The sequence below is a fragment of the Osmerus eperlanus genome, chromosome 7 (assembly GCF_963692335.1).
Source record: "Osmerus eperlanus chromosome 7, fOsmEpe2.1, whole genome shotgun sequence".
Classification (NCBI taxonomy): Eukaryota; Metazoa; Chordata; class Actinopteri; order Osmeriformes; family Osmeridae; genus Osmerus; species Osmerus eperlanus.
In genome coordinates this window covers 18,673,855-18,743,144 of record NC_085024.1, presented here as the reverse complement: position 1 = coordinate 18,743,144, position 69,290 = coordinate 18,673,855, and the positions used below count along the sequence as shown (strand labels likewise).

General features: G+C 41.8%; 8 protein-coding genes across 12 annotated transcripts in view; 1 reads left to right on the top strand and 7 right to left on the bottom strand.

Annotated features, from left to right (window-relative positions):
* Positions 1-5,203: 5,203 nt before the first annotated feature.
* Positions 5,204-13,547, bottom strand: ncam3 (neural cell adhesion molecule 3). 2 transcript variants are annotated; one of them, XM_062465537.1, is made up of 16 exons: positions 13,357-13,544; positions 12,038-12,109; positions 11,632-11,823; positions 11,401-11,538; positions 10,840-10,983; positions 10,306-10,423; positions 9,798-9,952; positions 9,377-9,507; positions 9,117-9,255; positions 8,597-8,764; positions 8,228-8,347; positions 7,391-7,518; positions 7,089-7,254; positions 6,780-6,981; positions 6,498-6,617; positions 5,204-5,745 (listed from the first exon to the last, which is right to left on the bottom strand). In XM_062465537.1, the coding sequence occupies exons 1-16, from the start codon at positions 13,415-13,417 to the stop codon at positions 5,706-5,708; spliced, it is 2,094 nt and encodes a 697-aa protein (XP_062321521.1). In that variant the 5' UTR covers positions 13,418-13,544; the 3' UTR covers positions 5,204-5,705. The 2 variants fall into 2 exon arrangements, with proteins under 2 accessions (XP_062321521.1, XP_062321523.1); XM_062465539.1 differs by lacking the exon at positions 6,498-6,617 and having other exon boundaries at positions 7,391-7,520; positions 8,227-8,347; positions 13,357-13,547.
* Positions 13,548-21,037: 7,490 nt separating this feature from the next.
* LOC134023423 (cornifelin-like) lies at positions 21,038-22,705 on the top strand. Its single transcript, XM_062465533.1, has 4 exons — positions 21,038-21,153; positions 21,961-22,080; positions 22,330-22,466; positions 22,576-22,705. Exons 1-4 carry the CDS (start codon positions 21,138-21,140, stop codon positions 22,666-22,668), a joined length of 366 nt encoding a protein of 121 aa, XP_062321517.1. The 5' UTR covers positions 21,038-21,137; the 3' UTR covers positions 22,669-22,705.
* A 1,229-nt stretch (positions 22,706-23,934) lies between these two features.
* On the bottom strand, positions 23,935-26,435 carry sult2st3 (sulfotransferase family 2, cytosolic sulfotransferase 3). Its single transcript, XM_062465532.1, has 6 exons — positions 26,128-26,435; positions 25,523-25,731; positions 25,128-25,254; positions 24,938-25,032; positions 24,589-24,769; positions 23,935-24,387 (listed from the first exon to the last, which is right to left on the bottom strand). The coding sequence occupies exons 1-6, from the start codon at positions 26,267-26,269 to the stop codon at positions 24,272-24,274; spliced, it is 870 nt and encodes a 289-aa protein (XP_062321516.1). The 5' UTR covers positions 26,270-26,435; the 3' UTR covers positions 23,935-24,271.
* A 1,303-nt stretch (positions 26,436-27,738) lies between these two features.
* On the bottom strand, positions 27,739-31,143 carry tmem147 (transmembrane protein 147). Its single transcript, XM_062465531.1, has 8 exons — positions 31,015-31,143; positions 30,436-30,580; positions 29,995-30,064; positions 29,805-29,870; positions 29,552-29,688; positions 29,316-29,400; positions 29,103-29,224; positions 27,739-28,665 (listed from the first exon to the last, which is right to left on the bottom strand). Exons 2-8 carry the CDS (start codon positions 30,510-30,512, stop codon positions 28,545-28,547), a joined length of 678 nt encoding a protein of 225 aa, XP_062321515.1. The 5' UTR covers positions 30,513-30,580; positions 31,015-31,143; the 3' UTR covers positions 27,739-28,544.
* Positions 31,144-31,783: 640 nt separating this feature from the next.
* On the bottom strand, positions 31,784-42,646 carry gapdhs (glyceraldehyde-3-phosphate dehydrogenase, spermatogenic). Its single transcript, XM_062465529.1, has 11 exons — positions 42,525-42,646; positions 35,306-35,365; positions 34,962-35,058; positions 34,248-34,354; positions 33,807-33,897; positions 33,489-33,607; positions 33,260-33,341; positions 32,995-33,146; positions 32,655-32,817; positions 32,338-32,435; positions 31,784-32,229 (listed from the first exon to the last, which is right to left on the bottom strand). The coding sequence occupies exons 2-11, from the start codon at positions 35,332-35,334 to the stop codon at positions 32,160-32,162; spliced, it is 1,008 nt and encodes a 335-aa protein (XP_062321513.1). The 5' UTR covers positions 35,335-35,365; positions 42,525-42,646; the 3' UTR covers positions 31,784-32,159.
* Positions 42,647-43,714: 1,068 nt separating this feature from the next.
* Positions 43,715-51,608, bottom strand: LOC134023417 (potassium-transporting ATPase alpha chain 1). The gene is made up of 23 exons (XM_062465525.1): positions 51,533-51,608; positions 51,247-51,369; positions 51,003-51,062; positions 50,681-50,884; positions 50,406-50,519; positions 50,015-50,149; positions 49,696-49,813; positions 49,291-49,559; positions 48,937-49,135; positions 48,699-48,808; positions 48,417-48,551; positions 47,953-48,145; positions 47,454-47,629; positions 47,101-47,237; positions 46,854-47,004; positions 46,603-46,771; positions 46,324-46,478; positions 46,054-46,177; positions 45,638-45,783; positions 45,256-45,389; positions 44,920-45,021; positions 44,146-44,237; positions 43,715-43,938 (listed from the first exon to the last, which is right to left on the bottom strand). Exons 1-23 carry the CDS (start codon positions 51,542-51,544, stop codon positions 43,910-43,912), a joined length of 3,087 nt encoding a protein of 1,028 aa, XP_062321509.1. The 5' UTR covers positions 51,545-51,608; the 3' UTR covers positions 43,715-43,909.
* Positions 51,609-55,227: 3,619 nt separating this feature from the next.
* On the bottom strand, positions 55,228-66,786 carry LOC134023415 (proline-rich transmembrane protein 1-like). Of its 2 annotated transcripts, none has more exons than XM_062465521.1 (3): positions 66,195-66,786; positions 64,933-65,102; positions 55,228-56,114 (listed from the first exon to the last, which is right to left on the bottom strand). In XM_062465521.1, the coding sequence occupies exons 1-2, from the start codon at positions 66,579-66,581 to the stop codon at positions 64,956-64,958; spliced, it is 534 nt and encodes a 177-aa protein (XP_062321505.1). In that variant the 5' UTR covers positions 66,582-66,786; the 3' UTR covers positions 55,228-56,114; positions 64,933-64,955. The 2 variants fall into 2 exon arrangements, with proteins under 2 accessions (XP_062321505.1, XP_062321504.1); XM_062465520.1 differs by having other exon boundaries at positions 55,228-56,109; positions 66,195-66,785.
* Positions 66,787-68,812: 2,026 nt separating this feature from the next.
* Positions 68,813-69,290, bottom strand: part of LOC134023418 (phospholemman-like) — an 8,011-nt gene continuing 7,533 nt past the window's right edge. For all 3 annotated transcript variants that reach the window (XM_062465527.1, XM_062465528.1, XM_062465526.1), the window contains exon 7: positions 68,813-69,290. This exon is cut by the window's right edge and continues 62 nt beyond it. The gene's annotated coding sequence lies outside the window, so the exon portion shown is untranslated.

Sequence of the window (69,290 nt, the reverse complement as noted above, 5' to 3'; positions counted from 1 at the left end):
TTTATTCTATCTGATTGTCTATCCTGTAATAGGTAGCTGTCGGCTAGCTTGTCTAAAGTCTCATTCATACAAGCTGTAGGCCTATTGTATTGCAATCGAAATTCGCACTAATTCTACAATTAAAAATTCTAGTGGAATTCATCTAGTCGTTATCTAAGGGATTATGTTAGCCAAATTATGGATATTTACCATCCATAAATATGTGCCAAATGTCTGTGTGATTTCGCGCTCCTAACACTCATTAACGGTGCACAAGAGTACAAAGGTACTCTGGGGGGCGGGGGGGGGGCATAATCATACAGTATGATCCCCCCCCCATAGAATTACGCCAATGATATGTACCATGGCCAAACTTTGTAGAAAGACACACCCAGAGAAACAGACATACTGTACACACTCAGTAATACAATACACGCACACACAATTTTGCCACGTCCTTTTTCTTAAGTTATGACCGTTTGTCATAGAGCTTTACAGGAATTGTCATTAGATGCTGTTGTTTTACATTCTGGTAGTTCTTCATTGTTGTAGGCTAGCTCCACTCCCTACACTTTAGCTACACATTGTGGGAAATATAATTTACTTATACTAGTGCCCAGCATGCCTGTACCCGTGATGGAGTGATCATCTGTCAGCAGGGACATCATGCCAGTAAAACTAAATCAACATCATTATCCAAATAGTACAGTCCTGAAACATTGGATATGCATCTGAACCAAAAGAATTGTAGCTCAAGGTACTTTACATAAAATCAATAAAAACAATAATACAAGTGATAAAAGTAATAATTAAAATAGCAAATCTATAAAAACAATAATATAACTAATAAAAGTAGTAAAACCCTTCTGAGATAAAATTACTTAAATGCTTCGGTAAAAGACATACTTCATTTGTTTAACTCACCAGATATCTAACCCTGGTCTCCCTGACCAACTCTAATGCCTACTGACAGATCAGTATGACTTAACTAATGCCATTAAGTTACAGAATATTACAGTTCATAAGCATTTGGACAGTGATGTTTAGGCAGTTTAACATAATTATCAATAAAGTTAAATTGAATACTCATTCTCATTATATTCAAAGCATTTAATGACTGTCTCGAGTCCTTGACCCTCAGACATAACATTTTAAAATCATTTAGCAGATGCTTTCATCCAAAATAACGTTTCAAAGCAACACATCATGTCAAATAAATATAAGATACATTTTAAGTACATTTATAGCGATATGTCATATATAATGCCGACTGTGGCTGGATAACGCGAGACCCAGTATGCGTAAAATAAAACGAGGGCCCCTCCTTAGTGCGTGCCAACACAATTGAAGCTCAGCTACTGAAGTAATTGTTCAGTTAAACTCCTTACATAAACTTTTAATCAAAAATACATAAGCCACCTGATATTTTGTAATGATAACATTTTCAGTATACTCAGGGTGTGTATTCTTTATTCTTTCTTGTATTGGTTGAGCATGACTAGTTCACAGGTTTAACAATGAAATTATGTCATAATAAGTCAACAACAAATTCAGAATTGTTCCTCAATCATTTGTCTAAAAAATATTTTAATAATCTTTAGTTGGCTACAATATTCAGCCTTGTCAAGCTGGGAATTAACACCAAAAACCTAATTAAACATTATTTGCATTCAGTTTACATTCAGAGAGAATGTTAACTTTATCCACACGCACACTAACTCCTTTATAAACTACACACCAGCTAGAACACTGCGATCATCAAATGCAGGCCTATTAGAGGTCACCAGAAGCAGTCATAAGAAGATTGGTGATTCGGCCTTTGTCAATTACGCCCCAAAACTATGGAACAAATTACCCATAAATATTAGGGAAGCAAACACTCTAGACATTTTTAAAAGACAGCTTAAAACCTACCTTTTTACCGAAGCATTTAAGTAATTTTATCTCAAAAGGGTTTTCCTACTTTTATTAATTATATTATTGTTACTTTTAAGATGCATGTTTAAAGTTGGTTTCTCTCTTGAACAGAGATCTTATTCGGATTTTTATTTTTGTTTGAATTGTTTATCACTTGTATTATTGTTTTTATTGATTTTATGTAAAGCACCTTGAGCTGCAATTCTTGTATGAAATGTGCTATATAAATAAAGTCTTACTTACATCTGTTGACATATACGTTTCAAAACCTACAGCACCAAAAGACGAAGATAGCTATACTCTACAAATACAATTAACTGGAAATCCCTGTCTTATTTGAAAACAGAATTCCGTCTTAGTTTAACTGTATAGTGAAGGTTAGAAACTGCATCAGGAAAAAGTTTTATTCTTTAGATGGCTGCCATTTTTATTAGATTAGCTAAATAAGTATTATCAAGTATTTAGGTTATAATAAAGACTTTTAAGAGGGTATCTTGTCACATAAATGAATGAATGAATACGCCATTCTTGCCAGAATGTGCTATTCAGTAGTCAAATATCCTTTGTACTTGTTACCGCTCTCACTGGTTATACTCAATGTAGCATTGACTTTTTAAAATACAATTTACAATGACCAATTACAGTAAATTGATTTCCAATAGTGTAGGCCAACTCTAATATAACCAAAAACTCACTTTAAAAATTCTAGAAGTTGGGGTCACATGATCATGACTTGCTTTTCATAATTAATTATTGTCATAACTAAAAGTTAATTTATTTTGTAGCAGAATCCTGATATTCTCAGGACAAAATTATTTCAGAGTGGTATATAGGCCAAACCTTGCTCTTTACCAGATACTTGTGACTCTATATGTATAGTATGCATACTTGCATGCATTAGCAACAAATCATTTTAATTATTCAATTTGCTGCCTTTCTGCAAGACACCAAATGCATATCCATTTCTCATCAATTAACTTTTTGGGTTATAGTTATTTCACACAGGCATTCAAATCACCTGCTTCCATCATATACAAACAGTACATAGAAAAATATAAAATACAATACTATAACAACATTTATTTAGCGTAAAGGCATATTTACGTGTGCTGTGTTTCTTGAATAAATAGTCAAGACACATATAGATTTCACCATTTATTGTAATGTAAACATTTTGAACTGAAGTTCACACAGACTGAGCCTGAATACCATACCTTTAGGTACCTCTGTTACCTAAAGATTAAGGTTTTCAACTTTCAGTGTTGAGCTCATGAGCACCAGTACCACCATTACTCCAAGCACTACTCCCAGGGGGAAACACAGCACCATCCTGTCCCTCTCTGCTACCCTACAGCAGTCTGCAAGAGAGAGAGAGAGAGAGAGAGAGAGAGAGAGAGAGGGAGTCAAGAGGGTGAGTGTGAGTACATGAAACCCTCCCTTTTTTAAAACTGGTTAAGTGCATGTACCACCATGCAACGGAACGTAAATTCCAATAGAAGCAACTCAATCGCTACCAAGACGAAACTTTTGACACCTACGTTGTCTATGTAGGCCAAATATTGACTGAGTTTTAGGGGGGCAAAAAAAAAAAAAAAATAATAATAATAATATGTGAGAGAACAAAGGTTGTTTAACACTTGTGTTATCTTCGGGTCATTCTGACCCATCAGCCGTGTGACCCACCGTCGTATTGCGACAAATTTACCTCATACAAAAACAAAGTGAAGCATTTTCTTTTAACTGTTGGGCTGTCGCAGACCCCCCACATTGCAAAGGTTAAAAGAAAATTATTTTTATTTGTTTTTGTATTGGGTAAAACTGGGTAAACACAACGATGGTTCGTTATGAACCTTTGGGTCATGTGACCCGAAGGCAGCACAAGGGTTAAGCGTGCAATAATCGTGACTCGGATAAACCTCATAGGCTGCTGCGTCCTGCGATAGCCTACTGCATCTGTCCTGCGCTGCAACAGTCTGGCTAGCGATCTAGCTTGCAAACCTTCACACTCAGTGTGAACAATAGAACTAAGCAAACTTAACTTCCAACACGGCACATACCAAAATAAACAGTTTAACAGAGTTTAACAATAGAAACTTAAACAATGCTTCCGTCAACAAAATTAACCCCCCAACTGAGTCCCCTTCTGTCCTACAGCAAGCCATGCTGAAAACCAAGAGCGCATTTGCAACCCTACATGAACACCGGTGCGAATACAGCATAAAAACTACATTTCCCATTAATGAGTAGTTTGAACCCATCCACCACAGATAAGAGATAATCGTATCATTACAAAGGCGCCCTCCCTGGAAATGTTTGATGCCTCTAAATGTGCTGAAAACTGTCTGTCAGTTGGAAAAACGATCAAGTCTCCCATGCTACAAAGCTTGGCCAAGCCAGTCAGTTTGAAACAATGTTACTACGAATACAAAAAGTAATAAATGAATGTAATGAATAAATAAATAACCAATCCTGTTTCCGGTCAATTCTGTGTAATTAATTCAATAGTCTAATAATGATGCAATGTTTAAAGTTTTTAAAAACTGAAACTGACTGTGCCCCTACATTTTTGTCTGTGCCCTTAAAGTTTTACACTTGGGAGCACATGTGCTCCAGCAGAAAAAAGGTTTGCGTAGGGCCCTGTCCAGTATTTTTGATAACCTTCAGGGTTTAAACTTTAAATATTCAACGTGCACTTAAACACTTTGTTGTTTATAAAGTTGCTGCATATATTTGATGGGATTGACTATTCTGTAGTTCCCAGGAGAGACTGTTTACAGTTTACGAGATGTCATAAAATGTTCTATTTAAAATATACCTGTGTTAATTGATTGAATTCAGTGTTTTACATGACGATAACGAGTCTGGGGAAAACTAGATTAATTGCAATTAATCACAGCATATTGTGCGATTATTGTGCGAGTGATTTTTTCCCACAATTCCCAGCCCTAATGTTTTAGCATTGTTTGCATTCATCCTACATTTGCAATAGACCAATATTTACCCGAAACAGTCCATGAAACTGCCTATCATCACAATGATCAAGAAATGAATTCATGCCAACAGTGCTTGTCAAACATTATTACAGTGGAGGGTGTGCCAGGGTGTCCTGTCATCCTGTTCATCATAAATAGCATCCTGTAGTCTGGGATTAGCTATTACATATTGTAATTGTAACTATTTGTAAGAGGTGAGTCAAGAACATTTAGTTCCTACAAATCTAACTGTTAACATAATACATTTTCATTTTATATAGAACACGGTGTATGTTAAAATACATGGTGGTGTATTTACAATAAATAACACCATGAAGGGTTTCAAATGTCATGTTCAAATATTAAAATACATAACTGTAATGTGTATATACAATATACAGTGTGTTATATATTTCAGAATCATTAGACAATCAACATATATTGGAGACCGAGGGTGTGTCCACAAGATAATGTAAAATATAAAATGAAAAGTTAAATACAGTATAAGACTGATACTGTCCTTTAAATGAATGTTAATTTCTTTTGCTGGTAGTTGTGTGAGCAGATTCTCTCGTATATGTCATGATATATAAATAAATAGATTACTTTGGTCACACACTGCAACAATGGCAATGAAACAGCCTTGAAGTAATACTTGAAAAACACAATAATTAATGAACTGGGTTTGAATAATAATCGTCTGATAAGATATTCCATTTTACAGATAAATATAATTCTGCAACTGTCCCCATTCCTCAGTACTCTGTTGAAGTCTGCTGTTGGATCCATGCCATGAAATACTGTGTATGTCCTTGGTTTTATTTTGTTACCGTTGTCTCAGGTATCAATGACAGGGTCTCCACTGGAGGGCGTTTTCCTGTAGGCCAGAGGAAAATTATGTTGGAAAGGGGTTTAAGTTAGAAGTTACAGGGTCTTTATCAGTTGGAACAGAAGTCTTGCACTGCCTTTAGTCAGAGTTATTTGGCTGGGTAGTCATTTGTATGGTTCAACACGTTAATTAATACAGTCTGTGAACATGCAAATAGACGCAGGAGTGACAGATGTGAGATGGAGCCACAAGCCGAATGTCTCTTGAAACCCATGCTTTCTCTCTCACTCACCTAGACCCGTCAAGACTTAACCCTTGTGTTATCTTCGGGTCATTCTGACCCATCATTCATTGTGACCCACCGTCGTATTGCGACAACTTTACCGCATACAAAAACAAAGTGAGGAATTTTCTTTTAACTGTCGGGCTGTCTCAGACCCCCCACATTGCGAACGTTAAAAGAAAATGCTATTTATTTGTTTTTGTATTGGGTAAAATTGGGTAAACACAACGATGGTTCGTTGTGAACCTTTGAGTCATGTGACCCGAAGGCAGCACAAGACTTAAGTGATGTGAATACATGCTAGCTATCAAAAGGGTGTTAAAAATGGCCACCCCCCCTCCACATGATGAACACGTTCTAAAGCAGCGACTGTCATGTCTGACCACCGTGGAGAGCTTCAAGAGCAAGCAAGACAGAGTTACACCATCATTGTATGGAGGGGTTCTGACAGCCATTTTTATGGATCACAGCCCTCATGGAAAAGAGGAGTTGTCTGTGTCCACCTGGGGTGACCTACTCGAATTTCGTGAGAGGAGCTTTGTCGCAGGTGACCTCAGCCCTGACCTGGTTGCCGTTAACAGTCTGTTGCTTAGATACACTCCCTCTGGGGGTTTCTAACCCATTCAACTTCAAGTCTCTGCAGTGGGAACACACACACATATACCAGAGGAGACTTATACCCATGTTTTGACTCCTTCTGGTCAAAAATCATATGGCACTAATCTCAATAAGATGTGTCAAATGTCTGTTTTCATTCATTGCCATAACGAATCATTTCCGGCTTTTCGTACACACATACCCATTATTTGGGCCATCTCCCTCCTCCAGGGTCTTCAGACCTGAAACCTTCTGACCAAACAGACGGACTGCCAGGAACATGAGCAGGCCGCAGCGGTTGGTATAGCAACAGGTGGCATCCACCGCTAGCAACAGCACCAGGAATATAAACAGGACGATGCCAACAATGCCTGCTTTGCCCACGCCATTTCTGGCCTTGGCAACTGGGAAGCAAAAAAGAAAGAGACAGACACAGAGAATATTTTTCTCAAGAGAGCAATACATTTCAGTTGGTAGGAGAAGGTAAAGGTTGGGCGTGGACGATACTTACCAGCCTTGGGGGTGCTAAAGTCTAGCTTGGCTGGGCTGGAGGAGCCATTCAGGTTGGCAGCCTGGAGCTCCAGGTGAAAGTCTGAGTTGTACTGCAGGTCCTGCAGGTGCAGTGCTGTGGAGTTGGAAGGTAACTTCCTCTCTGTCCACTCCTCACCTTCCTTCACCTGCACATGACAGCACAGACCAATGTTAAGTGCGTGTAATTAAGTATATACAGTAGATCAACTAACACATTTTCTAACCGACTAACTAGCTGTTCAATAATCTCGGCCCCACATGCGCACACACTTGCAGACTGACCATTCGGTAGCGGAGAATGTACTGTGTGATGGGGGAGCCTCCATCATCCAACTGTCTGAGAGGAACAGAGAAAGAGTTTCCCTCCCCTTTACCCTCATGTGCCAATAGCACTGGGCTATCAGGCTCACCTGGGGAGACACAGAACAACATGAGGCGGTACATATTAGGGGCAGATGGCTGAGCGGTTAGGGAATCGGGATATGAATCAGAAGGTTGCCAGTTCGATTCCCAGATGTTGTGTTCTTGGGCAAGGCATTTCACCCTACTTGCCTCGGGGAGAATTTCCCTGTACTTACTGTAAGTCGCTCTGGATAAGAGCGTCTGCTAAATTACTAAATGTAAATATTAGAGAAAAGGACAGACAGACACACACTCAAGCAGAACCCCAAACACAGACAGGCAAACAGACAAGGTTTAATCTTTACCTCCTGGTTTGGTGGATGCCAATGGAATGTGATGATGTCATCATAGTTGGGGGTGGAAAAGGATTGTGAATGGGCATCGGCGAGCAGATGACGATGTCAAGATTGCAACGAGTGAATGAGGCAGATGAGCATGTGCAGCAAGTGAAATACAGGTGATATACAATATTGTAAACATTTACATGGGAACATGATAAAACAAATTCTTCTGTAAGGGAAGTTGATAAATTACATTGTGTGTGTGTGTGTGTGTGTGTGTGTGTGTGTGTGTGTGTGTGTGTGTGTGTGTGTGAAAGATAGATGGGTAGAGAGAGAGAGAGACAGAGAGAAATGTAGAGAAATGTGTGTTTGTGAATACTAATGATATGCGTAATGTGTGTGTGTGTGTGTGCATGTGCGTGTGCGTGAAACTCACGAATGCCTTGCGTTCGAACAGTCTGTTGAGTTGAGAAGTCCCCCTCACCCAGGTGGTTACTGGGGGAAAGGCGTACAGAGTAGGAGGTGTATGGTTTCAGGGATGTGATTGCCACAGGGTCTGCACAAACACACACACACACACAAAGACTTTCGCACTTTGCACTTGTTCCTTGCAATCCCATACAATTCTACGTGAAATATATAGTATTTATCTTCATCTTGTTCTGTCTCCAACTTCCTAATTCATCCATTTGATGTAGGTTGTTTTTGCATGGTTCTGCTACAAACCAAATATCCCCATAGTACACACAAGTGCAGAAACTGCGGCGGTATTTATTAGTATGGAATGTTGTTAGATGTGTTCTACCTATGGCTGGGACAGTTGTCTCACTCCAGGTGTCCTGAGCGCTTTTCCTCCACTGTATGGTGTAGTGAGTAATTGGAGAGCCCCCATCTACCTGTGTCCTCCCAAGAGAAAAGATGACCGAAGTGGGGCCTGGGTAGGCACTCACCTGGCTTGGAGGGCCGGGATGGGCTGGGAAGGGGATAGAGGAAGAAAATTGTTGCATTTACATTTACATTTAGTCATTTAGCAGACGCTCTTATCCAGAGCGACTTACAGTAAGTACAGGGACAGTTAGTTGGAACCAACATCAAAAATCTAAAAGTTTATTTTGAATAGTGATAAAATTGGCTCTGGTGATGTTGTTCAGTCCTACAGTCTGTAGTTTCTGGTGGATGAGAAAGTAAGGAGGGGCTGGAGGGTGTGAAAGAAAAGTGGGTTGGGTTGAAATGGGGCTGTGGGTGAGACAGATTGAGGGTGAGGAGGAATGATATTGGTGAAATATATCGGTAAAGTCTATAGAGGAGGCATACTCCAGTCTTACTCCGAAGGCTGAATTCTTTGGAGATGTTGCCAGATGGGCTGATGGCCATGCAGTTGTACACACCACCATTGGAGGGCACCACCTTCTCCACCACCAGTTGTGAGCCATTCTCCACCCTCACCCTACCCTCACTGGAGTTCTGGGCACAGAGTCACACAGAACTGGTCAATAAAGGTTGTGTGTGTGGTCATGTGTTTTGTTTTTTGTATGTGTGTGTGTGTGTTTTTGTATGTGTGTGTGTGTGTGTGTGTGTGTCTTACTAGAGGGTGTCCTGTGTTACTGATCCACAGCAGTGAGGGTGTGGGGTGGCCTGACACGTTACATGAGACAAACACATCCTCTCCTGGATTCACCTCCACCTCCTCTTGGCTCAAGACTACCACCGGGTGCTCTGAAAAAAAATCATTTTAAGATATTGTGTTGTTTCGCTGCGTTGTACAATGTCATATTGTAGTTGAGACCGTTACTTCAACCAAATACTGTTTGAACTACATGTTTTGGATCCTTAATTTTCGGATGTAGCCTACTTTGTATATGCACTATTTCACGCATGCTCTCTTTAGTAACCATAAGATCTGTTTTACAGTTACATTTAGTTAATGTAGCTTTTTTATATTGTTTTTTTTCCCCAAAGTGACATAAAACAAAGGCAAACGTAGTGAGTTGTATTTTAGTCCTGACCTGAAACATCCAGCATTATCGTGGCACTGTTCTCTGCTATCTTGTTCTTGGCCGTGCAAACGTACTCTCCATAATCCTTCCTCACAACTGAGTATAGGGTCAGCTCGCTACGGTCCGAGTTGAATTGGTGCCGAGTAGTGTCGAAAGTATCAGGCCTGAGAGGGAGGAAAGAATGGGCATAAGTACTGTATGTTGCAACATTACTCTGCTGATAAGACTAGAAGGAAGTCAGACACATACAACACCACAAAACACAAACACAGTCTCTCTACACAAATACACACGCTCATTCTTAGAATGGTACGCCACATTAGTTCACTGCAACGTCGTGGTCCACATAAACAGACACACAGTAGAAAGTGTGTGGAAAGAAAATGACCACTATCGCTATCTTCTTTTCTCTTCAACTCCATCTCCGTGGGTGGAAAATTATCTCTCCATAGCAATCACATACTTATGTGTACATATACATACAAACACACACAAACATACGCACAAACAGACTTACAAAGTCCAGGAAATGTTAGGTTTTGGGAGCCCGTCTACCAAACAGATAAGGGAAACGTTGGTCTCTGGTCCTGCCACTACTCTCTTCACCTCCTCGTGGATCCTCACTGTAGGGGGGGCTGTGGAAGAGCCAAAGCAGGGGTTACTTTTGTGTGTATGTGCTTGAATGTTGCAATTCAAAATTTGAGGTAAGAAGAACATGTGGGATTTGGTTCCTGTGGAGTCAGTTAAGTGAGATCACCACATGGTCTCCATCCCTCCCTTGTCCCCCTCTCCTCACACACACACGCGCGCATCATTGTGTCCACCTGTGTGTCGTTTGGTTCTGTATTTAGGTTCCTGTTTTGTGTCCAGTCTTTGTCTTGTCCTTACTACCCATGTCCCTGTGAGTACCCTATCTGTTTCCTGGTTTTGAGTAATAAACCCCTTTTGTTCGACAATGCCTGCCGACTCTCCTGCACTTGGGTCCTACCCCACCTCACACCATGACACCACTGCCCCCTCCAGCCTCCCCCATGTCATCCCCAGGCCTCACCATTGATAGTGATAGAGATGACACGTTTTTCGGATATGCTTTGCCGTCCCCTGAAGCTGCCCTCACACGTGTAGGAGCCACCATCTGTCCTCTTTATGCTTCTTATTTGGAGCGAGTTGTCACTCATAACGCTGACACGCATACCTGGGAGGGAAGAAATGAAAAGACGAACAAGTGTTCGGCATGCCACCATCAGGGCCATTCTGTCTTTTACTGAACAGCATAAAAGGCATAAGCTGTGGAAAGCTAACACACATGGGTGTAGGTAGACACACACATAGACACAGGCATGCACAAGCACACTCCAATGCACACCCAGACACATTTTCTCTGTTAGGATGTCAATGGTGGCGTTCTAAGTCAGGGTTGGGGTGGGTTTGAGATTGGGCTGATGTTGATGTTGCTGTGGAAGGAAATAGATCACAGACAGCTGGAAAAGAGGTTTACACTGGACTCATTGTCACCTTTCCACCAATCCCAAGGCAGGCAACATGCTGAGCTAATACAACCAGAACACCCCAATACAATCAGAAACCTTCGCTGTGAGGGAGCCCCACTTACCATCTCGCCCCACAACCTCATCATCCCTGATCCAGCGGACTTCAACTTTAGGCTGGCCAGTCACTATGCATGGAACCACTGCATCCTGGCCCACCAGGAACTCATGGAAGAGTGGGGTGGACCCAAACGATGGGCGCTCTATAGGGATTATATACAGTAGTTAGTTTGTGTATGGGTGTGTGTATGTTCAGTACATACTGTACATGAATGTTTGTCTGTGCCCTGACTTACCATAGACAAAGACTGTGAGAGAAGTGCTGCTTTTAGGTCCGCTTTCAGGTGTACACTCACACGTGTAAAGTCCAGAATCACCCATCTTCGCCTTTCTGATGAAAAACTTGCTGCTGGTCTCATCCACCTTTTCCACCTCCTCATCCACATCCATGTCATCTTTATACCAGGTGATTTCCCCCTCCACGTTTGCTAACCCACGTAAGGTGTGTGGGGGAGAGGTGTGTGTTTGTGCATGTGTGAAGGGGTGATGGACAGATAAATGAGAGAATACAGAATTCTTTCAGTTAGACAGTCATCGGAATGGAACATTATACTTGTGTCAAACTGCTCTATTTGCTTTGATTAAACTGATTCTTTTAGATGATAGATCTATCATCTGTAGATGATAGAATAGTGTACCAACTTTTACAGAGCAACATGTGGTCTTCTCCCAACTTCACATCAGCTGTACTCGTGATGATCTCTACCTTAGCCTCTGAGAAGGAGAGAGAGGGAAAGCAGGAGAAGGAAAGGGAAGAAAGTACGGGGAGAACAAGGAGAAGGAGGAGAGGGTAGGATAATGAGGAGCAATGAAAAACATAACTTCATACACATTAACGAGACACTATGGAAATAATATTGGCATTTAGACTTAAGTCTTTAGGACAACGAGAACAAACTTGGAAGAGCCAACAAGACAGATGCATGTGTGCGTATGTTGGTGTTGATTTTCTATTGTTTGTCTTCATAAATAGCCTTGTAGTTTTAAGTACAGTATGCTGCCAGGCATCCAGGAAGACCTTGGCTGTGTTGGGACCTTGACATTCCTGAGCAGCATATAATACTACTCCTCGTCACTATTGCTGTACGGCTTTGTTCCAATAATCTTCATCTGCCTCTTCCTCTCCTTTCCTTTCCTCCAGTAATACCCCTGTTTCCTCACCATCTTGGTCAGAAGAAAGTCGAGGAAAATAGAAGCAGCTTACTGCTCATGTTCGTTCCATCTCCACCTCCTTATCCTTCTCATTAGTGCTACAAAAGTGCATGACCAGATGTTGAAGAATTCTCTAAGCATCAGTTCATGTTATTGTTGGACTAACACAAGTCCAGGTGGGAGTATGAGTTATTAGCATTATTGTGACTTTTATGCTATCATTTAAATCTATTTTTACTATTATCTCAAATTCCTTTGGGGTTTAGAAAAATAATAGTACTTTCTTTGAACTCATTGTTTTTATTAAGAAAAGCAAACTTCCCCATGTAGCAAGACCTTTTTCACCATAAACTGCTCATTATAGGCCTATGCTGAGTTGAGGATTCTGGTTCGGCTAAACACATTTACAGATGATTTGTGACATTCAGTGAAACAACTGTAGAAGGGGGGGGATTATTATTTATCGAAAATTATTAATAAATTCATTAATCACAATTTATTATTCTGATGTAAATCACGGAATTTTAAAAGATGCTGTAGATTACATTATACTTTAAGATATAGAGAAAAACATACCGTTTTCTACTATCTGCTCTGATTTGTAACGATAGTCTATTTTACATTTCATTGAGAATGCATTGCCATTGTTATGGCAGAGATTACTGGTTGAAATGAATTGCCTATCCAATAATAAAAGCTGGCCCGTAAACCAAAATTACGTAACAAATTAATTAACACAATATTAGCAATTATAACTCAACCTGCCATGGTAGCCTATAGTAAAAATGTTAATTTAATATAATCCTTACCTGTTAACCCCAAAGCGAGAATCAGCATCCCTAATCTCAAAATGAGAACGCTTTGAGCCATCTCTACCCCTCTATCACTTATCCGAGTTGAACAAACGGGCACCTGCTGTGCGCATGTAGTTCAACAATGTCAGGGACATGTTCTCCGTGGTTTTATAGGGCAAGAGATGTGAACGAATGAGACAGACAGGAACCCCATAATCTTCATCATCGCTTGCATCCTCCCCCCTCCCCTTCGTCCAACACTCTTTTAAAAATTTCCGGGTATGACGGTGAAGGATGAATAGGCTACTCGAAAGTATCCTTCCCTCTTAGGCGCCACCGCAGCCCCGACCTCGTTAGTCAATCACCGGATGAAAAGAGCTCCGCGAACCTCCCGAGCCCAGATGAACAATGCAATTTTCCCCCCTCTTTAGTTTAAAGAGCTTATTAAATACATTGTGGTAAAAAAAATATTTGACAAAGTTTCTGCTGACCACCGAATAACGTAATTAATCTAAGAACTAAGAACTGTTAAGGATTGCGTTCTATTGTAGCCTAAATTTGATTTGTATTATAAAAGGCTACACAATATATTGTGTTATAACCGTTTTTTCGAGTCTACATTTGAGGGATGGAAGGATGATATTTTATTCCGTGAATATGATGATGATTTGGACTCTTATGGTATATAAAATACTGTTGGCATTGTCAAGGTACATTAAGTGTTTTGTCAGTAGGTACATTGAGAGATTGATAATAATAATGAATATAAATATTGGCATTCATGTTAATATTAATAGATGAATATGATTAATAGTGCCAGTTGTTCATTGTCATAGAATATGAGGACACATTTCTAATAGTTAAAAATTCGTTTTAGCTAATTGATATCATCTTTTTCATGTAGACCCATCCAAAATGAAAGCCACACACACAAGGTGACACAACAGGAGTCTGCTTGTCTTGATTTCTGAAAGATTTTGCATGGGCTCTTACAAGGGGATTGCATCTCTTCTGAAATGCTTCTCAGTTTAATGTCCGTCTAGATTTGATCATGATAAATTCCGGATGTTTGTTTTCCCATGATGTGAGGGTTGCCACCCCATCCCATACAGGCTTCCACAGACCATAAAGACATCCTATAGGAAACAGGCTGGCCTCTGTAGCTGACTGCCTATTGAGACCAAGACTGACGTGACATGCTGGGGGATGACCAGACTGTCAAGGGAGGGCACGTTTCTTAATGCCGTTGTCTGGGTACAATTTCAACATGAACTGCGGAAGTCCTAAGTATAATTATACAAAACAAAACATTCAAGAGTATGGCTGTATGCTGACCTCAGTTACCATCCTTTTCCTTCACCACACCACAGAATTGCTTAATTCCACTGTTGGGGAATGAAAGGTGAAATCTAACACATTATAAAACACTCTCTGCAGATTGAAGTGGAGATTGACTGTACTCCACAGTGATGTTGTGATGTTGAGCGACTCATAGATCAAATGACGAGAGGTAGAGGAACATTTGTACACACATTCCCACTGTAAACCGTGCAATCCACCAGCAATCTGGCAACTAAGGTTTTGATTCATCTTCTTTGATAGAGCACATCCTGAAAAAGGCATGGCTTCATGTTTATCCTTGGACAGTATCAAGGTAATCTCTGAGGCAAATTAAGTATTTGACCAGTGATCCTCATGAAGAGACAGTTTACAGTTCAGTTTCTTGCCAAAAAGAAGACACAGAACTTCCTATCCACGACAGAGGGCCTTTTTCTTTTTTGTGGGACGTTTTCTAAGCAGGGTTAGGGGTTAGGGTTTATTTTTTTTAGGGAAAACTGGATTGTTAGTACACACACACACAACCGCACACATCTGTAAGGGGAGTCAGGTGGCTGAGCGGTTAGGGAATCGTGCTAGTAATCACAAGGTTGCCGGTTCATTTCTCTGCCGTGCCAAATGACGTTGTGTCCATGGGCAAGGCACTTCACCCTACTTGCCTCAGGGGAATGTCCCTGTACTTACTGTAAGTCGCTCTGGATAAGAGCGTCTGCTAAATGTAAATGTAATGTAAGTCTTAATCTGCCCAAACCAAAGATTGTGCCAGCCAAAGTTACTGACCAGTGTGTCACACTTTTTGGCCCAAAGACCCTCAGGACCAGTCCACACCAGCCAGGGCGTGGGCTTCCAGCACCTCCACACTGATAGCCTCTCAATGGCAGGCTGGTCCCTGCCCCCACCCAGCCAATGGAGTACCAGTGTGTCCACTGAGGCCACCTATCACAGTGATTATCACCGCCTCTCATTATCGCTCATTACTGGGGAGCGTGCTCTTTAGAAATTCTGGCACATGAAGGAAAATTCACAGTCCCAACTGTGATTACAGCTACCACCCTCCTTCCCTCTCGCACTCCCTTGTTACCCTTTTTATTCCTGTCCCCCCCGAGTTTCCTAATTCCCCTGTCCGCTCTTTTGCTCTTTTCTCAGTCCTAACTTTCAGATATTAGTTCCTCTATGTGAGAACTAACAACAGAGACCGATACCATTCTATTCCCAGCCGTGCCAAATGACGTTGTGTCATTGGGCAAAGCACTTCACCCTACTTGGCTCAGGGGGAATGTCCCTGTACTTCCTGTAAGTCGCTCTGGATAAGAGCGTCTGCTAAATGACTAAATGTAAATGTGAATACCACAGGAGTCTTAAATCCAACATCAGAGTGTAGCGACATGAGCAGGCGAACGACAGTCTCCTGGTATGTTTAGCTCAAGTATCTCAGGTTCAAATCGTGGTTGATGAATGCTGTGTCGTCCAATGGGAACCCAGCTGTGTTCCCCTCTTTGTCCTCCACACACGCTAGTAAACAAACAAGGAGAGATGAACAATAGTCTGTTGTTGTGGAGTCAGGATGATAACCTGGTTTAGATAATAAACACAAACCACTACGCATTGTACACATACACACAATCACACACACACAGATACACACACACACAAACTCACACATTCTAGCTAAAGCATAAATAATATCCAATGTTTTGTGGTTCTTTCTTTAACTGTGGACATAAAAAAGTCAATAAAATGTGTTGAACCAAGTGGATCTATAAATGAGGGTAAATAGTGATAATTGTGTTATACTCTGAACTCCAAGATTGGCTTGAGGGTTATTCAGTGACATCTTACTGTCTGACTGGCAGCTTGTGGAAGAGACATACAGGACTGTAGATATATTTAGATATATTTATTCATGTTTGGAAAGCAGGAAGGAGTCCCTTTGTGTGGGTATCTGTTAGAGAGGCCTGGCCTGTGGAGGTGCAGGGATCTGGCTAGCTCACGCTGGAGTCAGGGGACCAAAATAGAGCTGTTTATGTTGTTCGATGGCCAAATGCATACACCCTTAAGACACAACACTCACTGTTTGTTTTAGGACAGTTTACATGACAACAATGACTCGGATAAATATAGTTACAGTACAGGCTGGTTCACAGAGTAGTTGAGAGAGAAGACGTGTTGTATCTCAGGTGTTGCCTAGAGGATGGTGAAAGTTATAGTCCATAGGAACTGTTCTGTAGTCACACTTCATTATGAATTATAAGGTATTACACAAGTGAAACTTGGTAGGTTGGGCTTTCCAAGGGTGAGTAGATGTTAACATTGATCTTGTTTTGGTAACATTACCTTCAACTCCCACTTTACAGCATCTACTTGCCCCTTACACCTGTCCTCCATACTGTGCCTTCTCACACTTCTGTAACCGCTAACACTTAAAACTATTGAATTACATGGAAATTCATATTTACCCACAATGGTTTTACTAATGGTATTGCCATATAATTGCGTGGTAGTAAATGTATCCTTAATGAAAAGTGTTTCTAAAGTCTCTAAATGTAAATTAGTGAGTTTACTGGAAGGACTACATAGCACAAACCATTTAAAACTGAATGAGTGAAAGTTGATGAATGAGGGCTGGGATCTCAGCTAGGTTTCCCTCATCTCAGCCCAAGATAATTAGGATACACTGTAGACCAACGCATGTAGTGTCGGTTGGAAGAGCATTTGAGGAATGTTCAAGGTAAGTAATAACAAAATAACTTTATAGGAAAGAAGGCAAACGTGTCTGCCAAACATGCTGAAACGAGCTACAATATATTATGTTAGACCTTCACAAAATATGTACGACAGCTGTTTAAGTATGAAAGTTCCTAGGTAACAAAATAGGCAACTCATTTTTTAATGTAATGTTTGAGATGTCAACAAGTGTGTGTAAGACATTAAGGAAGGGTTTTGTGAAGTTATTATAACATCTTGTAAGTAACAGGATGGTGAAAGGCTGATTTGGCATCAGAGAAATATTGTTTCTGTGGTTGGCATGAGATCCAGTCATCTTGTCTTCACATAATGTTAGTAGTCTAAACAGAGGAACTAACGTTGCCATTTATCAGATCATCCAAGAGCCTTCAATGATGTTTGTTGAGCGTAAGTTCCTCTGATAATTCAGGTAAATAAAGAAATAAACAGCAGCATGAGTAAAAAGATAGCTTCTGTCATCACGTACGTGTTAATATGTGTACTGTATGTGTGTGTGTGGAGTGTATGGTGTGTGTGTGTGGTGTGTGCGTGTGTGTGTGGGGGAGGGGGGGAGGGAGGGGTCTAACAATAACTGAATCAATTTAACTTTCAATTAAATCTGCAAGGAAAAAGATCAGTTGACTGAACACTTATCTTTGCAGCAACCAGTTTTTGTGTGTGCATTTCTGTGTGTTATGGGGGTCTCACAATTATTAAAACTTAACCATTCGCGAAGAAATCAGATGTCTGTAAAGGTAAAAACTGCCAATACAATAAAACTGCCAAGAAAGCAGATAGACAGCATGTAGACAATCTCAGAGAATAGGAGAGGTTATATTTGACTAGTCACGTCATGATATTTACATAGTCACCAATTACATAGATAGTCAGTCAGCAGAGACTGTCTCACAGGAAAGTAACTACTTTTTAGTGGTGCCTGTGTCAGAGAACCCTAGATCCAATGCAATGGCAAGTTATGGTGAAGTCATCTTTGACAACAGCAACTGTTTAGCAGACACATCTCAAGTTAATACTCCCTTTAATATACTTTGAAGCCAAAGAGAAATTAACAAATTAATTTCCCCCCTCCACATGTCCTCCCCACCTGTGGCCAGTAGAACTCTCCCCGACCTCCACTTGACAATAGGTGGATGTAGAGATAACCTCATCCTGAAGACAATAGGTAAAATAGACTCAAAAGGGGTTTCAGTTTCTAGCTGCCAAAGCCAAACCAGATGGCATTCTGACATAGTCACGCAGAAGCTTCAAACCTTTCAGTAATTTAACTGTGGGCAAAAATTTCTTTGCTCCTTTGTGAGATGACATATATCAGACGGGGTAAGATGGCTGAACGGTGAAAAGTATGTCGGGAATACAGTGTTTACGTGTGTACAACACCTCCTCACTTTCTATCAAGCTCAGATGCTGATTCAATTAGATACCTCTGCTTCCTACCTGGGGGAGAAGGTGGGACATGTGGCATCAATGTTGGCCACCTCAGGACACCCACTTCGCTGTGATGATGGCATGGCCGGTTGGGTTTTCCCAGGGCAGCTTACAGGATACTAGGCTTTTTTGATCATTGCCTTTTATGTGGTCCCAGCAGATGCTGCCATTGAACAAGAGCAAAGGTCCATGATAGGCTTTAATTGCCATCATCCGGACACACACACACACACACACACACAGATAGCCGGTCTCACTAAGGGCTAAATCCTCAGCTCCTTTTACAGCAACATATTCTATCATATGGCGCACAGGTAGGTTGCTTACCATGCTGTTAGCATGATTTTGAACACAAAGATTTGTTCCTTTGGTCTAATTGCTGACTACATGCTTAGCTTGGTGAGCAACGTAGATGTTAAATCTCCTGATGATGAATTGCGATCCAGACTTGTCTGGACTAGTGCACACAGTGGTCGTGGAACCACCTCAGGCCTATGGGGATAGTACTGAGACATGAGATAGCTGAGATAGCTTAGTCTACAGGGTCATCGACTGTCTGTTTCACTAGCTAGCGCTTCTCCACCCATTACCTCAAAATAAGGAAGAACCTCTCTACATCTGACGTCAATGATGATATACCATGCCTTTACACAGAGGAATACACATGCACGTATGTGCACCCAAACATACGCATGCACACATGCACACACCCACCCAAACACCCACCCACACTGAAAACACCCCACCCTGTTATTTTTTTTTGGTTCTGGCCTCAGGCAATTAGTGTAAATTGCAGGAAGGTAGTTAGTCTTATCACTTGCCGTCAAGGCTGCAGCTGGATGAACATTTCAGGAGTCACGTAGGGCTGAGAGCCCTCAGGTCGTATGCCCTGGGAGCAGAGCATGCACAGACACACACACACACACACACACTTGCATGAATGTACGCATGTGTGCTCTCACACATGACGGCATATACATGCATGGTTATTGTAATATTTGAGGATGAGATTGTAAACGTTGTCTGCATGTTTTCATTACTCTGTACCACATAAATATTATTCACATTGCAAACTTTAAATGGTAAATGGACTGCATTTATATAGCGCTTTTCTACCTTAGCGGCACTCAAAGCGCTTTACAATGTTTGCCTCTCATTCACCCATTCAATCACACATACCGACGACAGCGAGCTACCATGCAAGGCGCCGGCCTGCCCATCGGGAGCAACTTGGGGTTCAGAGTCTTGCTCAAGGATACTTCGGCACATGGCCTGGGAGGAGTCGGGGATCGAACCGCCAACCTTGCGATTAACAGACAACCCTCTACCCCCTGAGCCACAGCCGCCCCAACTTTATAAGGGCACTGCCAAGCAAGATCTCAAGATTTCAAAGGACAAACGACGGGGGCAAAATCTGCTCATTGCACTCTTTAACTAAATATTGCTGATTTAATCCGTTCAAACATAAATTGAGCAATCCTGTACATCTTGGCAGACAAGATATGTGAGATATGTAGACACACACTTCTATAGACTGCACAGGCACACGCACACACAGTCATACACACACATGCCTATACACATTGACCACACTTCACACATACTCTTGTAGCCTACACTCTCGCGTGCGCTCGCACACACAATTTATTTTTGAATGAACTTGGATCTTGAGGTGCACTTTAAGGAAGGACCTGCCATTCATTCATGTCAGTAAGCATTTTTCGTTGCGTCCACATCACAAACAGACAATTCATTGAGAATGACAACTATAACAAACTGCCAGGATAACACATCGATGTGTGTCCGAAAAGAATCGGAAGTATTTTGAAGAAACATCCTTAAAGGAAATTGTGAACAATAGAAAGTGTGCTAGCAACGTTTAAGCACCCTTGCAGTCGGCATAGGCTACCAAAATGCTAAATATCATAACAATTCAGAATTATCATTATATTTCTTGAAATATAACTTTTATTTGACTAAATGTAAGATCATGCTCCGGCATTCCAAATATAAATTTAACTATAGCCTACACTTTAAACGTGAATTCCCCACATTCACAAAAATGTCATAAACACGAGTAAAACTACATCGTTTTGAATGATATGCCTATTTGTCAATATATTTAAATTACAGGTCAGGTAATTTGTTCGTAATGCATCTGACTCTGACCTAAGATATTTGTATTCAACTTCAAGCAACATTCTAAGAACGCCCATCTGACCACAACCATCCAGCCTGGACCCCAGTTGGAACTATCCTCATTAAAATAACGTTGCACTGTCTATAAAATGGACACACAAGAAGGTAAAACGTTAATTTGGTGAAAAACTGTAACACTATTTTGTTGGAAATAATATATAGGGCCTAGATTAAAGTCATGGAGCAACAGTAGTAGCCTACAGGTGTTACATGAGGGTCGGGTCCAGATTACCGGTTGCTATGGTATTAGGCTACAGTAGCTAGCTAACCATGTTGTGGTGATTCAATGCAGGCTACTACTAGCCTACAGTAACGCTAACTTTATCTAACTGCAGCACAACTTAAAGATAACAATTTACCGTGCACAGAAATATAGACCTACTTTATATTGCAGTAATTTAATGTTGGTAAGTGATTTACTGTATGTAAAATGCCCAGATGTCCATTAGATGGGGGTGTTTAGCTTAATTCAAAATGAAGATGTGCGCCACTGGCAACCACCCCAGGCGAAAAGAATATTAGGCCCTATACTTAAATAGGCTACAGTAGTCAAGTAGGCTACTACATTCTTACATATATTAAAGTTGTCAATAAGTCTGAATGTACAACGGTATATTTTAAGTAGGTTACAGTTCCATTTGGATAGAAAAATATAAATATAATTTTGCTCACATGTAGTGTAGGATAATAAAAAAACATAGCCTAAGGCTCTTTTTCGGCTTGTGTTGGAAAATGTTTCTCTAAAATTTAAATTCTGTCTGCTTAATTCAGACAGGCTAAAACTGTCTCTTTTAAATGACATGCAAAATAAATATGTTAACCACTATAGGCCAATTGCTGCACTCGGGGCCCCAGTGTGGTATGATCATCGGCTTTTTTTTTCTTTCATTTTCATCCACACATTTCTTCCAGCCAACAAATTTGAAGGATTCAAAAAAACAGTAATGAGTCAGCCAAGAATGACTGGAACAGTGGTGGTCCAAACCAGATGGCACTCACGCATGTTGGAATGTTGCATTGACAAAAGAGTGTGTGAGTATGGGTAGGAAGGAGACTTGCTGTGTCTCTAAGAAAGTTGTGAAATAGAAAAAATATAGCAAAAAATCAGGCTCAGTGCCAGAGCTAGAGGATTGAGTCAGCAGCTGCTGGTTAACGTGATTTCCCATTGTGTCAGAGGTACAGTAGCCTACATAAAGATGGCAATAATAAATCAGTTATATTAAAATAAATCATAATCAGAACATATTGCAGTTGTTTGAGATTGAGTATTCTGTGCTTCAGGTTTGTGTGGCGCCTTCTGTCCTGGAGTGCTGTCCTGCCAGATGGCCGAGAAGTATGGAGAATGTTTCTGTCTCCCCATTTTGCCAGGAGCTATGATGATGATGCGTACAGGAATGCGGGAGAGATACAATATCCCTGTGAGAGTGATTACTTAAATACATACACTATAAGACACATTTATGTTTATTTATTTTGATGTAAAAATTTACACCAGTGTTTTGTCCTTTTGTCCATCTCCGTTTGCAGGGTAGCATTGTGGATGACTGGGCGGTACATATGTGCTGTGGCCCATGTGCACTGTGTCAGATGGCTAAAGAAATTAAGCACAGAATGCGCTGAATAGAAGCACAATTTCCCCAACAGGCCCAAAAATTGTGCCTGTAAATGCATAAGTATGCATGTTAATAAAAGTTCAGAGTACTCTAAGGTTGAACTAAACTCCAAACTCATTACCTCTTTCTTGACTCATCCCATCCCAGATATTATGTCCCCCAAAGAATAAGAATACAAGACAAATCACATATTCCCTGTCTGAGATGATTGTGTAGCATAAGCCATTCAGCCAGGTTCTTATTTTTGCTTCATTTATTTGCTTGACTAGAAAGTAAATTCCTAATAAAATGACTAATAATTTACCAAGCTATTGATCCTACTGTGGAAGTAGACTGTATGGAAATGTGAACGCTTAATCCGTTGCTAGGAAACGTTCTTGTTCCTGAGTCCGGTTCGGGTTGGTATCAACTTGTAGCGCAAAATATAGCTAGAGGGGACTAACTAACTACACAAAGCTAGGACAAACAGATTCACTGAATGGTATTTGGATATTATGTGGTACACATGTTTTCCCATTGTACAGTAGGCAAGCAATAGCTCATCATTGTTTTTAATCTGTAGGCTAACGTCTACGTTATACCGTTTGAATGCTATGGCTGCTGTAGTACAGTAGGCTATTCTCTATCTGCAGTTAGCCTACTGTACAGTACTGCTAGAGCTAGCTCTACATTTATTAATTTCAGTTAATATGTGCAACGTGCTTGAAGATGCCACGTCAAGTCAACCCAAGGCTTTACCCGCCAATTCTAGACAAAAAACAGTATGGAGCTCAAAGTTGAGTGATTGTTGTGAGGACAGAGACACCTGTAAGTCAAGCAGTTCTGACATAGTACAGCAGTTTGTTCATATTAGTAAATTTATAATATTATAATAGCAGATTGTTTTGCCATGCAGGCTAACTATCACTTACACACCTGTTATTCTTTATTCACAATAATCAGGTTTGCTTGGATGCTTCTGCCCCTTTATCCTGGGCAATTTGAATGCAGAAAAATATGGAGATTGTTTTTTGCTTCCTCTGCTTCCTGGATCTGATCTTCTGCTTCGAACAGGCTTAAGGGAGAGATATAACATTGAGGTATATGCATAACCATGTAATGATGGTCTTTCATGTATATGTGATACATTTTACAGTGCTCTTCATACTACGTTTATTTCTAGGGGAGCATCCTGTCAGACTGGTGTCATGGAATCTTCTGTGGCATGTTTGCTTTATGTCAGTTGGCTCGTGAGATTGATACGAGAACTTCCAAGTGACAGAGTCTGTTAACGTCATGTGCTATATCATTCTGTAAACATGTTTATTAAATCAGTTCATTAAAACAGTTTGAAATATCTCAAAATGTGCTTCTTTACACATACATCACCAGTTATGGCAATGCTTTTTAAGAATATGAGTAAAATAGCTGTGCAAAATATATGGTTGCTTATGGTTGTATCAGTATATGTCAGTGGTTGATCAAATTATCTTAATTATATCTACAAAAAAAGTTATCCAAATGATAAAAATGTCCTCTAATCATCAGAATGAGAACATCTAAATACTGGTTACTCTTGTCAGTGTTATTAGTTATAGGCCCAAAGACCATCCCAGCCGCATGTCTTCCGCTTACTCCTGATCCCAAGGGAATGTAATATTAATTCCAGCCATTTCCTGTTGTATAACAGCTACAAATCTGGCCTCCTGTTCAGGGCTGAAATGATTTTTCCAGTCCCCTGCAACACCTGAAAATAAAACAAATACGAGTTTTACAATACATTTACTGTAAGATGCAGAATATAATGCTATGCAACACCCAACAGCAATTAGTCCAGCTAGATTATGCGTGCAAGAGGGAGAGAGACCAGGGAGACAAGGAGATAGAAGAGAAATCACAAGGCAAGAGATTAAAGGGAACAAATGTGATCTAGCACTAGCTTCAGTACCTTTTCTAAGGAAGGGAGACTTGCTGCTGTCCATGATTCCCTGCGGAACCAGAGAGTAGTTGGACATAATGTTGGTCTTCATATTGCTGAAGCAGCAATGGTTGGCCACACGCTCCACTGTCTCCTCATCCAGGTCTTGACCCAGGAAAGATGAGAAACGCCTGATAACGCCCCGCAGGTCCTGCAGACAGTCAGGGAGACAGACTTGAATATGGACAGGTAGATGGGCATGGATATGGAGTGACTAGAGAGACTTGGGCATGGAGGGAAATATGGAGATAGGCAGAGAGACAAAGGGCTGAAAGACAGGGTTGCTGACTAGTAACTCTTAGGTAAGTAAATTCCTCACCTGAACCATCTCTTCATAGGTGACAAACAGGATTCTGTCCCTCAAATTGGCCTTCCTCCAGCTCTTCACATGCTCAGTCCATTTCCCAAACATGACTGTGCACATGAAAACAGTTTGGGTAGAAAAATCTAAATCAAATACAGTTGTAGAATGTTATATTAGAAGAGTAAGCACAGCCTTCTGTACTAACCTTTTCCAGAAAGGAACTTTTCCAGAAACTCATCAAAAGTCCCTGGATCATCCAGGAAGTTGGCCATCTTGTGGAAGTGGAATGAGGACACCAAGACATCTCTGGGGTTCCTGGTGACATAGATAGCCTAGAGGGACGAGGTGGGTAGCATAAAGACTCACAGCTGGTCAAACGTATACTGTAAAATAGATAATGTATTACACATCTCATATGGCAAGTTTGCAAAGCAGTAATGGATCACAAGTACCAAACTGAAATAAATTACATCTTGCAGTCTTAAGGTCTAAATCATAATGTATACATTAGATTAAATTGGATAACAGTCCTACACAGGAGGCATGAGACGGACATGTGAAATACTATGGAAGTTTGAAATGAAGCCAACTGACTCTTACCTTAGCTTTTGAGGACATGAAAGAGGGAGGCATTAAATTGTAGGGCATGTGAGAGACCATGGCCCTGGGGGCAACCAGGTTGTCCATGACCAGAGCTGCTCGAGTCTCTTCCACCCAAGGAACACGGTCCCAGTTGGGAATAGTTTGCACTGGCGTAAGGTCCCCTCCATTGAGAACCAGAGGCAGAATTTCCTGCATCCATGTGGTGCCTTGTGAATAAGAACACTCTGTCATAATCTTAAATACTGTGTGTCTATACTGTGTGATCTCTCTCCCATAGAACTAAAGTCAGTGGAATTGTAGGGTATCTTTAATTCATTTTAAGGTATTTTAGCATACCATGTTACCATATCATCATTTTAACATCTTTAACATGACCAAAAACATTATTTCCAATGTTTCATCGGCTACAATCAATCGTTTTTGCTAGATACATTTCGGGCTTATTTTGGTAGTTGTAAAGGTGTTGTAAATAACGCCTATACATGTATTCTTCGAAGCAGGAAAGTTATTCCTGCAATGCAAGCACAAAAAGCATACATTTTTTTACTGAATCTTAATTTGTTTAATTGAATATTTATTTTAGGCTACAGCCTATACTTTACCTGACTTCGGGTAGGTGATAGCAAATATATCATTGTTCTGAACTTTCAGTTCTTCCGCAAATTTTAAACTTTCCGCTGAGTGAGTTTCTTTTGGCAACATTAATCCATTATAGACCCAGTATTTCCCGTGTGAAATCATCATAAACCGCCACGATCGAGGCAAGTGTGTTGTGTGTCGAAAAAAGACAAAATAATATGGCACAACTTTCCTAGAAACGACTTTCCTTGCAGCTGTCTGTTTTTGCCCCTTCGCTCATTGGTTGATATTTTTTACTCTGTTTTCCCAGTAAGGTGTTGAGTCGAGTAGCATGTAGGCTACCTGCAGAGCCGGAGAGCTGTAGTTGAGTCTGCTTCTTTTCGGCGTGAGAAATGTTTAAAATGCGTGAGAAATACAAGGTTTCAAGAAAATGTACTATAGGCTACTGCATGCTTGTGCAGATAGAAGGTACATGTCCGATGCCGTGGTACACAACACAAGGCGTCCGTGATGGAAATGCAGGCAAGCAGGAACCTTTCGGTCCGATATTTGCCGAGCCTTAAGAAGAATAAAGGTCTGAGGGATGGAGTCCAACCCAGCTACAGGATAATCTATTCAACAAGCTCAGGAAAAAATACATTCATGAGTTCGGCCGTTTATCGTGTGCACGGGGTTTACATAAGTGTTGTTTTGCGGTTGGATTCCAGTTGGACTGGTGGTTTGATTTACATTGTATTCATTTTGCAAATACTTTTATCCAAAGTGATAAGCTGACAGCAGAATATCAAGGATCAGACGTGCAGAACAGTATGTATGTGGTCAGAATCAGTCACTGTCTGTTTACAGCGCAAGGGACCCACATCTCAGCTACCAGGCACGGTGAACACTTCAACTACACTACAATAGTGCTCTCATTTCAACATTTTCTTGAAACCTTGTATTTCTCTCACATTTCAAACATTTCTCACGCTGAGAAGGAATAAGTTGTCCCTCTAGGCTACAATTAATGGACAAGGCGCATATTTCTGCAGAACTGATAGTTGTCTCGAGTTAAACAACTAAAAACCAGCCAACCAGTCATAATCATCACCAGAAGCACACACATCCCTCGAACGTTTTGTACCCATGTATGCCAATCTCACGCAAAACTTTTGATGAAACGTGAGCCCTGAATAGTGTATAGTACAGTGCAGCACCATCAGCATGAGTCCAACATATAATCTGAGACTTGGGTAATGTGCTAACAGCACTAAAGCTAAGAAACAAACAGAATCATGGTCAGATAGCCCAGTCATTGTAGACTCCTTCATAAAGAGGTCTTTGTCCTGGAAAGAGGCCCAGCAAAGGTAATTCAAAAACTCGTCCGACGTGAGATACGCATCAACCCTGGCACAGAAAGGAGGCCTTGTTAGAAGGTCTAAGGAATCATGTTTCAGACAGGATGGCCCAACCAAACCAGTTGCAATCAGGAGAGAAGTTTGTGTGGATCCAAACAGTAAAAACAGTTTGGCCTGTTTTAAGGCCAGTTGTCATAGTGGGAATAAGGGCATTGGTGGAGCCTGGGATCCTCTTAATCCAAATGTATGATTTACATTATTCAGTTTTGTAAAAAAAAAAGATGCACACACACAGTATCACATTTCATTCATATTTAATCATACGGACATACCTCTCCAATAGAAAGGTAATTTGCCTCCTAGTCCCATGGCATACGGATGGAATGCCAAGATTACAAATGGCATCCTAGCGCTCCAGTTAGGTGATGAGGGCGGCTGTGTCTCATGGAAAACTTTTTAGCTCTAAAGAAATTAGTATAATTTACCCACCATGCTGCAGGACAAACACTCATTTTCCAAACTCTACCTTTCCCCTTGAACAATGCACATCTCTCCCCTTCATAAGTTCTCAATTTCTGTGTGCATTTGGTCTCAGCATTTGAGCAGATCCACAATTCACATATTTTCAATTGATGCTTAAAGGCTTAAATGCTTCTGGAAACAGCATTGAAAATGGGGTAGTGACAACAGTAGAACACCCTCAGCTAACATGGAATAGACTGGCTTCTGTCTCGAATCATGTGGTTAAAAAACAAACAAAAAACATCCATATTCATACACTAGTTATAAATACTTTATCTATCTACATACTGTACTTCTGCAGAACCAATCACACATGAGCTCATTTGAATCAAATACAAGATATACCGGGTAAAAAAAAATAAGGAAATGTTTTGAGGATCATATCCATGATCCTTATGTGAGCAATACAAAATGAACCTGCAAGAGGAGCATTCCCATACACTCCGCTAAACCAGTCAAGTGTATATGACATTCAAGGGGCCAGTCCACAGACCAAAATTCTACACACCAGACCTTCCCACTAGGGATGAACCAGAGATGTAGTGTGCCAACCCCAGGCGCCATGGCTGCCAGGGTCAGCCTCAGTTGCTGTGGACGAGTGTGACGAAGAGGATCAGCGAGGAGAGGGAGATGGCTCCAGTCAGCACGGCCTTCACCAGCAGAGCTGTCCAGCTTCCCAGCAGGAACATGTGCACAAACAGTCTGGGGTGGGGGGGGGAGAGAGACAAAGTGAGCACTGTGGGAGTAATCAAAGATTTCATATGTGCCTATGTTAACCCCAGAAAGACTTTGCCACTACTACTGTAGTCTGAACTGGTTATTAGTGTCATCGAGGTGTGTGTTACTCTGTCTCCAATCAGCTGGTTATCTAATACTCAAAAACCCCAAACCTAAACTAATAGTCACATTGTTCTAGAAGAGACGGACAACATTTTATCCTACAGCACTCATTACTCATTAGACTAGTTAACAAGGTTTAGAAAACTATTAAAAGCTTTCGATGCCATCTAGTGGCAACTCACTATTCCTAAAAATGTTACATGTCAAACCCAGTCCTTGTTCAAACCATATACATGACTACCCATCTACATTAAATATGTAAATGTTTCTCTGCGTTTGAATGTGTGTGTGGTACTTACTCCATGAGGAAGGCCTTGTACACACACAGCCCGAGCAGCACTGTCACAGGCAGACGGAAGGTCTTGGGTAGGTCGTACCGTGTGAACATCCAAACCACCGCTGCCATGGCGATGTAATGCACCTGCAGAGGTCAACAGGTCAAATTTAAACCGACCCTGACTTTTCATAAGGAGAGACTGATGAGGTGCTGTTAAGAGATCAAAAGGCCTCACCAGGCTGATGTTGGAGTCGAAGCTCATCTGGATGTACTTCCAGTCAAACTCAATACCTCGGGCGCCGACCCACAGAGGCAGACACCTGGGAGATGGAGCAAATAAACGAGAAATAGGTGAGGATATTTAATATCTCAACTTTTAAAAATGAGGAAAAGGAAAAAACAGCAGAGTAAGAGGGAGAAAACAGAAGAAAGAAACACATACATAGCATGAGAAGAGACAGATGGCGCTACCTTGACATGACTAGTTCAGCAGTGGCCCAGCCCATAGCGGCCACCATGATCTTGTACTCGCCCTTCCCAGCATTCCTGGACATGACCAGGTGGAGACCCAGCAGGTCGGCCATATCAACTGTAGCTTTCATAAACTCCTGCACACACACACACACAGTGTTAAAAGAACATTTTTTGTTTCGCAGTCAATGATAGGTTACTGACACATTCCCAAGTCATTTTAGTGTGAATTTGCCACCTGAACCTCACCTACCCCAACAAAGTCATAGACACCAGCCCCTCCCTCCCAGGTGGGGAAGAATGTAGCCAGGAACAGCATCTGGAACACAGGACGGTGGAGTGGCAGAAAGGAAAAAAGTCACAAAACAGTGTATTTAATTATCTCCATCATTCTTGTTCCTCTCTCTTTTTAACACACACATCCACACAGAAGGGCAGCCCACCTTGCATAGCTGGACAAACAGATAGGTTGCTCCCGCCTGTACACACCTCCAGAAAGCATTGTATTCTGATCTGAAAGAATAATACAATATACTTACATAATCTGTTCAATAATAATAATAATAGTGATATTACCATGTGGAGAAATTATGGCAGTATAAGCATAATCTATTAGTCTGCAATACCCAGAACCACTTAATGTCACATGGTTGTTTAAAGAGTATTAGTGGGGGAGATGGTACCCCCACCGCAGTCCCTAAAAGGATTAGTACAGCCCACTCCCAAACTGCTGACATTTCAAATTTGATTATCAGTACAGATCAAATCTTTCAACCCCTGAATTAGAACTAGACGATTATGTAACATATAATAGTGACAATGGAACACTGAGAAATTATAATCCAACAATTAAGCAGTTGCTTAGATCAGTTTTCAACACTTACAATCCACTGCACTTGTAGGTGATGAAGTAGGGGAAGTAAGCCAAGGCAAAGCAGTTTCCAAAATGAAAGAGCGTCATGATCTCAAATGGTCCAGCACTGGTATGTGTTTTTCTTTGACACTGCTGTTCAAAGAAGATTGATTACACTTAAGAGAAGAAATGAAAACTAGTTAAATCCATATCCTGTCAGTGTATTGCGTTTTTACTGGCTAGTTGGCTAGTCTGGGCCAGATAGTTTAGTACTAAGCCTTGTTGAACTACCTAACGTTAGCACAGGTTAGCTAAGGTAGAAAAAAGGTAATTTAGAAATTACAATCTTAACAAATCATGACATTCAAATAAAATAGGCAAAAAGGCACACGTAGATGCAGCTAACAAGGCGCGTTACGTTAGCTGCTGCCTAGCTAGCTATAATTTTAATCGCACTGTCCACCTGCCACCGGGGTTTGGTACTGACTAGCTAGCCAAGTTTTGCTTTAGACCCTACAGTCTGTCATGTTCCAATCATTCATTTTGTCCATCAAACAAAAATGACCTCTGCTCAATTATTATCTGTATATAATCATGAAATGTTACTTACGCTGACAGAATGAATGACCTCTTCAATGCTAACACAAGTATGCTATCTAACCCGCTGGCTAGATATGACAGCAAACTCGTTGCATTTGTGTAACGGAAGTTGTCAGAGGTCCCCGTGGAAAGAATTCCGTTTAAGGATTCTGCCAAATGAAGGTTCCGGTAGTCACGCAGCAAGTAATATCTGGTATTATACATTATATAAAACACAAACTAAATTCACTTAACTCAACTACAACAATTCTAAATGGTGTACAACGTAGACACTCAAACATATATACAATAATTTTCCACAAATATACAGTTGTGGTGGGTAAACAAAAGTGCTTTACTAAATGTATGTGCATGGTGCATGGTCCATTATACCAGTGGTTCTCAATCCTGGTCCTCGGGACCCCCTGCCCTGCATGTTTTAGATGTTTCCCTGCTTCAACACACCTGATTCAAATGAATGGTCGTTAACCATTACATCATCCCGATTACAATAGCTGTGTTCGACTTCATGCATCGCCTGCAGCCCGGCTGACTTAAAGCAGCCAATGGCATTCTCAGCTTCAAGTCAGGCGGCTGCAGCCGCCCTGCAGCCGCCTGACTGCCGGCGCTACATGAAGTCGAACACACCTAATGATCATAAGGGTTTAATCCTTTGACCTCTATTTGCTGCCATTTATGAGGGCTTGAGTCTTCCTTAGTAGAATGGAATCATTGCTTTATGGCTTGGTCTTCTTATAATTATGAGAGAAATGTAAAAACACAACACAGAAACAAGAACATTTAAGATTTTTCATGTTTATTTGTTATTTTTAGCTGAATTACAGTAACTAGTTTCTCTCTAGAACTGTAATCATTTAACACCAATAGTACATGGTAACACCCAGTATGAAGACTAGCATAGCAATGCTTAGGGGAGACACAGAAACAAATACTGTCAAGTCAAAACCATTCAGAGATGGACTGTTTCATAAAGGAAAAACAAACACTCGTACACACAGCCTCCTACTAGACATCTGACAGCCTTGTAAAGAGTGGGGGCTGGGGGTTTTATAGGGTGTGACACTGTGGCTTGACTATGCTGGGACTGTGTGTAAAAGAGGGTGAGGATGGTCCCTTTGCAGGCTTCTGCTCTTGCAGAGTGGGCTAGGCAAGAAGTTACTCCTTGGAATGCATGTACAGCAACAGGTCAGCTACACGGTGGCTGTAGCCAAACTCGTTGTCGTACCTGGGGGGGGGGGGGGGGGGGTAGAGAGAGGAGGAGAGAATGATTAGTGAAAGTTAAAATACATTGGGAATACTTTATATTTTAGTGTAAGGTGAGTGTGGCATTCACCAGGAAATAAGTTTGACAAAGTTGTCGTTCAGAGAGATGCCGGCTCCGGCATCAAAGATGGAGGAGTGAGTGTCTCCAATGAAATCAGAGGAAACCACCTACAGAGAAAAATGAAAAAATTAAAGCAAAAATACTTGCACCACTTACTTTGATATGTAATTGAGTGCAGTCACCTCTTGTCCTTTACATTCCTCTCTTGTATATTTCTATATATTCTTTTACTATTAAACATCAAATATACCTACATAAACTACAAGCTGGGGACAAAGCAGTAAAATCGGCCTGTTCTTCCAGTCACAGACTGATAAGCAACTCACAGAGTCCTCAGTGTATCCCAGGATGCCCTTCATGGGTCCGTGAGCAGCTTTCTTGACAGACTCCTTGATGGCAGCGTAGCTGGCGGGCCTGGTCAAACGGCAGGTCAGGTCCACCACAGAAACGTCAGCTACGGGCACCCGGAATGCCATGCCGGTAAGCTTCCTGTTTTGCAGAGTGGAAAAAGCTATATGTTAGCATGATGCAGATAGTATGGTAAACTAACTCACATGTGACAGAATGTCTAGATTTTCTCTTCATAGAGATACCACACATTTGATTTCATTGTCTTCTGCACTCAGGCTGTTCTCAGCCAGTGAGCAGTGCATGCTGGGTACTGACCCATTGAGCTCGGGGATAACCTTGCCCACGGCCTTAGCGGCGCCAGTGGATGCAGGGATGATGTTCTGGTGGGCTCCACGCCCATCACGCCAGGCCTTGGCAGACGGCCCATCTACTGTCTTCTGGGTGGCCGTGTAGGCATGGACTGTGGTCTATAAGAAAGGGCAAATGGGTTAACAGACACAGACAGGTTAAAAAAGATTTACAGACAAGCAAAGTTAACAGGCAAGAGACACATTTAACATTTACAGACAGATGGCCTCACCATAAGAGCCTCCTCAATGCCAAAGTTGTCCTGGATGACCTTAGCCAGAGGTGCCAGGCAGTTGGTGGTGCAGGATGCGTTGCTGTAAATTAACACAAACAATCTCTTTCCAACTCTAATCACATTATCCACTGTCCACAATAGACACTGTACTAGGAAGTTTGCTTGCTGTTGGATCTGACAAACAACATCACGTACTGCTGCTGTATGGCGGCATTTGTCAACGTACCTGACGATGTTCATGCTGGAGGGGTCGTACTTGTCCTCGTTCACGCCCATCACGAACATAGGGGCGTCAGGGGAGGGGGCAGACACCACCACACGCTTAGCTCCACCCTGGATGTGAGACTGCAGAAACAAAGCGAAAACCAAACACAAAGAATACGTTATGTTTTGCATGTATGCAACTGTGTATACATGTCCTCTCATAGGCTCCTCCCCCTTTTAGTCTGTCCATATGTCATGCAATCTGTTTCTCATAATAAATACTAGGATAAATACTAGAAAATATATTCACGTGGCTGTGTGTGTTAGCCTGGGTACTTACAGAGGCCTTGTCCACGCTGAGGAACACTCCGGTGGACTCCACTACGTACACGGCCCCAGAATCTCCCCAGGGGATCTCAGCAGGCTTCATACTGGTGCAGAGGAATAGAGAGAGACAGAGAGAAAGAGAACCACAGAGAGAGAGAGAGAGAGAGAGAGAGAGAGAGAGAGAGAGAGAGACAGAGGGCAGCAAAGAGTTCATCATTATTTCTCCCAAAAGTTGGACCCATGCTCTGATACATGTGATTGTGACAAAATGAACAACCAAACTGCGAGGGGGCATGAGATAAATGACATTGTTAGGAGGACATGGGTGAGAGGGCAGTGTGTATGTAAGTGTGTATGTAAGTGTTGTGTCAATCACTTCCCCGACCATGCTCGCTGCTATCAGCACTGTGTAGATACATGTTTTAGAAGATAAGTGGAACTAGACTCCACTCACCACTGGAAGACTGAGATTTCCTGGTCATCAACGATCAGCTTGCCACCCTCCTCGCGCACCTCGCCATTGTAACGGCCGTGGGTAGAGTCATACTTGAACATGTAGACCTGGGGCAGGGCAAAGCAGAGTTCTGGTGTCAGTATACATTCATCTTACCTCCTGCCTTGCTCCCTAAGTTGTGTTTTCTTTTAGTCATGTATTTTATTCTCATTCCGGTTTTATTTTGAAATACTCGCCTTTCCTTTTGTCTCCACCTCCTGCCCTGCCTGTGTGTTCCTGTCTGTGTGACTGTCATCCCACGCCCTGATTAGTTTCACCTGTCCCTCGTTATCCCTCCCTTCCCAGTGTATTTAGCCCGAGCGTTTCGGCCCCTCTGTGCCAGTTTGTCTTAGCACCTGTGTGTCTGGAGGCCCAGCGTTATTTACTAGAGTCTGAATCCTTGTGTTTTCTTAATCCTGCTTTATTTGCAGGACTCTTCCTTTTGCTTACTCCATTTGGATTTGTTTGCTCTGGATTTACTGATTTCTGCTGTGTTCCTGGACCTCCTTGACCTTTTCCATTTTGGATTGTATACCTGTATGACTGACTACCTTGCCGTGTAACGAACCCTTGCAAGTAAAGACTTCTTTTGAAATATACCCTGCCTTGAGTCGTGTTTGAGCCCTTTGCGTAGTATGTGTTACAGTTAATGGTTGTAGTTAAGTGATCACTCACCATGTACTTCAGGTCGATGAAGGGGTCGTTGATGGCCACAACCTTAATGCCCTTCTGGAGGCAGGCCCTCAGGACCAGGCGGCCGATACGGCCAAATCTGGAGGGGGCAGGAAAGGACATTAGTTACATTGGGTACGAGTTTTGAGGGAACTATCGGTAATAAGGGAGTTGTTTGGGAGTGTCTAGATTTGTGCATTGGGGGTTGATACCTATAATGCCCACAGGGGGTGAATGTGTATTGCAATCCGTTTCTGATCCTGTCAGCGCAAGTGCTTGCATATTTACACTGAGTCGAGGAAGAAATTTGAGGCATTTTAAGTATGTGTTACAGTTGAGCTGCTTACCCATTGATTCCAACACAAAGGTCTGACATGGTTGCTGTTGATTGGGTTGCAGTTGTGAACCTGTAATAATACCAAAAAGATTATCAAAAATGGCACAGTACACGGACAACAATACCAGCAAAATTAGGGTGAGAGGGCTGAGGGTAATTGTCATACTGATCTTGAAGGAAATCAAACTCTTACAAGTCTTCCAAACCTCCCACTGTTGCAAAAAACTTTCTGTTTCAGCAACAAAGTGGTGTCACACTGTCCTTTACTAATTTACGTAACATTAGCTGCAACTAGTGTCAGTTAAACTAGGTAGCCTGGTGTTGCAGACACTAGATGGGTTTGGTGTGAGGCAGGGTTGGGGTTGGGTGAGTTCGGAGGGGGAGAGGGAATTGAGGGTGTAGCTGGGGGCTGAGGCTGGATTGTGTGCAGGGTGTGGCTAGGTTCCAGAGTGTAACTTAGCAACGATTTGGCTGGGGAGGCTATTGTCTGCAGGTCTGCTTAGCAGGCCAGTCAGAGAGGCTAAGAGCTGTAGTCCGCTCTGGGTTCCCATTCACATGTCAGATCAGATACGCTCCATTCTGCAGCTCCAGGAGACAGTGGGATACATTTGCTATGGCCTCTACACTCACCGTTAGCTTGTCTCAACCTGTTTGGATAAATTAATCTCAGTCTTCCTGCACATAGAAAACCCAGATTTGTTCTCAATTCACATCATACTTGGTCTGATGTCAAATTCTTCACTTAAACTGTAAAGTAAGCACCATCTTTGTGAGGCCACAGCCTGTGCTGAATCCAGTCTAATCGTGTTCAGAGTGCAGCAGTATTGGGATTCCTACTCTTATCTTAAGGGCAAGCTGTAGCCTGTGTGCTGTTGTAGAGTCTGTCTACCTAGTAGCCATGCTTGGCATGTAGAGAGGGGTAGTGGGTGTATTATGTAAGAGTAAGAAAGCAAGAGAGCACAAGCTGAACAAGAGTTAAACAAAAAGAAGGGCTGGACAAGAGTCAAGTATGTGACCTCCCCTTCCATATAAGGATGGGTCACATGACAGGGAGGAAAAGGTCCAGCAGGAACACAGGAAGTGGACCTCGTAGAACGCATTATGGTAGACATGAGACATTTCCCGCTTTCTGATATTTGGAGAACTGTATTATAACCTCCATGTATACGGGCAATCTAAGTCTGAGTAGTTGACCCTAGTCATAATCTTAACTGTGACCGAAATAAGTCAGGGGATAGATTAGTTCTTCTAAAATTAGTTCTTCAAAATGTTCATGTGATCATTTTTCGTAGTTAAATGTTAGGACATTTTTTACATTTTTTTTCTGGAGGGTAATCCCTACTGAGCTGATTTATAGAAAATTCAGGTATATCTTAGGCTCCCATCCCTTTGTCAACAAATGCTACTGTTGCAATAATCAGGAAATACTACCTTCCTTATTTCATGCCTTCGCCCTTCCCTATTCCCTTTATACAACAAACTACTGTGGTTGACATTCAATAATAACACAATTTTGTCTTCAGAGATTTGGTACAACCGATCTACAGCACATGGGAACACACCTTCATTTCAAAGAAGCCTAAATTACTTATGTTGTAAACATCAAGGATTACAATTACCTCTATGCTTGACCCAAACTGATTGCAGTGAATAGCATGAATGGCTCAACCTGTCTACAGGCCTAGTGAGAGAGAGCCGGCCCAGTCCAAGCCTACTGTAGGTTAGTGGTCCAACCTTTATCAAGGATATTGAATCCCTAGTAAACTGATGGCAAAAGGAATAATAGGCTATAGCATTCTTAGGCAGCTCTAGCCAGACAGGGACCATGGATGAAGTTTGTATCCTCTTTTAGCCTTACCCCAGACAGGAACTGAAAATGGTTGACTGAACTAAACCCATCCAATCCATAGGGCATACAGAACTATCAGATAATATGGTCTATGTCTCTGAATGTCAGACTGGTAGGGAAACAGCCTGTGGGCTAGAACACCAATCAATGTAGCACTTTGGAAAGTCAACCCTGATCGTTTTTATGTTTCCAACTTGTCTGGCATATTGTTCAATTAAACCAGTCTGGATGTTAGTGACTACTGATTCTAGTCCTGATTTAAATTACATTAAGGACAACTATAATATTTGGTTCAGTGAATCTATCGGAGGTCACCTGGATGTGGGGTTGTCAACCTAATTTGTTGTATGTCTGTCAACCAGTTTGAAGAGCCACGTGAGGGTTTTTTCCATTTACATCAGTCCCTGCTTTCCCTCACTCAGCACAAGGCAAACTGACATGACAATAGATTAATCTAAAACCAAATGGTCTGTTCTTCCTTCAGCTACTGTGTTTGCCCTTGGGGGACTTGAGTTCACATCCTTGTTGAACAGAATGAGACCTTTTAATTTCTGGCTTTCGACATAAATTTGACAAACTAAGAATTTGAGCAATTTTTCTGTTACATCTCCTAATTCATGCGAACAACCATGCACTGTTTTAGTTGGTAGGATGCTTAGGATTGCCCTTGTAACTGTTAGGGTGTATTGTTAGAGATCCTGATAATCTCCTAATCTGTGCCTGAGTGTGTTGATACCTGAGTGTGTGTCTGGTGTGTGTGTGTGTGTGTGTGTGCGCCACTGCTTTGACACTGTACTATCCCAGCGGGCTTATCTTAATCTGCTCACTTCCCCAGCCCTGTAGTCTTTTTAAAGGGCCCCACAATGCACTGCGCCAGGATTGACAGTGCCCTAACTGAACCGGCAAATGACTGAATCCTCCAGTGACACTAACATGACCTGAGTGGCGTCTGCCTCAGCTGCAGTCTCTCATGAGCACGTAGCTGTTACTAGTTGCTGCCACCTACGCTGCCTTGTTTGCTACTGATTCTTTCGATTTTTACAAAATCCTTTAGAAATGTCCTTTGTCTAACCCAGGGAACTACTGTTGTGTTATGGCATCCAGTTTTCTGCTCTTCTCTCTGCAGTGGCCACACTAGCATACAAGGTGACCCTAATGTGGAGGATGCTGGGAGGAAAAGGGGAGAGAGAAAGAGAGCGCTCTGTCGTCATGTTCTCACATTTCCCCCTCTTTTGACATTCTGCTTACACCATCCCTCTTTTCTCCTCAGCTCTAGTCTATCCTCCATTTTCCCTACCTCCATTTTGTTGTATAGAAACAGACAAGCCTATTATGGTCTTGTGATATTCTGCAGAAAATATTTGTTCATTTCTCTTCAGTCGTCAATTGGTTCAGACCACCCCTATTTTTTGCAAGAAAACTGTAGGCTGACTGGCAAATGCAACCCTTTGTTCAGTGTTCAGTCAATACTCAATCCAAGAATCTTGTGTGTATGTAATTCATATTAGATAGAAGCTCTCTATCAAGATGTGAGGGCAGTGAATACAGCATATTGTGGCGGGGTAGGTCAGCCTGGTGAGAGCATGGTGCTGACTTTAATTAGAAACCAGTCCAGCAGAAACCAGAGACAGATGGCTGCTGTGTTCGAGCTGGGTTATCCAGCCTACCTCTATCTATGGCTCAAATAAAACACTCTGTACTGACTTCATACCACAGCAGAGTTCTACATCAGAGTAATTACGCAAAATAATCGTGTTAGTTGAGCATCCCCCATGCATCTCCACTTTAACCCTTGTGTTATCTTCGGGTCATTCTGACCCATCAGTCATGTGACCCACCGTCGTATTGCGACAACTTTACCGCATACAAAAGCAAAGTGAAGCATTTTCTTTTAACCGTTGGGCTGTCTCAGACCCCCCACATTGCGAAGGTTAAAAGAAAATGATTTTTATTTGTTTTTGTATTGGGTAAAATTGGGTAAACACAACAATGGTTCGTTATGAACCTTTGGGTCATGTGACCCGAAGGAAGCACAAGGGTTAAGCAACACACCCACAGTGATACAGAAAATGACAGAGTGCTTTGGTGTCATGTCCTTTCTACTGGAGTGTTATCCCTCTACACAACATACTCATACAGGGAGTCAGGTGGCTGAGCGGTGAGGGAATCAGGCTAGTAATCCGAAGGTTGCCAGTTCGATTCCCGGTCATGCCAACTGACGTTGTGTCCTTGGGCAAGGCACTTCACCCTACTTGCCTCGGGGGAATGTCCCTGTACTTACTGTAAGTCGCTCTGGATAAGAGCGTCTGCTAAATGACTAAATGTAAATGTAACTCATGCTTTCGGACATCGTGTCATATCCCATTTTGTAACTTCTTTCTGCAGTCCAGGTCCTGCTGATTAATCAAAAGAGTTACTGGGGTAGCCGCACCAGGTACACTGCAGACACCCCTCCCAGTCTCTCTACTGTACCACCCTCTGTGAGCCATGTCCTAGTTCCGAGCTCCCTCGCCCTCTTATGCTCCCCTCCCACGCCCTACCATTCCGTAGGTACACTCACGCTTGGCTGTGCTGGGGAGCCCAGGGTGCCAGCATCCTACACTAACTGGGTCAGTCTCCCCAGACCCACAGATACCCACTCAGGCAGAAACATTCATGACAATGGGACTAAAATAGACAAACCGCAGGAGAGCAGCAATGGCATTCACTGATCGGCGTTACCCGTCTTTTATTAAAATCTAAATCCGTTGGCGCGGGATTGTTTTTACAACCAAGGACCCATTATAGTATATGCTTCCTTTAGGCAAGGCATAAAACTGTTTTTACAATTACCACAAACTTGTAGAACAGAGCTGAGAAGAGAGTCTGAGTGAAGAGCAACAGGGACCAATCCGTTGAGGTGAGAGACTGGCAGCCATTTTGAAAGAGTGCTGTGTCATAGCCACCATTAACACAAACAGGAAGAAATGAAGGAAGGGGGGCGCACATACGCTGACAATAATGCAACAGGCTAGGCTGTTACAGCAAAGTAAAGAATATGCTACTCTTTGGTTAGTAAGTATGTCTTGGTGTGAATGTCAATTTTTACCTAGATTTTGAGGAGGGAGAGTGTCTTAGAGACCGGAGAAAAGCATATGTAAAAGACAGGAAGAGAGAGAAACTGCTGCGGACAGAGGGAGCAGGAAGAGAGAAGCATGCAGCTTGACACACCCACACCCTCGTTCTAGCGCAAAAAAGTCCTCTATGGCAGCTCAGTAGTTTTCCATTGGAGAGTTGAATGGCTGAAAGAGGGGGGTGAGCCAGGTATTTTCTCTCTCTATTTAGATGTCATGTAGCTGCCACGCCCTTTCCCCACATAGCAAGCCAACTGCTCATTTACTGCAGATATTCTTGCAATCTTATAATCTTGCCACCTCAATTTATGAGTAGCATGCTTACAGTAGTAGGTGGACTCTTCACCAAGCCAATGAGACAACTCTGAGTCTAGAAGGCTTTAGTTGCAGCCTCACTGTGCTCTAGTTACGTCAACAAGCCAGTGTCATCACGTCAGTTACAATCACAAACCATGTCACTAGATAAAATAAGAAGATAAAGACTTATTGTCCATTAAATTGAAATAAAATGGACAATCCTGTCTATAGCCGAGCTTCTATTGCCTTTGTCAGCTGCTGTGAAGGCCTAGCTAGCAACAATCTGTGGTGTGGTTTGGAGCACAGTAACCTGATGCAGAGTAACCTTGGCTCCCCAGACATATTGACACACCCCCTCTTCTTTTCTGGACAACATGCATGATTCAATAAGTTGCAGTGTCACACTGCAGTGGCCCAGCCCCATATCCCCACCCCCTTAGGAGCAACATTTGGGCCTACAAGTTTGAGAAAAAGGAATCCTGATGGCTGTGAATTGAAAACTGGAGGTTAGCTATGCTACCACACAGTTCTATTCACAATGCATCAGTTATAGTATGTCAAGTGCAATCGTGAGGGTAAAATAAAATGGAGAGGACAGTCTCCATGGCAACCTCAAAGTGATGGAGAGTTTGTGCCATATAAGGGCATTGGGATGTGCATAAGCTCACACATAGAGATTGTAAGAAGGAACTGAGTCAGAGGGGGATTTTGTATACACATTCAGAGTACTTTTTTTTTAAGGGAAATACACCAGCTAGTCTAAATCTACCATATCACCAGCACATACAGCTCTGTTGCAGTGAAACCTGCGCGAAGGCAACTCGACTCTGCGCACCTTAGGTCAAGTTGAATAGATAGGTCTGTCATCAGGGAATGCAAATTACTTCCCAACAATGACACGCATTTACTAGGTTGCCCATTTTCATTCATTTAGACCTCTTCTTGCAAGATTGTCGAATATAGTATCATCATCAATATTACAACATTTCCTAAATTACAATATGAGGAGAGTATGATGTTTATGGCTACGGACGAGCTTATGACCTTAAGTGTGATACGACCTTCAGCAGCGGCCTAATGACGACCAGACGGGCCGGAATCTGTTACTTTTAGTCGTATTCTGTTCGAACAATTTGTTGTAGTCTATATGCCCAGGCTATAGATTATTCAACACAACGATCTTAATTTCTTACGTGTAAAACCGGTAAACTACATAACCATATTATGAAGCAGATAGAAATTGAGAGTAGGCCTGCTTCTAGTACATCCTATTTGACACGATTTAGGCTAAGTCGTAATAGCCCATGTATTAATATTCAGTCACAATTTCTAAACCTACAGTACTTTCCAGAATGTTGTGACTGACGCAAGACAAGAATTCATAGGAAGGTGGTAGTGAGGCACGTAGCTGCATAAACTCTTTCCTGTAAACATTTTTAACCATTTCCACTTGCATCTGTAGCCTACAACTACCATCCACAGGATAGGATATCCACAGGATATTGTTTAATAATATGATCAGCTACGAATTGTTTCAGGAGTTTCTCGCAGCCGGTTCTTCCGCAATATGCATCATTGCGAGCTGCCACTGCTGTAACGTTACCTCGGCACTGGACATTTCGCATTCATATAAATTATGAATAAACTCTTCTACTGTAAAGACGATGTTAGATACTTGAATAATTAAAAAATATTAATGTACAGAACTTTATCAAACAAGTCCTTTTCGGAGAAATTATGAAGAAATTATAGCCTATGGTTTTTACACAACCGCCTAGAAGGCCAGGGCCGCATCCTTCCAAACCTTCAACCCGCCCCCATCATCATGCCATTCATTGTAGAGAAAACTGCGCAAGTTAAGCTATCAAGAGCACTTGAACAAAATAGAACTCAATGTACCGACTAGATGAATAAGTACGTAATGTGAACGTATTTAAGGTACCAGATGAGTCCCAGTGACTCTCGCTTACCTTTGCGGAGAGATGCTGCAGTGTCTGGACGAGGTAATGGAACTGCCTACCGAATTTATAGAGGACACGTGCACTGGTCTCGTCGCCCTGGAAACGTGACGTCACACTTTCTTCTACCAGTGGTTAGGACGGAGACAGAACGAGGAGATAGTCACGGATACCACTTTGAGCACGAGCAATAGAACCCTGTTGCTTCCGTGAGCGAATCGGGTAGGGGAGGGCTGGGCGGCGTTGCTAAGGGACAACTATTGTGCCAGAGGGAGAAAGATGGCCTATTCACATTGTAAATTACAACATTAAAACGTGAAATAGAATTCTAGATGTTTGCAGTATTACCAAGTAGCATGCAATGACAGTTAACCTAAGCTCCACATTGAAGCTTAGTAGGATCTGGCTAGCTGAAGAATATCCTTTATTTATTTAACACAGAAATGGCCTGCAGTAAACTTGGCCTATCATCATTTATCGTCACCCCTTTCACGAGCCTAATTAATTTAGAACGTTTGTAGAGTAGGCCTAAAAGCTGTTCTGTAGTCAGCCGATCGACAAATCAGCCTTTATGTGAATCAGAATGGTCACGTACGAGGTTTCCTCAGACACGCGTCATCTGTCACGTCCTACACCAGCCAGATGCTGATGGAGGATAGATTGGCATATTCCAAAGACACTGTCTGTCACTCATTCAAATGTTTTTAAACCACAAATACTCTCCTCTCATGAAAAGGATGTGAATGAACTCAATATTGTAAATATCACGACCAAAATTGCTATAACAACAGTCATCCAAACAGAACACGGTCAGATACAGCTTGCTTAGCATCCAAAACCTTTTATCATGTTTACCGTTTATTAAATTATTTTCTGTTAGCCTACGTTAATTGCACCATCGTGTGGCTAAACTTATAAATGACAAATCGAGAGACATTTTCGAGAGACATGTTCACCTTGTCCTACCAGATTTGTCTAGGGTAGTTAATGAGAGTATGTGGAAGGGAGCAACGCTTTGAAATGGAGCAAAACCCTGGCATGTGTTCTGCTTTAGAATCCAGCTCATCTCGAGTCATTTAATAGTATTCTAGAGTTAGGAAAAATGTTGCAAGCCATTGCTGTTGTCTGCTTGAAATTAATTAGTTAAAAGTCTGATGGATATATCACTCACTTTATTAGTACAAATACATTTGATTTCAAGTACAAGGTTTTTGGCCAATCTGTCTTGGACACAAATCATAATCATGAATATGGTGCTGGTACCTATGGAATATAATGTAGAAGAAGCACTTGAATACTGGACCACTATGAACATTAACACAACTCTTATTCACACATGACTTGATTGTTTGATACCGTAGGACCTAATAAAAAGACTTGCCACCTGGGTCTGTCTCTCAGTAGTAAAGCTCCTGGTCCCACCAACCTGAGGAAAATGGAAATTATGAAGATTAGGAGTGATTCCTGTGTGGATGGATATGATAGGTGGTATAGATGAATAGCTGGTTAAATAGACAGATTTATAATTAAATGGATTAATAGATGGATACATGAATGGCTAGGTGAATGAATGGGTGGATTGATAGATGGTTGGGTAGAAAGGCAGGAGGATGGATAGATGGATGAGACTCACTTCCTGGATATCGTCTCACTCCCAGTTTTCTGATCTCGTCATAAACAAAAATTAGAATTCCATATGGCACTGGAACAAACCACCACTGAACCCTGCAAACGTAGTCCAATTCATCAGTTATAATGACACAAAATCTGTTATATTTACAGAATATGTATTCTATTTAGTGTTCGTTTGTACAGTCTGTGTAAACATTTACATCAGCCATTTTTTTTCATTTACTGTAATATGCTTTCATCCAACATGCAAGCATATGCAAGTGCATGTAGAAATAACAGTAGAAGATCAAAGATCTGAAATTCTACAGTATTTTGGTGGTCAGAGTCAATTAACAGTCTGTATTTGCAAGCCACATTGCAAATTAAACCACGTCACAGTGCAACAATATCATCTCAACACTACTTGTAGGTGCAGTTTTTTTGCCAGATCATGGATCATGAATCATGGATCATGATTACAAAGTGGAAAGGGCATGGATGAGGGTTATTACCAAGATGGTCAAGGTGTAGGGTGAACAGTGTGATGTGTACCTGATGGGCATGAAGTTAAAAATGTTTGGCCTCCACTGTGAGTCAGACCTCTCTCTGTGTGTGTGTTACTGTGTGAGTGAGTGGTGTGTGTGTTATGGTGTTGGTGGTTGTAGGAGCTCCAGGTGTGTGTTAGGGCTGGGCGATATATCAATAAAATTGATATCTCGATATTGTAAATGTTCCCGATATTCGATATATATCTCGATATGTTTGCATTTAAATAATAAAAAAACATGATGTGTACCTGATGGGCATGAAGTTAAAAATGTTTGGCATCCCCGGGCAGTAACACAGCAGGTTACCCAAAAGCAGCTGGAATACGATAGCACTTACTAGAACCTTGTTCCTGTCAAATGGAAAAGTAGATCAAGAAAAAACATCTGTTCATTTCAAAAGTATAATAAAATACAGACAGTACTGTAAACAAATATATAACAAGTATGTTTGGCCGTAGGCTAACTTTGCACAAGTTCATCAGCTTATTAAATACTTCTCATTTTAAAAATCATTGGAATTACATACATGAATGATTGAAATTCAGTCCACAGTTTGAATTGGCTCATTTATAATATGTACTGACCTGAACAAGCCCTGCTGAAAGACCGACAGGCGACGGGTCTTCCTAATAAGGACATCTGAGATCTGGCAGATCTCTATACTGACGAAAAAGACCGTGTAACATGTGTACTGCTGGTAGAGCCGCTGGCTAAAGGTCTGAGGAAAAAGGAGAAATAGGCGGATCATAAAATAGAAGGAGAAAGGAAGAAATGATTAGGAGGAGAAGAGGAGGGAGAGGGATACACTCTTGTGGACAATATAACAAGTGTCCCCCTGGAAGTAGACAAGCTGTCTGTAGATCTGAAGACAAGCTGGACGAGGTGAGGAGGGTTAAAACAAAGGAGATGAGAAAGAAAAGAAGGGAAGAAGACCACAGAACTGAGTTTACTTTCAGACACACATACCCACTCCTGGCCATAGCTGTCCTGCACATCCTGCAGGTGTGTGTTCTCCCACTGGGACCGGAGGCCAACGCACAGCAAGGGGTACCAGCCTTCCTGCGCCATGGCAGTAAAGTAATCTGTAAAGCCTGCAAAGGACTGGATCGCTCCTGAGGAGGGGGAGAGAAGGGGAGAGGGGAGACATGATAATAGGCTCTGTTGGTACACAGAGACATGCAAACGCACTCACACACATATACACTTGTACACTCATGTTGTTTTGACATCCCAGCAAGTTCCCCAAGTTACCCTTGAGCAAGTTATTTCTGACACGAAGATTATGAATGCACATGCAGTGCATCAGTTGTACACAGTGTGTTCTGTAAGTACATAATTTGTATGTAAATTTGATATACAGAGAAGGAAGTATGACCTCTAACCTATCTGGAAGTAGGAATATGCAGCCAGCGCTTCGTTGACCAGCCTATCCCTGCGTGGGTTCCTGGGCTTCAGATTCATGATGTCACTCTCTGCCTTCTCATAAGCGAGTGAGACAGAGGGGTACTGTGGAATTGGAAAGGACAAGACAAGGATTGGTCTTACAGTCCAGGGCGCCTTCATACTGTAGATTTATGCAGCTAATGAGAAGGGAGGAGGGGATGTGTATTGAGCCAATGACAAGTGAGGGAGGGGAGAACGTAGAGACTCACAATGTCAGTGGCCAGTTCGATGAAAAGGATGGTGATGCAGCCGAGAGGAAGAGGCACACTGACGGTGATGTAGATGAGGTAGGGTGTGAGCTCAGGGATGTTCTTGGTCAGGGTGTAGGCGATGGATTTCTTCAGGTTATCAAAGATCAGACGACCTAAGGGTTTAGAGGAGGCGCAGGGGTTACCATAAGGACCGGAACCAGGCTCAAACACACATACACACGCATAACTACACACACATACGTACATGCATGAGTACACACACACAGACTCACTCACCCTGCTCCACCCCGGTGACAATGGAGGCAAAGTTATCATCCAATAGGATCATGTCTGCTGCATTCTTGGCAGCATCAGAGCCGGCTATTCCCATAGCGATGCCAATGTCTGCCTTCTTTAAAGCTGGAGAGTCATTGACACCGTCCCCAGTCACTGCCACAATGGAACCCTGGATGGGAAGAGGCAGAGGAGTTAAAGTACATGTGTGTGTGTGTGTGTGTGTGCAGTTAGTGAATAGCTGTGTGCCTCACCAGGCGTTGGCAACTTTCTACAATAATGAGTTTCTGCTGGGGGGAGGTTCGTGCAAACACCATCTCCGGATGATTCCTCAAAGTGTCATCCAGATCATCACTGCTCATTTCTTTCAGTTGGCCCCCACTGATCACACATGCCCGTGCATCCCTGCACCCCAGGTAGACGCATACACACAATTACATTACAGAAGGATACACATGCACATATAGGGAGAGGTTAGGAGAGTGTGTGGCAGAAACTGACCTTTTGTTGACCTGCTCCACAGGGATACGTTTCCTGGCAGCAATGTCCTCCACTGTCTCACTTCCCTCTGAGATGATCCCCACGTTTGCCGCTATGGCCTTCGCAGTGATTGGGTGGTCTCCAGTCACCATGACAACCTGCCAAGGTAAGGTATGTCGCCATAAGAGTGTGGTGTGTGTGTACTACTTGAAACTGAAAAGCTTGAAACTGAAAAACTGTCTCGTAATATTGTGCAACTACATATACAAATGTTATGCCCCACCCCACCATCGCCCTCTCACCCACCCACCCTTGCCCCCCCACCCCACCCTCCCCATCCTCCCACTCCTCTGCTCCTTCCCTCCATCTCGTACCCGGATCCCTGCTGTGCGACACCTCATGACGGCATCTGGCACTGTGGCGCGGGGCGGGTCGATCATGGAGATGAGACCAGCAAAGCATAGGCCTGAGGTGGTGAAATTCATCTCATCTGAGTCGAAGCGGAAACCTCTGGGAAACTCCTTCTCATTCAGGTAGATATGACAGAAACCTGTAGGCAGCAAATACAATTACCACCATAATACAGTTATTTTACATTTACATTTAGTCATTTAGCAGACGCTCTTATCCAGAGCGACTTACAGTAAGTACAGGGACATTCCCCGAGGAGGCATTTTACTCCTATGCTGTATGGAGTTAGATACAAAATATTCCTGTCCTCCTTCACCACCTCAGCCACCACTCTCCCCAAGCCTTCCCAATTCTCCAGATCCCTCTTTCCAAGAGCTTTTCATCCCTCCCTTCAATACCCTCCCCCTGACAACCCTTCAGCACTTCTTCTCTTTCAGGGTCTTTCCACAGATGAAGCCTCACCCAGCACTCTCTCCCCTAGGCTCCCCAGGTCCATGTATGCAGTTTGGAAGGCCTCTTTCCATTGCTCGTCCAGAGGCAACTCCTGGCCTTTGATTAGGATGGTTGAGCAACGCTCCAGGATCCTCTCTGGGGCTCCCTTCATCACCAGCAGGTAGCGCAAGTCAAGGGGGTCTTCCAGCTCATGCACTGACAGCTACTCACCACCAGAGGGAAGGAGAGAAAAAAAAAAAAAAAAAGGTGGGTGGGTGGGTGGAAAGGAGGGGAAGTTTTCTTTTTTTCTTGTTGAGTTCTTTAAATTAATCATTTACTCAGCTGCTACTGCCAATATTTATAAAACCTACCCCCTGACCTTGATCTGTTACGTGAATCAATGTAAAAACATATTTACTCACACAATTCCTGTAACAAGTTGTCATAGATGTGTTGCTCAATCTTAACCAAATGTTCCATGTTAAACATTTTACCTGGAACTTGTTTGTGGAATTGAAAGGAATCTCCACTGTCTTCTTGAAGCGCTCTCTGTATTCTATGATGTTACCTATGGTCAGCTCAGTAAACTTCAACAGGGCCGTTTCAGATGCATCGCCCACCACTATTCTCTGTGACGTAAGAGAATGAGAAATAGAGTTTACATGTATATGTTTACACTTTTTCCAGTGATGGAACTAGTGGTATAAGGGATCAATTTAAGATTTAGGCTAGTTTATTGCTAGTAATCTACTAGCTCTAAGTCTACATCCACTTACCCTTGGAATAGGCAGATTCTCTTGATTGGGTTTGAAGATGGCTCTGTTACACAACGCTGCCACCCTTCCCAAAGCACGCCAGGTCTCTGACGATTGGTCAAAACTCTGTCCTAACAGGCCAATGAGAAAGAACAGTTGTGAAACTAATCTCATGTTTACAAATACATTTTTATCTCTCCATCACACAAATGTCACCTTCATAACAGTGAACACGACACCTGAGTCCATGGATTCTAACCTGACTGGTCTTCTGTGGTGTCGGCAGCATGTATCGTGTTGTCGAACCACAGATGGGCTACAGTCATGCGGTTCTGCGTGAGGGTTCCAGTTTTGTCTGAGCAGATGACTGAGGTAGAACCCAGGGTCTCCACCGCTTCCAGGTTTTTCACAACACAATTTTTCCTGGCCAGACGCTTGGCAGTCAAAGACAGACAGACCTGGGGAGAGAGAAACAGGTGCTAAAGTCAAGCAAGAGTAGGGCGAGAGACACCATGGATGGACCAGTGTAATATTGAAAAAAATAGGGCCCCTCACACTAACACTCTGGAGAAACCAGCAACACTGGAGGAACCCATATGTGTTGGAGACTCACAGTAACAGTAGCCAGCAGACCCTCTGGGACATACGCCACCACAATTGCCATGAAGAAGATCATGGCTTCCAGGAAGCGGTAGCCAATAAACATGGCCACCACAAAGAAAGTGAAACCAAAGAAGATGGCCAGCCCAGCAATGATGTCAACAAAGTGCTCAATCTCTATGGCAATGGGAGTCTTCTCATTGCCGACACCTGATGCCAAGGTGGCAATGCGCCCAATAATGGTGCGGTCTCCGGTATTGATGATGATGCCAGTGGCCACGCCTGGGAGAGGGACAAGGGAAGGTAATGGATATTTACATATGCGTGTGTGTGTGTGTTTGAGAGAGAGAGAGAGAGAGAGAGAGAGAGAGAGAGAGAGAGAGAGAGAGAGAGGTGTAATTGAGATAGTGTCTGTAACCTTCCAGGCAGGTGGTGGAGAAGAATGCAATGTTCTTGGTCTCCAAGGGGTTCTCGTGGGTACACTCTGGTGTTTTTGACTGGGGCTCTGACTCTCCTGTCAGGGATGAGTTGTCCACCTGAGGGGAACATGGAACATGGAACATCTTAAATGCACAACACAGTAACAAACTAGGTTGGGTAGACAGACATTTAGATGAATTGTTGGATAAAGGAATGGATGGATAGATAGATGGATTGGAGTGCAACGAGGCAGTAGATAAATAGATATTTTATTCATCACACAGGGAAATTGTGTGATCTAGGTGTGAGTCACCTACCTTACAGCCATGTGAGGTGATAATGCGTATGTCAGCTGGCACACGGTCACCACCCTTAATCTCCACCAAGTCTCCCACCACTAGATCAACGGCATTGATCTCGTTCTTTTGCCCATCACGGATCACTAGGGCTTGCTACAGGGCACGTGCAAAGCAGGCACCAGACAACATAGAAACCAAAAATACACAAAAGGAAATTAATTTAAATTCAAGATAAAATATTATGCTGAACTTCTCATAATGTACATAAATATACATCGTCATACTAATTCATGCTAATGTGTCTGTATTTCAATATATTCTTGTGGTGACAGGGGTCAAATCAGACAGGGCTACATTGTCAAAAGAACACCAAATCAACAAATGCTTATTTTCTCCCGGCAGATTTTACCTGTGGCACCAGGTTCTTGAAGCTGGCAATAATGTTAGTACTCTTGAACTCCTGGTAGTAACCAAAGCATCCTGTCACCACCACAACAGCTATTAGAGTAATAGCTAGGTACAGCTAGTTAGGTTGAGGGAGAGAGAGGTGGAAAAGAAGAGAAATGCTTGTCTTACAATTACATTTTAAACAACACATTTCTAATGGTGGAATTTATTTTCCCTTCAGTACCAACCCCCCCCCCCCCCCCCCCCGACCCCTCGCCTTCCCCCTCAACTCCTCACGTCGTCAAAGCTGGTGAGGTTTCCTCGACTGAGCTCAATGCCGAAAGCGATGAAGCAGATGGCCGCTGCCACCCACATCAGACACTGCAGCCCCCCGGCCAGCTGTCGAGCAAATTTCACATACTCTGGTGTACCTTTGGGGGGCTTCAATGCATTAGGGCCGTCCCTCTCCTGGACCTGTGTTACAATGGTGGTGGTCAGGCCCTGTAGCAGAGAGGAAGAAGAGGAGAGAAGGGAGAGAAGCAGGGAAGTTTGTTTGTGTGCCTGGGGAGGATTATAAATATATTTATATTACTGTATATATATTTAGTACATCTATTACCTTGGTAATACTTGTGGTGTACCTTATCTCCAACTCTTCAAGAGGTATCTGATGGTCATCCTGTGAAGCCACAGGACATACACATTACTTCTGATGATAGGTTTACATGTATGAGCCTATGGGCATTGTAACAACTGACATCATCTCCAAGTAGCCTCTTATTGTATTCATGTCAGTCTTCAAGAGTAATAATCAATACATTTCCAATCTTCTTATGTTTTTCTTTAAATGTCTCTCCACCTACTGTATCCATCTCTTTCTTCATGCCCTCCAGTCTCTCCTTCTTCTTCGTTTTTTTATTTTTCTTGATTTGGACGTCCATCTTGTCACCCATCTTGTCCATCTCCACAAACATATCATAGTCTTTCTGACAGACAGATAGAAGGACAGACAGGGCAACAGGCAGGCAGACATTTCAGAAATCATGCAGCGGTTAAATCTGTAAAAAAAATAATAATCAAAAACCCTCCTTTGAAGAAACTGGCCTACTGCTTCCTTCAACATAAAAACAAATAAAACATTTTTTTTACCCCTTTACTCATGGTTGCTGGCCGTCCGAAGGAGTCTCCGTCCAGATCAATAGAAGTCCAAACCCCCGAAATCTTGACTGCCTCTTAGATCCACACCAAAGTTTTTTTTTAGCTCCTCTATCTCCAACTCCCTCGACCAGGACTGCTCTGCATGGCTAGCCTTATATACCACCCCACTCTATAACACACCTGTACCCTCCCAACTTTATACTGATGCATGCAATGGCCAATGTCACCCCTGCCCAAGACACGCACACACACTCACAGACACGTACACACACACCTGTTACCTGTACTAGAATTGATATCTAATCTTCACTAGCACGTTTCTACACTGACTGATAAACTGAGTCACTGTAAAAGGTAAATGTCATTGCAATGTCATTAACGCTGTAGGCAGGTTAATATCACCAATGTCACTCTCAAATACCTCTTTACGTCTAACTACCACTTAAGTTTTGCTGTCTTTTCATAGTAAACAACTGAAATGCACTGGACAAAACAATCAAACAAATAAGTATTTTAATGATGTTGACAGTTGTGGACAGGTTCAGGGTAAGATCTGTTAAACGGCTGAGGTAGAGGTGAATTTATAATGGGAATTATAAGTAAATGTCTGCCTGTGTTAAATTCCTCCACACTGGTCATACACATTCAAAACGAATGAATACTTCTTATGTAATGTGCTTGCTGTAACAGGCATTGTGTGGTCTCTATCATCATCAGGAAATCATAATGAGGTGAAGCTAAGGATGTCCTTTCCTGACCAAAGCTGAAGGTTACTCTCATCCCTTCCATGTCCAGACTGGAGCTGGTCCGCCAATCAGATCAAAGAACCATGTTACATTATCATAAACACACAAGGGAAAGCTAGGATCAGTCTCTCTGGTCTGGTTTGCTGAGATTAGTGCAGTTGTGTAATTACACTGTAAGTCTCCTCCGCAGCATTGACTGTGTTTACCAAAAGGGGGCAGAAGGAGCAGAGCACTCATGAACTTGAAGGAGGTTATGGATCTCTCATATCTGAACTATCCAGAAACAAGTACACTTGAATCATTTTAGCAAAGCAACGTTAATGTAGAAATAACAGAAGATCAAGGATCAGAAATGCATTGTTCTACAGTTATTCGGTCGTCTGAGTCAAGGAACGTTCTGTTTTTACAAGCAACATTGCAATGTAACCATCAGAAGGTGAACAATAACGTTGACCTTACTGTTCCACTGAAGATTTGGGGGGATTCACCGTGCCTTACAGTCGAGATGTGGTTGTGATGGTGGGTTTCCAGTTGCATACTCTCTTGGTTAGTCATCTATACGTCAACCTCCTCCTGGACTTCTGTTGGCTAGGCCGTGGGTTGGGTCGTGAGTAACACTGGACTGTGATTGGCCTTTGAGCCGTCCCTCCGTCAGGGTATACTAGGTATATTAACCCTTGTGCTGCCTTCGGGTCACATGACCCAAAGGTTCATAACGAACCATTATTGTGTTTACCCAATTTTACCCAATACAAAAACATTTTTAGAATTTTCTTTTAACCTTCGCAATGTGGAGGGTCTGAGACAGCCCGACGGTTAAAAGAAAATGCTTTACTTTGTTTTTGTATGCGGTAAAGGTGTCGCAATACGACGGTGGGTAACAATGACTAATGGGTCAGAATGACCCGAAGAGAACACGAGGGTTAAATAGTGTTTAATATAGGTTATGGCTAGACTTTCCACTGGCTGCCCGCAGTGCCTTTATCTTTACATTGTTAATCCCTATGTCTAGAGCTCTACATACTGTGTGGTAATACTATGTGGTGGTCCTACCTGTTGACTCGATTGTTTGCATGTTACACATACGATTGCGGTGTCGAATTGATTGCACCTTTGCACATACGATTGCAGTGTCGGATTGATTGCACTTTTGCACATACGAATGCAGTGTTAATTTGCTGATATTGATTTTGCACATAGTGACGCTTACCACCAGAAGGTTGCGTTTAGACTACTCTAGCCCTCTCTGCAGACTTGCACATCATATTCATTGATACTGCCGGCGCCTAGTCTAGCCACCTTTTCTTATTTGTGAATTACTTCCTCTGCTGATATTTTATAGTACGATAATTTTCCTGTTTTAAACCTTGTTAATAAAAATCCTTTGACGAATACGTTTCTGGTATTGTTGTGTCAAACATTTCAACCTGGTATACGGTTACAAGTGCATTAATTTAGATTGATAATCACGAAAAAAATAAACGCAGTATCCCAATCAACGTTTGTAAATTCAAAGCAGTTTAACCTAAAACACAAACCGATGACCTCAGAATTCCATGTCAGCGCGCTCTTCTGAGCTTGCCAAATAGCCACTGTGGCACGCACACAGAAGTCCAGCTGTCGGACTCGGCACACAAGTCAGAATTGAGATACGCTGTGTCAAAGAAAGTTCTAGGCACTGTGTACATTTGAATATAGTCAAGAATGGCGGTTTCAATACAATGTATTTAGTTTGCACAAACATAAGTTTAACAGAGTACTCTGTGACCCGTCGTAACGGAGGACATGTACAGGTCGTTCGGAAGAGAGGTGAAGAACCATTACACATGCACTGCCTTATATGAACTTAGAACAAAGGCTTCTAGATGTCTTCCTAGATGGTCAATCCATCAATATAGCGGTCTCTGTGATTGGCCAGCACTACTCAGTGACAGTTTGACTCCACACCAAGTGTCCCACAGTTCTTTGATGTCACAGCTCCCCCTCTAAATGAGGATAGTAAAGATACCTTTAATGAAACACAAACAGAACACACACAATCTTCTTGGCCAAAAGGTCAGCTCCCTTTAGGCCACGGGAACTCAAGAATCCCCCAACCTCCGTGCCTCTGGCTTCTTAGTTAGGTATCATAAATACCTTAAGACAATCTGACTTCTTTCCCTACAGAGCAAAGTATAGAGCCTCAGCCTCTTACACTTCACTTAAAACTAGTCACTGGCAGTCCTTTATCAATGAACAAGGGAGCTTACAGATTACATACACATACATTTATGCATGTGCCCTAAATTTCTACCACAGCTGAGAAAACATAAAAAAATTAAAGAGTTTCTAAATTATAGGCCTACCGATCATCATATTTTGACTAAAACATAAAAAAATATTACATCATGCTCAAAAAAACACTATTTGCGCTCAAATGAATGCGAAAAAATGTGCACGCTCGCATTAACTATAGATGTCCCTGCCAAAGCTGATATCAAAATATCAACACTGAACTGATATCAGTTCAGTGTCCCTGAACTGTTGTATAGTGGGCTAAGCAAGGGGACTTTCTATAGCCTATAGTGCATTGTGCACAGGAAGCTTGAAAGGGAAAAAAAGGATATGAATAAACTACTGTGCCCCAGTAGATGTCTAACAATGCCTCTGCCCACACATGTAGGCTAATTGTTTTCACATCCTCTCTACACATTCGGACACGCACACACCCGTGACACGAATAACTGACAAACCGGTTGTTATCCGATCGGGATACAAGAGTCTAGTTGACGTGGTCACATACTGAAATGGGGCTTTATGATCATAATCACACGTGATCATACCTTTCAAACGGATGTTTGATTACTCAGTTGTTAATTTCTAAAAGAAACATAATAAGAATTATTTTTCTTTAGACCTGCCCCAGAAAGCTCACCGTGGAATATGTAATTTTTCATAGACAAGTTCATAGACAAGACGTTAGCCCAGTTTATTGGATTTTGGTACAGATACAGTTAAAAAAGCAGACATTAAAAACAAACTGAAATATTTTCAATAATACATGTCTTATGATCTTTCCTGTCACAATGATTAATGACATAATTTTTTGTTATCGTAACATTTAATGACAGAGATTTGGTATTATAATGTGCAAGCATTGCATTCGAAACGTTTACACTGTGTCGACAAATATGAGTATAGCACAAAGCCATAAGATCATTCAAATAAAATATCTAAATCTAATGTTTAAAAAGTATAATCGATTTGCATGTGATAGCATTTTGCTTGTGTCATGGTACAGAAGTGAAATAACAGAATATACATTTAATTGGCTCTGTTCTGTGACAGCTTACAATAAAGCTGAATATCATCTAATAAGGATAAAAGAAAATATAAACATTTAACAGTTGGTTGGTATATTTTGTTTTAGTTATACTACCTATAACTGCAGCATGGAGTCCAAGACAGATTTCCCTTTGGAGACAATAGTTTTATTGTATGTTTTCTTATCTTACTGGTAATTTAATTAAACTATATTTATCTGCTGCTCCCAATGATACATACATGCACATACCCATTGAAGCACAAACAGGAAGATGATTGAAAAAAGTATGGAGGAGTTGTGGGATACAGGTGGTAAGAGTGTGTGTGTTTGTGTAAGTAGAAGGGAAGGGCAAAATCAATGTTGATCTATGACAAATTTGCCGGTGATGACAATTAGGATGATCCAAAAGATTGGTAATGGTGATGCCGGTCCCCCAGCGTGGTGCAGTTCAGAATCCTGGCCCGACGAGAGCTCTTTAGAACCACCTCCTGATCCCTCTGGTTGTTACCATCTCTTGTCTGGTCTGGAGAGAGACAAAGGGGTTGGTGCAGGGATGGGAAGAAGGGAGGTGGGGTCAGGGAGAGAGAATGGTGGGTGGGGATAAGGAAGGAGTAATTGGAGAAAGAAGAGGGGGATTGAGATGATTGGGAGAAGAGGAAAACAGAGATCAATATTGATGGAAATAAGCAGAGCCAAAAAAGATGGGACAGCAGGGGAAGAAATGTGGTTACTTGAGGAAATGCAGTCACAAATGTCTGAGATATTTGGTGGCAAGTGAAGAGGGAATTGACCACTGATCAATTAACAACAAATAAAGATGACAAATAATGATTACTATATTACTTTTATACTCTTTAGAATTTTCTGTATATAACAATGTTTGATCTATACCCTGCTATATTAGCTCATGAGAAAAATATGCCTGTCTATGAATTGTGTTGCTTGTAATATTGATAAATATTATCAAGCCAAACCTGCCAGGGATCCATTTCAGAAAAAAAGAACTAGCCTAATTGGCTTGAGTCTTATCTCTATCTCAACTAGCTAATTTACTCTGTAATGTAGGGCCTTGCTACTGTCAGACTTTTTATTTGGTTGGTTCCAAAACAGCAGAGAAGTGAAAAAGTGGCGGAGAGAGAACAGTGAAACAAAAGAAGAAGAAAGAGACAAAGGCAATTGGAGCTCAGTCTTGGCATGAAAATGTTGCGTGAGAGGAACATGGTCTACTAGTTTAAACCTGCAGATTGCTGGCAGCTGCCAGCCCTCTCTGAGTTTATTTTTTGTGTTTGTATGTATTTGCACATGGGTCAAGTTACAGGTTAGTGGAACGGCAGCCCTCCAATCCAGAAGGTTTAACCAATTGGTCACCTACTTTCAAGACCTGAAAATATTCTTTCTACAGTTCCAAGTTTGTTCCCACTCGCCAGCCCTAACAGATAGGGGAAAGGTTATGAATAAGTGGGAACATGGGAGGGAACAGCTTTCTGGAAGGGAATAATACCCTGGCATGTGGTATGTGAACAGAATACTGTAGCCATTGCCTTCAACTTTTCAGTGCTGGAGGACCCATGTGTTCCTAATCAATCACCGATTATCAATTGTTCACAGGTTCACATTACAGCTGCCAGGTCATCCACTACACATCTTTTAATGTATGTGGATAGACAGTTTACATAACATTAGAATAAACACATTTTAAGGAAAATAAACATCACAACATAATTGTTATAATTATGCATCAACACAAAACTAGAATGACACAGCAATTCCTGAGGTCATTCACTTTTGTATCATTAGAGTGAGCAAGGCCAGATTAACCATTAGGGCAACTGGGCACATGACATCTAAGGGGCCCTGGACAACGTCAACTAAATGTTATATCATGTTATGAACGCAGTCCTTACTTTCCTTAATGTGAGCACTTTATTGCAACTCGTTCGATCAAAATATTATGTTAAATCATGTCAAAAACAGTGTTTGTGTAGTCTAGTAGCAGCCTGCAGAAATGCCGCATGCGGCTTGCCAGCTCTACGCCGTGGACACTGCGAGCGAGAGTCACGTGACTTGAAGCGCTGCGGCTGGAGGAGAGCGTTCTATGGGGAGAAGCAGTGTAGCAAGATGGAGAAGCAGTTAAGTGGGAGTGCTAAAAGAAAATTTAAAATAAAAAAATAATTGAAGTTAGTCGCCAATTTTTGTTTTGGGGGGGGAGGGGGGGGGGGCTTGAGCCTTGTTGCCCAGGGCACAGAAAATTGTTCATCCGCCCCTGAGAGTGAGAGGAATATGTGTATATATTTGTCAACATTTGTCTATGTTACAAGTTGTACTTTATTGGAATTTGTAAACTGTCATCTTCGTTTTATGCTATTTTATGCTTTGTTTTATGCTGCAGTTGTGAAGGATAGGTAATCATGTCCTCAGTATGCTCAACTGCTCATCTGGGCGTCAGCTTAGGGGGGCCCCAGGGCTGGAGAAGGCTTTCTCATGGGCTAAGCTTGACTGTGAGTTTGCCTTATATTTTACAACACTTGTTAGTTGTATTTTCTTCTGCTATGCTTGAATTCCCTGTAAAAAAACCTCAGTGCATCCGAAAGACTTTGAAGCAGACCATTTCGGTATCTTTGATCTACAGTATTCATTATTCTTGAGTCCCAATTTTTGTGTGGTGTTGCTATCTTTCCACTTAGCTGACTGATAAAAGCGTAAACTCCTGAACCTAGACTGAAGCCACAAATGACTTTAGAATGGAAAAACCAGGATGTCTTCTTAACAAAATAAATGTATACAAATACCAATGTGATGATGCTAAACAATGACAAATGTTGCAAGAAGATGACAGTAACAGAAGTTACAAAGAGTCAAATACACAGCTAAACCTGCCAGGGATCCATTTCAGATCTCTATCGAAACTAGATAATCTAATCTGTTATGTAGGGCGTTTCTACATTCAGATTTGTTGGCTACAAAACAGCAGAAAAAGTGAAAGAGAGGCAGAGAGAGAGGAGTGAAATGGTAGAAGAACAGACACAAAGACAGTTTGAGGTCTGGCTTGGAATGAAAGTCCCATGAAAGAGCAGGAAAGAGTGAAATGTTAGTTTACTGGATGTTGTGAAACAGAATGGGATAGTGAATGGGGATGTAAGGTCAAGATATATCTATACATATACGTACAGTACAACTGCTTTATATCTATGGAGGTGCCAAGTGTAGGCCTTATTTTCCTTTACAGTGCCAGATCTGGCCCTGCTTGGCGCCAAGTCGAAGAGACTTGACAGAGATTGATAGTTGTGAGAAAACCTCCCAGACAGTGAACAATTAAATGTGCCTGTTGTCATAGCGACCAGTGCTTTAAGAGATTGCTGTGTGGGCCTGTTGATGTCCCCTGCCCCAAGTAGTCTATCCAGGACATTTCAGTCCTTTACTAAATTTTGTTTAACTTTTGTGTATATTGAACCTCCTGTCAACCTCCACTCAGAAAAACATATATCACCTGAAGGGAGAACAATGGCCTTTTCGGGGAAGCATCCTAAAGCGTGCTGTACTCAAGAACACAAGGTAAACAGGGATCTTAAACCAGCAAATCTATTGTTCAACAGTTGTTTTCTTCTGTTTGTCTAGTCAGGCTCTAACTGTATTATCCATTCTCCTCAAAGGGGGCACTTTTAGTGAATAAGCGCAGCTAGTTCAGGCCGGGCAATCGGGCAGCGCGTGTCATTCATTTATCAGGGACGTAAGGCGTCTTACTCCACCTTCTTTTCCACCACCCAGTACCACACCCATGTTAGCAGCGCATATCCATTGGGCCACGTCCGATAAGTCGTCTTTAAAAGACGCGCGGATACGCACACACACGCACACACTCAGCCCATTTGTTGTATGATCAGTGCTGCTGCCACCCTCCACCATCCCCTTCTCCCCCATGTTGTCTGTTCTATCCACCAGGGGGATTATATCTCTATTGCTCCCTGCCTCATATGTCATGTATGTATGTGTTGCATCGAGGAGGCAGGGAGTGCTTCCCTTAGATCATCCACTCCGCCAAAGTAAAATCTACATGTCCATGTCATGTAACAATAAATGCTCAAATCTAATACGTGATTGTCTTGACTGAACTAATTTCCAACTGTGTTAGTTGAAAGTAACACCATAAACCACGGCAGAGGGAAATAAAAAATGCTTTCTCACCTGAAAACAGGAACTTGGAACTTCCATAAACTAAAATAGGGGAATTTTGCAACCAATAAACTGTCAAAGAGAGCAACCGCTAAAGCAAAGGATATTGAAAGTGTAGATAACTCTAAGTACTTGAGACCCTCCCAGCAGATTCTACATACCCGTGGCCTTAAAAACACTTCTGAAGTCAGCATTACAAACATGGCAACACACAGGGAACTAGACATTGGTCTCCTAGCAACTCTTCAGACAAAGAAAACAGGAGATAGAGATTGTGAATCATTTAAAACAACAGCAAAAATGTATCTTTCTCACAAGCAAATCTGTCAATTCTATCTTTCTGCTGAGACATGACAGATTCACGTTACCCCAACCCCCTCTCAAACTAAAATAGACTATTCTAATTAGGGTCAGACAAAATATGTGGAAGTCTCTGTGCATACAATCTCATACAGTAAGTCTGGAAAGGTTTTCCAAAGACACCGATGGCCAATCTCAACAAGGAGTTGATAAAAGGAAAAGAAAAAAAGGATGGGTTGGGTTGATACCATTATTTTCTTTTACTCTTTTTAAGTTCCTGTTGAGGCTGTGTTTCTCAAGGTTGTGTTGTAAATAGAGGTAAAGAGAATGAGCATTACTTGCTTTATTGAGAGGCATTGTTGCTCATTCAACCACACCAAACAAAATGTCATGCATGGGAACTAAGGTTGAAAAAGACATGCTCAAAGATGTGCTTGAATTGAACAAGAACAATGTTCTGATTTATTACATGTAAAATGTCTTATTTGCCATTTCTCAACCTGAGTTGACTAGGTGTGGTGTAGCATTGTGGTCAACAAAATGTTGATTGCCTGAGACAGGGTCCTGCAAAGCATGACCAATCTAAGCCATATGTTTTTTTGAGAGCGGCTACACAGATCTCCTAAACCCTGGCCCCATGGCAGGCTGTGGAATGGGGAATGGAAAGAAGAATCCACATGTTGACAATACCATGACTTACAGCATTTTGCTGGAAGTTGTAATGTTGGCAAGCTCATTTTGTGATCTGGTCTGCATCTAACTCATTTCACAGCAACCTAATAACATTTGTAATTGTGTATATAGGTGAGGTTTGATCAGTAACATGTCAGGAGGTGGAATAAACTTCAAGTAGACATCCCTCAGCAAGTAATCAAGTGAGAGATTTAGTAGAAGAACTTTCACGTTTAAAAAAGTTAAAATGGTGTCTAGGCCACTCCTTTGGAATCTATCTGCCAGGGCCAAAAAATGTGGAGAGGCAAACGAACATAATCGGTCTAACGCACTCTTTACTGGACACCACTTCAGAACATCCTGACTGGAACCAGATCACAAATTCCTCTGTAAATGACCTCTTTTGGCCATCTGACTTGGATCCCTTGTCCGCTGTGTTAAAATGTATTTGTGTGTGTGAGAGAAAGACAGATTCCAGTTACTACCCCCACTGCTTCCGGCAGTAAAAACAATCCCTTCCCCCTCCCTATTTCTGTTGCGCAAATAGACTCCATTTGGCCTTGGAATAATTAGATTACATACCAGTTTCCTTCCTCCCTATACTGAGGAGCAATTTTGATTATTCTGGAGCCTATGTGTGTTGTCCAGTGTATAGCAAGGTTTTAGCATCCAAAATAAGAGGATATTTGAAAAGATCTATTAAAAAAGTAGGAACATATGAAATATCCATTTAATACTGAGAGCATGGTGCCTTGGAAATCAACAGGATGTAGCATTTTTTGCTGGATATTCCCTTCTCAAAGTAAACTTATACCAAAATACAAAGTAATATAAGAAATAAAAATGCCAAATCCATTCAATACATAACTTCAACTGAATATTCACTAATATTTAGGAATAGTTGGTCAACACAATCTACAATTTCCATTCAAAAATAGCATCCATCCTGTCATCCTAACTAGAGGTCATGTTGAGTGACGCTGTGGCACTTTGGACAGCCACCTTAATTTTAAAGTTGAAAGCAGCATTGAGCCGGGGTCTAAGCCCAGAGGAGAACTGGAGGTTTGGGTGCTTACACCATAGACCTATTATTAAGTAGACCAAGTATTTAGCTGTTTTGGAGTCAGGTGTCTGAGCGGTTAGGAAGTCGGACTCATAATCTGAAGGTTACTGGTTTTGATTCCCGGCTGTGCCAAATGACGTTGTGTCTTTGGGCAAGGCACTTCTCACCCTACTTGCCTCGGGGGGAATGTCCCTGTACTAAAAGTGGGCCTCGTTAGTTTCTACGGAAAGTACTCTGTGGTGCACTTGAAAAAAGTTCAGTCAAACCATATTGAACTTCCGGCTCGTACTTGCGCAGTAAGTGCAAAACCACCAAGATCCATTAGGGCCTTTGCTTCAAGCTGTTGGGAGTTAGGGATGAGGTAGAGGTGCAAACAAGCATATCTTGCTACACCCAACTTATGGAAACAGATCCGTAAAAATACTTCTTGAATGTATCGAAACAGTTGTAATATAATAAATGTCTGGTCAATACGGTCAATTTTTGTTACTAAAACTAATTAACACCCCTCTCTCACAAATAGCTTTGGTCAGGGTTTTGGCTGTCTCCTCAAAGGCAGTTTCATTTAATACTTTTGTGTCAGACTACTTGAGTTGTGTTTCTTGTTTTTCTATATGGCATACTTCTGTACATTTTTCTGGTGTACCTTCTAACTAGGATCTCAAAATAAATTGTGCTAGTAGCAAATAAATGTTTGAATAGTGTTGCCTCATTGTCAATCAGCACCATTCAGAAAAAGAGGCTTCAGAAAAGACTTAAGGATGAGAGAGTCTGAGACAGAAAGAGAAATGCAGACAGCAAGAGAGACAGAGAGAGGGAAATATCTTTGAAAGACAAAGAAAGGTCTGTGTGCAGAGTTGGGCCTTTCTTCAGTCAGAGACTGGGACAATGCTTGGAGTCACAGTCAGTGCATCAATGTGCAAAAATCACATATGATAGCTTCAAACCCCCTCATTTAAGCTTGCTTAGGAGTGGTAATTTGCATATGCACTAGGGGGGGAATAGAACAGAACTTGTTTCATTGGTGGAACATACTGATCGTTAATGAGCTCACCTAAACTTATTTGTATTAAGATCTAAAGGTATTCAAAATGTCAAAGTGTTAGATCTTCATATAGCAATGGAGATGTTATTGGGTGTGCTCAAGCCTTCGGCGAGAGCACAACCTTTGTTCTCTCACATATATATTTATTTATTTATTATTGTTTATTTTCGCCCCCCTAAGGATCAGTCAATATTTGGACTACATACACAACGGCGGTGTCAAAAGGTTCGTCTTGGTAGCGATTGCGTTGGTTGTATTTTTATTTACGTTCCGTTGCATGGTTTAAGTAGAAATTGCGTTTTTGTGGTGAAAAGTGAAGCTAACGGTGGCTAATTTGCTAGCCACAGTCACTGAAGTTACTAACGTCACTACGTCACTAACGTCACGAAAACACGCGTGACTACCTGTAGCAGAACATTCGTTTCACATCTGTTAACTTGGGGGATAGCTAGGCTAACTATAGCTTTACTGCAAGGCAGCTGCAGGAACGCCACAAGCAAAGAGGCCAGGGTGATAACTATTTACTCATTTTACTTTGTGATGTGAAACACAATTATGAAATGTAATGTACAATATTAGCTGATATTATTAAGGAAGTAGGCCCACATCTACTTTTGGAAACGGTAGTCTACTATTTCACTGAAGCATTAGCATCATGACATTAGCCTCTGTTGCCCGGGCAACACATACTACAGTGGTCTATGATGCATCTGTTTTCAATCTTTAAAATAAACATTCCTCACAAATACATTTTCGTTGTAGGATTTATTATGACATTACATTACAAGCAAACGATTTGTGGGTGAAATGATCATTACCTGTGGTTTCAAACCAGTGTTGCTCACTGCAACGCTGTAGCCTACGCGAGACACTACAAAAACATCTACACAGCTGTAGGAAGTCAAACGGCGACAGAACATGTTCGGCACTCCCCTTACTTAAATCAAAAATCTATCTAACTACTAACCTGAACTTCATTGCCACAGCCTAAACGTTGTCAATCTGTTCATGAAAATAATTTATTTCAGCCTAAACCGTACAACGGAACGTTAAATCCAATTCAACCAACGCAATCGCTACAAAGACGAACACAGCAGTAGTCTACTAGTACTGTACCGTAGTAGTACAATTTACCGGGGTACTGGGCAGCTTCTCCACACAGGGCTATGTCGCATTTTGCGTTGTTACTGACAATGATCGCTACCAGTGAGCTTTTTATGAATGAGCGATTTTCCACTAAATAAATGTCAAGCTTATTTAGCTACGTTTTGGGGGGCATATTTTCAGTTAGCAGATGGGACTGTCTGAATCGCGATTCCATCTTCTACTGCCGGGTAACGTCGTAGAATAATCTTCAAAGGGGGTTCTTTATTAATGAATGAATGCAATGAGTAGGCTACATGCCTGAAAATATCACGAGAAGGGAAAAACTTAAAATTACGTTTAAGTCATAGAGATTATGTCCATTTTTACACCGGTCTGCCAAATTTATTCGTTTTGATTCAACAATGAGGCTGCCTCTTGCAGGGGAAATGAGAAGACATCTATTTCATTCTACACTTCACTCGTATTTTCAGTTGTAAATGAGCAGCAAAAAAAAATGCTTTTAAATCTAATCTTTATAAATAATAAGTATGCATTTTCATATAAAATATACAGAAATCAGTTGTAAAAATGTCATTCAAAAACGGACCCCTGTGCAACCGACGCAAGCAAGCACACCCTACAATTTCCCCAGAAATTGTACCCTCTCTAGTTATCTGTAGTTTTATGACGATTGAAACATGTACCAACAAAATCACTGCATTATTACTGAATCACTGGACTAGACACTATTCAGTCTCAAAAAATATTAAACATGAAAAAACATGGGCTAGTCATGTTGCTTCCTTGCTAAACTAAACAACCATCCCCCAGCTAGAAGTAATCCTGTAAAATGGTTTTGAATGAAGTATTTGCTATTGCATGAGATGTGTCATGTCACGTATTACATGTTATGTGTGTGTGTGTTTTGGGGTGTAAAGTTTAGAGAAAAAGAGCCATAGTTTAAAAACATCATGTGTAAGGAAGCAAGTAGGCAAAAACTATAACCTGTATAGGATCGGAGCTTTTCCTTATTGGTTGCGCACAACCACAGACATGACAATCCAGATGATGATGATGGCAAGACCGATTCCTAGGCCAGTGTGGTTCAGGTTCCTTGCCCGACGAGAGCTCTTCTGGGCCGCTTCTGCATTTCCTTGGTTGTTAGCATCCCTGGTCTGAAGTGGAAGGAGACAGGAGACATATGCATCATTTGAGCTCTGAGATTCATGGAACTACACTGTTAGTAGTGACAAGAGTAAACAATATAAGCCTGAAATATCATCTCATATATCACGTATAACCTGGGGGTCCCACTCTTTTTCTCAATGTTGTCATCAGGATTAGCTGCAAGCACAATGAGATTTATACAATTTGATTTGTATTGTTTTTAGGAAAGCAATGTCCTAAACCCTAAAAGAAGTCAATGAATAACTCAGGAAAGGAGTTGTTCAGTGAGGGATCCCCTCCTTGTGATTTTATGGTAAAACGCGAAAAAAAAGTTATTGGAAAATACAAACGAAGATATCCAAAAAAGAGGCGAAAATTATATAACGGTTGAAAATATAAAACCGTTTTCATAAGGCCCAGAATAGCGTACACACAAACTACGCCTATCAGGATGACGTAATCTCCCCTGCCAGTAAATGGGTCCATTTATATATTATCAGAAATCCTGCCTTCTCTCATATAACGTCATCATTGCCTTTCTATTGTTTATATATGTGTTAAATAATACGTGTTTTAAACATCTAATAAGAGCTGTAACAGAAAGTTGACAAAAAAAAACTTTCTGGAATGGACCCCAAAGTGCTAAGAATCCCGTAGAATCATGGTGTATTATATGCTTACAGTATAGTCTCACATAGCAATCTCTGTCTGATGATTCTCCATAGAAACATCAAGATAAAAAGAGACACACTCACTCACACCGGTTTCAAAAAGTTGTATGACTTGTCTGTTGTTTGCTTTTGTGGTAATATCTTTATTTCAGACTGTTTCAATAGTTGGTAGTAATTAATTAATTACCACTGCTTTATTTTTACATGTGCAATGTTCTTATCCATATAGGCAAAGAGAACATACTGTAGCAAAAGGCCTTGATTTGGAAAGAATGATTACTTTGATCATTTTTTACTCAAAGAGGGGTCATTTTTCTCTAACTGTCAAGGCATAGGCCTAGTTTTGGCCGATGGCCAATCTCAAATAACATAGCCTGTCAACAAGATGCTTTGTCTCAAAATCGGAACTTGGCATCAACTCCAACTCACCGAAATGGAGGAAACCAGCGCGGCGATTCCAATCGGCAAGCAACAGCACAGCATCGTGAAGATGGAGTATCCCAGGTAGTCCGGCACGGGGTTAGCTAAAGGAGCGCAAGTCACGTATACCGTCGTTGGCTGTACTGCAACGGTGGCTTGGGCGCCCTGGGGGTACATGCCGCCGGCATAGGGCTGGCCGTACCCCGGGGCTCCCATGGGTTGAGGCGGCGGTACGTATCCTTGCGGGTGGCCGGGGTAGTATCCGGGCTGGGGCTGGCCTGCACCGGGGTACTGGGGATATTCCTGGTATGAAGGTGGAGGTGGTTGTCCCATCATAGACTTTTCCCCCGAATTCCAAGCCGCAGGGGGGGCGCTAGGACTCTTGTTTGGATCCATAACGGTTTTCTCTTATCTTCTTTTTCAAAAAAAGTCAGGAAAATAATGTATTTCCACAGACTCAAAATAAAGTTGTATCTTAGAGGTAGTGCTGTAGGTTTCCACCTAGCTTTGTCCCATCCACACCCAATCTCAGTTGTTTAGGAACTGCCCGGTTGTGAAACTTGATTATTTGTCTCTTGTCCTCTCTCTCTGTCTCTGGACATCTAATCTGGGCGGGGTCGGGTGGGTGGGTTGGTGGGGAGGGGGGGGGGGGGGGGGGGGGGGAAGGAGCCAAAAGTGAAGACCAAAAGTGAACAAGATCATCCTCGTGATGTGTGTAACAAAAGTGTCACTGCAAACACTCTAGCGCCTCCGCATGGAGGCTTTTTTTTATGGCAAATAATTAAGTAGTGGACTACAGTGTAGGATGAAATTGGGGAGGACAGGAGGAAAACCGAACCACTGCGTCATGTTATTTTATACTAGTTAGCCACTTATCTATATAGAGTATATGCTCTGCCCCACTCCTTCACACAGCCCTTTCCCCTCTGCCTGCAGGTGACGCTGTTAAAGTATTTTAATCAGATTTTTTCCAAAGAGAGAATTTTTAAAATAAATTGTACTAAGATTTGGTAATGGTTTATTTCAACCAGTTACTCTTTTTTATATTTGGATATTCCTCTCTCCTTAATATAAAGGAGCATCCTCCTCTGCCTCTATGGACCAGCCTCCACTGATAAACGAATAGTAGATAAACAAACATCCACTTGCTAGGTTTTGTAAGCTAAGAGTTCGGTCTTTTGCCTACAGCTCTAGGGATCTAAAGGCCTTGAGGAAGTCCAGATACCTATGACTTTCAGAAGGCCTTCGGAAGGCCATCAAAGATGCTAAATGAGCCTGTAAGTTGGAGTCCCACTATTACATCTCCAGCCCCAGGCACATGTGGAGTGGACTGAGTTAGCAGTGAAGCCCAGTCCATCGCCTCTCTTCACAATGTGCTCAACACCACCTACACACAGTTTGAGAAGAGCAACACCATTCCTTCAGCAAGATAGCTGAAGACCAGGAAACCAGAACTCTGTCCCTAGACTCCATACCATGGCTGACGAGAGCTCTGGAAAGAGTCAATTCTCAGAAGTCACCAGAGCCAGAAGGCATTCAGTGTCCTCCCTGTGTGTTCCGACCAGGTAGCGTAGATCATAGATATATATAAAGACTAGATGTCTTACGGTGGAGTCTAGAACGTCCGCACATGGCGGCCATCTTGCTAGTCAACTCGCTCACCCATAATATTGTGTTGATGGTACATGTACTTTTTAAATGACCATAACTTGCTCAATTTTCAACCGATTTTGAAACGGTTTGATTTGTTATCAACGTCAGATATGTCGTTATGCCACTGCATACTTCTATTCTATATTTTTATTTTATTTTTTATATTCATAAGTATGCAGTGACATACCGACATCTCTGACGTTGATAACAAACCAAACAGTTTCAAAATCGGTTGAAAATTGAGCAAGTTATAGTCATTTAAAAAGTACATGTAGCATCAACACAATGTTATGGGTGAGCGAGTTGACTGTAGCAAGATGGCCGCCATGTGCGGACGTTCGACTCCGTTGCCCGGCAACGCGGACGAGACATCTACCCTTTATATATATCTATGGCGTAGATAAGCACCTCTGTACTTAGCCTCTCTCTGAACCAATATGCTGTCCCCTCCTACTTCAAACAGACAACCATTGTCCCCGTATCCAAGAAACCTTTCATCACTTGCTTGACTGCCTGCCACCCTGTAACCTATGACCTCCACCATCACGAAGTGCTTTGACCGGTTACGCTGATCTCACATCTGCTCCTCCCTTCCTGACACCTATGGCCCCTTGTAATTCACATACTGCCCCAAGGGATCTGTGGACATCACCCCCCTCCCACCTGGACAAGCACGACAAATATATGAGGAGGCTGTTTATTGATTACAGCTCAGCTTCCATTCATTCATCCCCAAGCTCAGGATTTGGGGTCTTTACACCTCCATTTACAACTGGAGCTACTTTCATTGTCGTTTTGGGGGAATTTTTGCTAGAAATGTTTAATTAACATTTGTTTGCGTTTTTATGCCTACTACGTGACTGTTGCCTTGTCGTAAGAATTCCATTGCCCAAAATGTGTGTTGCTGTTATACTGTGCATATGACAAACAAATCACTGACTTACTAGTTATCAGCCACAGATGACACCAACAAGTAGAGATATAGAAACACTGACTTTATTTAACAATCGTTTAAACCATACATGACTGTAATTATCAACATTCTACAAAACTTAATGAACACATCAATTAACATGGTGAGATTTATGATACTGCAGTCCAGTAGTTTATAGGAATAATTTCTACAGTAACATGTATAACAACACAGCAGTCTATCCTATATTTTATGTCCAATAAGTGGAAACAAGTAGCTCAGAAATATTAATATTGAAGTTGCCTTTTAGTTTTAAATACAAAAGAATATAATAATAAAAAAGATCCTACTTTGTGTGTTCTACGTAGTGTGTGCATGTGTTTGTGTGCATACTAGGCTGGTTCAGGTGGTAAGTGTTCCAAGTGTCCAACTAAAGCAATAGGGTGGTGAGATCTTCCACTCCATCTAAATTAACAGGTTTAGATTGGACCAAAAATAATAATAATTCACCTTCACACATTTAGATTGTTTATTGGTTG

What these genes read in the sequence shown, in the direction of transcription:
- ncam3 (XM_062465537.1), bottom strand. Translation starts at nt 13,417, where the DNA reads ATGGCTCAAAGCGTTCTCATTTTGAGATTAGGGATGCTGATTCTCGCT. An exon ending in CAAAGAATTCAGCCTTCGGA is followed by an intron (nt 8,765 to 9,116) that starts GTAAGACTGGAG and finishes TCCCCTTCCCAG; the next exon opens with CCCATCCCGGCCCTCCAAGC. An exon ending in CTTTAGCACCCCCAAGGCTG is followed by an intron (nt 6,982 to 7,088) that starts GTAAGTATCGTC and finishes TTTGCTTCCCAG; the next exon opens with TTGCCAAGGCCAGAAATGGC.
- sult2st3 (XM_062465532.1), bottom strand. Translation starts at nt 26,269, where the DNA reads ATGATGATTTCACACGGGAAATACTGGGTCTATAATGGATTAATGTTG. An exon ending in TCATGTCCTCAAAAGCTAAG is followed by an intron (nt 25,255 to 25,522) that starts GTAAGAGTCAGT and finishes TCGTCCCTCTAG; the next exon opens with GCTATCTATGTCACCAGGAA. An exon ending in GTCTCCCTTCCTTAGAAAAG is followed by an intron (nt 24,388 to 24,588) that starts GTACTGAAGCTA and finishes TTTTATTTTCAG; the next exon opens with GTGTTGCAGGGGACTGGAAA.
- LOC134023417 (XM_062465525.1), bottom strand. An exon ending in ACACCACAAGTATTACCAAG is followed by an intron (nt 50,885 to 51,002) that starts GTAATAGATGTA and finishes TCTCTGCTACAG; the next exon opens with GGCCTGACCACCACCATTGT. An exon ending in ATTCCACAAACAAGTTCCAG is followed by an intron (nt 48,146 to 48,416) that starts GTAAAATGTTTA and finishes GGTGGTGAGTAG; the next exon opens with CTGTCAGTGCATGAGCTGGA.
- LOC134023415 (XM_062465521.1), bottom strand. Translation starts at nt 66,581, where the DNA reads ATGGATCCAAACAAGAGTCCTAGCGCCCCCCCTGCGGCTTGGAATTCG. An exon ending in CGCTGGTTTCCTCCATTTCG is followed by an intron (nt 65,103 to 66,194) that starts GTGAGTTGGAGT and finishes CTTCCACTTCAG; the next exon opens with ACCAGGGATGCTAACAACCA.
- LOC134023423 (XM_062465533.1), top strand. An exon ending in TTGCATTGACAAAAGAGTGT is followed by an intron (nt 22,081 to 22,329) that starts GTGAGTATGGGT and finishes TCTGTGCTTCAG; the next exon opens with GTTTGTGTGGCGCCTTCTGT. An exon ending in GGGAGAGATACAATATCCCT is followed by an intron (nt 22,467 to 22,575) that starts GTGAGAGTGATT and finishes CTCCGTTTGCAG; the next exon opens with GGTAGCATTGTGGATGACTG.
- tmem147 (XM_062465531.1), bottom strand. Translation starts at nt 30,512, where the DNA reads ATGACGCTCTTTCATTTTGGAAACTGCTTTGCCTTGGCTTACTTCCCC. An exon ending in ACCTACAAGTGCAGTGGATT is followed by an intron (nt 30,065 to 30,435) that starts GTAAGTGTTGAA and finishes TTATTCTTTCAG; the next exon opens with ATCAGAATACAATGCTTTCT. An exon ending in GTGTCTATGACTTTGTTGGG is followed by an intron (nt 29,689 to 29,804) that starts GTAGGTGAGGTT and finishes GTGTGTGTGCAG; the next exon opens with GAGTTTATGAAAGCTACAGT.
- gapdhs (XM_062465529.1), bottom strand. Translation starts at nt 35,334, where the DNA reads ATGTCAGACCTTTGTGTTGGAATCAATGG. An exon ending in CTTTGTGTTGGAATCAATGG is followed by an intron (nt 35,059 to 35,305) that starts GTAAGCAGCTCA and finishes TGCCCCCTCCAG; the next exon opens with ATTTGGCCGTATCGGCCGCC. An exon ending in TCAGCGTGGACAAGGCCTCT is followed by an intron (nt 33,608 to 33,806) that starts GTAAGTACCCAG and finishes TTGTTTCTGCAG; the next exon opens with TCTCACATCCAGGGTGGAGC.